The 72,089-nt window shown below is 36.4% G+C and overlaps 1 protein-coding gene and 2 long non-coding RNA genes across 3 annotated transcripts; 1 reads left to right on the plus strand and 2 right to left on the minus strand.

The window, feature by feature from the left end:
* Positions 1 to 30,358: 30,358 nt before the first annotated feature.
* On the minus strand, positions 30,359 to 33,310 carry LOC145790485 (zinc finger BED domain-containing protein DAYSLEEPER-like). Its single transcript, XM_082868395.1, has 4 exons — positions 32,636 to 33,310; positions 32,483 to 32,545; positions 32,306 to 32,362; positions 30,359 to 30,820 (listed from the first exon to the last, which is right to left on the minus strand). Exons 1-2 carry the CDS (start codon positions 33,306 to 33,308, stop codon positions 32,520 to 32,522), a joined length of 699 nt encoding a protein of 232 aa, XP_082724521.1. The 5' UTR covers positions 33,309 to 33,310; the 3' UTR covers positions 30,359 to 30,820; positions 32,306 to 32,362; positions 32,483 to 32,519.
* A 681-nt stretch (positions 33,311 to 33,991) lies between these two features.
* LOC145790486 (uncharacterized) lies at positions 33,992 to 37,127 on the minus strand. Its single transcript, XR_014329236.1, has 3 exons — positions 36,751 to 37,127; positions 35,129 to 35,212; positions 33,992 to 34,342 (listed from the first exon to the last, which is right to left on the minus strand). It is a non-coding gene; the product is annotated as an uncharacterized LOC145790486 (long non-coding RNA).
* Positions 37,128 to 38,093: 966 nt separating this feature from the next.
* LOC145790056 (uncharacterized) lies at positions 38,094 to 39,977 on the plus strand. Its single transcript, XR_014328693.1, has 2 exons — positions 38,094 to 38,231; positions 39,583 to 39,977. It is a non-coding gene; the product is annotated as an uncharacterized LOC145790056 (long non-coding RNA).
* Positions 39,978 to 72,089: the final 32,112 nt, after the last annotated feature.

Below are 72,089 nucleotides of genomic sequence, written 5' to 3' on the forward strand. Positions count from 1 at the left end.
TGCTCTGGCAACCTCTGCTCGGATACACTGCGTTTCCTTGGTCTTTGCCTGATAACCCGGGGGTAGAGAGTGAAACACTGGATGTCCGTCAACCAGATCCTTGGATCGATTGAGTCGGCGACCTCTTGTCCAGGGTGCTTGGGGAATATCTACTTTGTCGGAAGCAATTGTGCTAAAACTGCCCTAGTAAAAAGATAAATAAAGCAATAAGGAAATAAATAAACAGATAAACAGATAACATATCAACTTAAAGTAAATGCACAACACACAGCTGGGCATAATCAACACACGGTCGATAAGCTGAACACACGCTGTCCTCAATCACTGATCATTATCCCTGAATCACTGTCCCTAAAGACTGAATCTGATACCCGCAGATAACTGATTTTCGAACACTAATAGATGCCCGCAGGCCTGATGCCCCAAACTCGCAAACTGGTACATGCAACCCCTGTAGAGACACACTCTGACAACACATAACAGCTAATTGAGAGCCAAAACACCCCTATGTTGGGAGAGGGTTTCCCTGTCCTATTTTGTCAGGAGCTAGGGTTTCACTACGCACGCAACGGTTTCAAACAACCTATAATGGGTAAGCAACCTGTCCTAGTTTGGAATGGTCACTATGGATCCGAATATGCACTAGGTCGAATGGTCGAAAAAGGTACCCCGGTAAAACCGGGGTTTGTGTTCCCATACTGGCAGAGCCCATAACCGGTCAGCCTTATGGTCATGCCTTGACAAGACAAGCCTCCGGCAAACCGTTTAGGAATAGCAGATGGCAAACACAATGTCCTAAGCGCACCAATGCAAATGCAATGCAAAGAAACACATAAGTGTAGTCAAAAACAGATATCATGAGTTCGAGTCAAGTTCTCTAATTCCCCAGCAGAGTCGCCAGAAACTGTAGACGTCCCCGAACGCCCCGGGAGGATGAGTCCCCGTTCTATTCGTATTGGGGTCACTACAAGTTCGGATTGTCAAATTGTCACGGTTCTCAATCTGAACCAAAGAGTCCAAATCCGACAAATCGTTTTGAGAAAATAGATTTTGAAAGAAGTGCCAAACATGAACTGCTTTGCTAGATACAAAGTCGCCACCTAAATATTTTATTTTTGAAAAATTTAGGAAACCCTGACTCGTTGCCTAAGGCCACGTGTCCGTCATCACCAAAGTTGCCTCGGCTCGGGAACTTGGGTACGATTGGGGAAGGTCACTTCGTGAGCACCCCCGCTCGCCCGATCAAAGATCGGCCTCTACTAACCATGATATCTAGTTTTGAAAACTTTATGCGTTCTTATTCCGGTTATTAGCCTAGATTTACTATGTGATGCGCACAGCATACAAGTATAGACTGGGTCGCCTGAATTGGAACAAAACATTTCATGTTGGTTTATTTGAAAATGGTTTGATGGTGCTACCCGCAAGTAGGCTAAGACGTGGATTTGCCACCCTCGGGTGGGCTTAGAAAAACATGACTTTGCCACTATCTAGTGGGCTTAAAACTCACAGTCAATGCATTTATTCCAATTCAAATAATCCAACCTTCACCCATAGGCATTCAGGCAGTTATATCACATAAGCATATAGCCTCATGGAAAGCATGCTATCATGGCAGTCATTCACACACATGCAAGGATGCTAAAGCATAAACACTTACCGAGTACTCCAAGCCAAAACAGAAGCTAATTAGAAATCCATGCATGATCCTAACTATACAGAAATGCCTAATGCAACACATGCAAAAATGCAACTATAGAAGGCTCGGCTATTCTAAAGATGGCATGCGAAATGCTACAACTAACAAGTATTCAACTTGGAATTGAAATACAATGCAGTTAGTATGATGCGCCGAGCCCGGTGCATGCAAGACAGATGAATGAATGCAAACATGTTATCATACTGTATGCTAATTAAAACATGCCCTAATCTAACCATCATAAGCGGGTAAATAAAAGGAAGAAAGACGTAGGGTTGGAAGACATACATCACACACACGCACGCTTATTACAGTTGTGCCCTCGCGCAGAGGGTCCGAAAGAATAATACAGTCCCAAATGAATAAATAATACAGTCCCGAATAAATACAAAATCTTAATTAATTAACACATTAATCTAGGAAAATAATAAATTGCACGCAAATCTGTAGACCGCCTCAGCTCTGTTCCGGATGATGAATGATATATGCTTGAATTTGCCTTGCGCGGAAATCCCTTACGATGCCTCGGTTTGCCTTTGTTTACAATTTTTCTTGGAATACGCGCCAAGCTCCGGAAGGCTGCTGGTTTTTGATTTGCTGCAACAGAGAGCAATAAAGGGGCATGGCAAAGTATTTTCACATATGTATGCATGACTACTCTTCGAGGAGTGTAGTCTTCGATCCTCGTGCCACCAATCACGTATCTCGATGCATGATGGCTGAGAAGTCGAATTGCATGACTCAATATGAAATGAATGCACATATGGACACAACAAGGCCTAGACTCTATCATAGAAAATCCGGAGTGTCGGCGACCGGGAATTGAGACACGTTCCGTCACTCGGAGTACGAAACGTCCCTCATTTCCCGTGCTTGGGCTAACTCCTATCCCAAGCACAATGCAATATGCATGGCATGCATGAATGCAATCCTAACATGCAACCTAGCATACGCAATGCTATGAAATGGCACACACAATACACGATGTAATGAGGCATACACGATGCTCTAACATACAACCTAGCATACGCAATGCATAACGGACTTACACTAACATGAGCGGACCTCAGCCACACTCACATCAGTAGCCATGAGACGAAAATGAGACTCTCGAAATGCGTGCACGCAAACCGAGGACCGAACCTAAGGCATAGTATGCAACTTTAACAAGGCATGGCAAGGCATGAAATATGGCATACAAGCATGTAATTCTAGCATTGAAATATCGTGCTAAACAACCCCGAAACGTGGAAAAAAGGCACCCGATGCATGAGATGAGCCCCGAAACTCGAAACTAGGCACATGGAATGACTTGTAGCTATACTAAGCATGCATTATTTGATCATGAAGCATGAAGACAGAGCTAAGGTAGTCTCAAAACATGGACATTTTCAGTGCAAAGCATGGCCAAAAGATGCTAGCAAGATGGACTAAAATAGCATGTAATTTTGACTAGCAAACATGGTTTACATGGCAAGTATAGGATGCACAAGGAATCTCACCAAACCAGCAAAAATCAGTGAATAAAACATGTGAAAATAGGCCCAAATAACCACTGATATGCAACCATGGCATGCAAAAATGATGAGTTACTTTAGAGGGCCATGCAAGGAGTCATTAAGCACATGCAAGATAGACATTTGGAATGGCATAAAAAACTATGAAAATCAAATATGGTAGTCCCAAAACTCACCAAATTGACCCTGGAAAGTGACTCTAAAGCATGCAAGATAGGGTCTCTTTGGAAGGTTAAAATGACTACGAAACAAGTCAAGGTGAGGGGGGGTCACCCCCCTCTGATTTGGAAGCTCAAAACAGTGTCTTGGCCATTGAAAATCTATTGGATTTAAGTGGCTAGAAGGCCAAACAAAGCATGCAACAAGGGCTTAGGTGTAAGGCTCAAAATAGGAGACAATCAAGCATACAAGGAAGCATATGACCTCAAACAAAAATTGAACCTTAAACAAACTTGAAGATGAGATTAAAATAAGAAATTTTTCAGTTTATGACAACTCTAAAAAATAAACACAAGTAGGGATAATCTATCATGCAAAAATGGCCCTAAAAGAAAGAATAGAGACAAGGCATAGAAGCTGGCCTCAAATAGTGATGAACCCTTCAACAAAGTTGAAGAGAGTCTCAAAACAAGGCACTTTACAATTTATGTCAAGCTTCGAAAATAATCACAAGTAGGCCTCAAATATCATGCAAGAAAAAGGCCTAAACGAGGGATAAAGAGACAAGTGATAGCTTCTGGCCTCAAAAAGAGGAGAGCCCTTCAACAAAGTTGAAGAGGGGCTCAAAACAAGACATTTCACAGTTTATGACCAAGTCCGAAACAGCTCAAAAATAAGCCTAAAATACCATGCAAAAAAAGGCCTAAAAGAGAGTTTAAACACAAAGGGTGAGGAGGAGACCTCAAACAGAGAAAGACCCTTAATCAAACATGGAGATGAGCACAAAATATGACTATTTACAGTTGGGGTCAGAGCCCAAAAATGCAAGCAACAAAGGCTAAAATAGCATGCAAGATAGGTCAAGAAAGAGAGAAAATGGGACTCACCCTTGTAGAACCAAGCTTCAACAGCTTTTGGACTAGGTTTGGGAGCTCTTAGCCTCTGGAAAACAGCCTCAAGTTGCTGGAATGGAGTGTGGAGGTGTTGTGCTATGGATTGGTGCAAGAATCTTAGGGTTTTGAGGCTTGGAGTAGAGAGAGAGGGGGAGTTAATGCAAGAGGCTCAAAGCAATTTTTGTAACCCTAAAAAATGGAGCTGGGGGGCTGGTTTTATAGAGGAGGGGAGTGGAGGAAAGAGGGGGAAAATCAAATTCAAATTTCCCTCCCAAAAGACCCCCCCTCGGATACAGGATCTGGGGGAAAAAGGAGGGCATAGCAGGAAGGAACAAGGTGTGGGGGTCATGGCCGGCCAGGTTCAGAGGGTTCAGGTGGCCGGCCGGCCACCCCCTCTGGCTGGCCGGCCAGGGGTCAAAAGGGTCAATGAGAATTAGTGGCCGGCCACCCCATATCGGTGGCCTCCCATGTGTGCACAATACAGCTATGTGGTTGAAATCCTGAAAATGTGAACCATGAGAGAGAAAAACAAAACTTTTAGAGGGGTTCAAAAGGGTCAAGGACAATTACTGGCCGGCCTATACATATTGGTGGCCTCCCAGGTGTGCACAACACAAATATGGGGTTTAGGGCTAAAGAAAGTGGCTCCGGGGTGGTCAACATTAGCTTTTTAGTGAGGAAAACGGGCGACGGAGAGCGATAAAGAAATAAAGCTGGCTTTTCAGAACAATTGCTGGCCTCCCACCCTCCTACAAGCTTCCTAACAATGAAAATGAGGTCTCCACCAAAAATAAACCAAAACGGATGCAAAACGGAGGTTCAGGGACCGAAACGCGCGGCCTGGGGCCCGGAAAATGGGCTGTTAAGCACCGGAGGTGGCATTCAACCACGAATTGGTCTCTCGGGCCACAGTGTCTCCCAAAAGGGAGTAAATAAGATGTGTACCAAAAATCGGAGCAAACGGAGGTGGTTAGGCTGTCTCGAACCGAGGCACACGACTGACGGCTACGAAAAATCGGAAACCGGGCTCCAAACGGGAAAAATGGCCTACAACCACAAAACGTAGCCTACGGCCATTGAGAGATGGTCTACGAGACCTCTCCCTCCTTTCGGGAAGAGAAAATGGAGAAAACGAGACCCAGTTCGCAAACCGAGGCAAGGCAAGAAATAGTCCGGAAGTCCGGAGGCAAGGCTCGTAGCCGAGACTCTAAAACTTCAGAACTAGCACAATATGCAACATCACCGAGCGCTCAATCAGTGACGTCTGAGTTTTAAGGTCGGTCAAAAATGGAGTGTCTACAACTGCTTATTGGATGTATTTTTTTTCTTTTGGCAAGACCCAAATAAAGCCATGACAAAAAATTACCAAGATATCCTCTTATTTGCCACTAAACAAAAAAGGTAAAATGATCAAATGCGATTTTTATAAGTCGTTTATTTTTCATTGTTCATTTTTTTTTTCATACAAAACTGATTTGATCACATAGTTATTGATATCCGATCAACGTAATTTTTTACAGACATATATTACTCGATGAGTTTTACACATTGAACGGTTCGAATTATTGAAACAGAACCCGTGATATACTCCACAGACCCAACAATATACTCCAATCCGTGATTAGATTGGAGGGAAACCCTTCTCAATTTCAAAAGGATGCACGAGGTAATATGAAAACTTTATAATTTTTATAAATGATGTGATATTATATTATAATAATTTATCTAATTAATTAAATAAGCATATATGTACTAAAAAGTGCTTTAGATAGGCAACTGAAGATATTCTTCGGCCCTGTTTGGTAGAGCTGTGAGAAAGTGATTATAGATTATGGCCTAATAGATTATAGCTTACAACTTTAAGCATAAGCTGGTAACCTGTTTGGTGTAGCTGTGGGATTATAGATTTAAGTAGTAGAATAGCGTTTGGTAAATAAGCTGTAAAACGGCTTTTTTTGTATAATTGACTTTTTTGCCCTTATATGATATAAAAATGATAATGTCGTCATTTTTTTTTTCAATTTTAATTTAAAAATTATTTCATTAATAAAACTTAATATAATTAGTATTAATTAATATCAACTAATATAAAAATTGATACACTTGATAAAAATGTAATAGAAGTATTATTGTAATAATTTTTTTCCATTATAAATTAATTAGTATCAATTAATTGCTTAATCAGTATCAATTAATACTAAAATTATTAATTAGTATCAATTAATGGCTTAATTAGTCTGAATTAATACTAAAATTATTAATTAGTATCAATTAATATTAATAATTAATTTTTATTAGCATCAAATAATATTAATAATCAACAATTGTTATTAATTGGTATCAATCAATAATTAATTCATTACAAAAATATACAATATTAATTTTTTTTGACATTTCTGATTATGTTTTTATTAAAAAAAATTGTTACAATTAAATATAACAATTGTTATTTTTTAATTTATTATTCTTTTTCATTACAATTAAATTGTGTAATTTATTTAATGGATATAAATTGCACAATTTATTTCAATATTAATAAATTATTTTTATTATTATTTTGATTAATTTATTTTTTTTATTTTTATTTCAATTTATTTTGTTCAATATTATTTTTATTATTTTGTTTTTAATTATTATTTTTGTTTAATTTATTAGTGTCAATTAACACTAAAATTATTAATTAGTATAAAAAATATTCATTTTATTAATTCATTACAAAAATATATAAAACTAAAATTATTAATTATTAATTCATTTTTTTATTTTTTAATTAATATTAATATTGATTTTTATTTTTATTTTTCTTCAATTTGTTTCTAGGGTTTCAACCCAGCCGCCGGTGCTAGGGTTTTAACCCAGCCGGCGAACAGCGATCGGCATAGATGACCAGCCGTCGACTGGCCGTCAAGGTAGGTGTGGGAGGCAGCGGAGAGAGAGCGAACGACAGAGATGATTTCCAGTTTCAGATCACGATGGAAAGAGAGAGGAAGAGAGAGAGAGAGAGAGAGAGAGAGAGAGAGAAACCCTAGCCGCTGATGACATGCGCGATGAAGAGAGAAAGGAAAGGAGGGAGGGAGTGAGAGGTCTGGTTCGTGTGTGTGTGTGTGTGTGTGTGTGTGTGAGAGAGAGAGAGAGAGAGAGAGTTAAGAACAGTGTTGAGTGCTATAAATCGTCTTCGCCGGAAATCGCGTTCACCGAAAATCGCACTCGCCGAAAATCGTCATGCCGGAAATCGCCTCTGTCTCTCCCTCTCAAATGAACAGTGATGGAGAACAAATGTTATATAGGTGGGTTTTTTATAATAGTTGAAATATAAGAGGGGCATTTAAGTCATTACATAGTTGACTAAACAGCTTCCCGCATAAGTTGTAAAATTAAGCACCTGGGGAGCAACTTCAACTTTTAAGCCGAATTTAGCTTAAATTAAGCCATAATCTATGCCCATAAGTTGTACCAAATACACCAATATAGCATAATTTAAGCCAAAAGCTGATTTAAGTTGAAAAAAAGTTCTGCCAAACACCCACTTCGTATATACGCAATATATAAACAATGAAATTTTGTCCGCATCAAGAATTTTTTACGCACCATTCAGGATATTCATCTTGACTAAATAATTTTTTTTTTCAATTCAATTCAAATTTTATAATTAAAATATGATTACACATTTAAATCATAATTTTAAAATTAAATTAAACAGAATCTTTCATTTTCTCTTTCTCCCTAAACAAGTCTATGTCTCATTTTAAAACAATTCATTTTCTCCTTCTCTCTCTAAATAAGTCTTATTTTCTCTAGGTGCCCCGCTCCCTTTCCAAAACAGTCTCTTTATTCTCTCTCTAAACAACTCTCATTTTCTCCCTCCTCTTATAGGTGGATCAAATTTTATTTTTTTTACAAAAAAAATCTCACTCTCTCATAGGTTTAAGACAACACCCTTTACAAAGATCATCAAAATATTTTGTTATCCATTCTGAGCAAAAGATTATAACTTGAGAACTTATCCCGACTCCTAAAATAAATTTTGTTTCAATCAAGACTCGCACAACAAAAACGTATCAAACCTACACCAAATATTGTAATGACAATAATTTAAAATTTAACTTTCGTTTGGAAAGTGGGTTGACTTTTTAATTTTTTGATTTTTTTGACTATTTTAACCTGGAATTAAAAAAATTTGATTTGGTAATGAATTTTGACTTTTTTTACTTTTTTAATTTTTTTGTGAGAAAAAGAATGTAATAATTATAAGTTGAATATGATATTTTATTTTATTAAACTAAAAAACTTATTTTATTTTTTGTGACTATTTTAACCAAAAAAAACCTCAAAAACCACTTTCCAAACATACGCATGTTACGCCCAAAAAATTAATCCAAAAAATTTTAAACTTGATACCTCCCAAAAAAATGCTTCGGACCCTATTGGGGTCGACCCCTAATGAGGTGGCGCACCGTGATTAGACAAAAAAAAACTATTTTATTTTATTTTTTATTTTTTTTAAATGTCAGCCAGTAAGAACTCGCCACCTCACTGGGGGTACGACCCCAGTGGGGGTCTGCAGCATGGTTGCCTCCCAAAACATCCAATTTTCTCTTTCTAAAACATCCAATTTTCTAAAACATCCAATTTTCTCTCTCCTCTTCTTTCATATTCTCAATTGAAAAATGCTTGGGAGCACTAATTAGTGCTCCCACTAATTAGGTGGCAGTGGGTTCTGCCATTAATGATGTGATGTTTTGGTCTTGGAGTTATATTTTTTTTTTTTTTTTACTTTTTTAATACATTAGTGCTATTAATGGTGATACTTTTAGTGGAATGAATCATTGTTGTTCTCAATTTCTCCCTCCTCTTTAAGTGCCCACGTGAGTCCACTCTTCTCTTTCTAACTCTCATTTTCTCTCTCCTCTCTCGCTAAAACAAGCCTCCTTGCTTTCTCTCTCCAACCCTCTTTTCTCTCTCTCTCTCTGTCTCTCTCCAACTCCATTTTTTCTCTCTTTTCCTCATAACTCTCCTCTCTTCTTTCTCCAACTCTCATTTTCTCACTCTCTCTCTCTCTCTACACTCTCATTTTCTCTCACTTTTCCTCATAAAAACATGAGCTAGAGAGAGATTCCTTGTGCAGGATTCAAATGTATTTGAAAGCCCTTCTGTTTCCCTATATACACCCCTTCTTGCTCACTCCTCTTCACACAAAACCCTTCTCATCTCCCTCTCTCTCTCTCTCTCTCTCTCTCCCTCTCTCTCTCTCCCTATACACATCATAAAAACATAAAGAGTCCATATATATATACATATAAGATGTTCAAGGGGAAGAAGATTGAGTTGGAGAAGCTGCCAAAGATAGCAAATTTAACAACAGAAAAGAACAAAGTCGTAGTCCCTCCGGTTAGAGGAAGCATTAAGCGACGCATGTTTACGACTGTTTCCAAGTGTTTGAAGCTCATGAGCTCACACTTCATCAATTCCCTTCCCTGCAACAAAAAACAACCATCAAGATTGTTTTAACCATCTTTTGTCTTCTGTAACATGCAAATTCTCACCCGTTTGCTTATAGTATATCTTTAACGAAAGTAAGCTCTTGCGAGAGCGAGTCTTTTTAAGTTGAAATGGATGATATTTTAGAAGTTGATAAAAATAGTCATTTTTATTTCTGTTTTATTATTATTAGTTTTCAGCTTCTAAATTTCACGAAATAAATCCGCATAATCAATGAACTAAAATTTGGGATTGATCTTAATTTTGATTTGTTGTGCATTGACCTTTAAACTTCTCTATCTATTATTTGATCATTCAATTCTGTAATCTTAAGAATGATTAGTTTCAAATTAATAAAGAAAAATATACAAACTGCAATTCAAGAACTTCTAATTTCTTCTTTAATTTCAAAACTTTTATTAATCTTTCACCTTGTCCAAAATACTCTTTACACATATTTTAATATTGAAAAGAAAAAAAGATAAATTCAACTAACATCCTTTAAGATTTGAAAAAAATACAATATGATAAGTTTCATAAATCAACTTCTAGGTTTATCGAGTGGTGTAGGTTTGGGATTTACGAGTTCACTCCTCTATGGATCTCAAGTTCAAAATCTCTTAGGTGCTATCCATTCTTATGCTGAGTTCGTCCACACGGAGTTCTACTCTAGCTTTAATTGGACCCCTCACTAATGGACGGTGGGATTAGTTTCCTAGAGATTAGTTAAGGTGCGCATAAACTGATCTGAACACCTTGAGTTATTAAAAAAAAATTAGTTTCATAAATTTGACATAATCATATTAAATTTTTTTAAGGTCTTAATTCAAATACCACAACTCCCTTTTTAATGGTAATTCACTAGTCATATAATTAAAAACGATGTTGATGTATATTTTATTTTTGTTTATTTTTATGTTTTACATCATTTATATTAATTTTAATTTTTTTAGTGTTATTAAAAAAAAAGTATTACTATACTAAAACTATGGAGTTTATTGATTTTCTCTAAATTTCAAGCAAGGTGAATATATTCACTCTGATAAATATCATAATTATATGTTTTTCTAGCATCCCTGTTTGTTAGTTATTTGACATTTGACTTTTATATTATAACTTTTGGACATAACTTTAAAAACAAAATTTTATTAAAGAACCTGGATTGTTGATTAAATAAAATGCTCATTAAAAGCTAAAATTTATTTAAAAGTTAGTAAAAAAAAAATGACCAAACAATACAAAAATAAGCCATTAAAAAGACGTATAAAAAGTAGAGATGATGTGATCTAAATAAATTAATAAGTTGACTTCTTTTTTTTTCAAAGAGTATATATAACTTAACAATCCCTAACATTAATGAAGAGGAAATTAGTTAGGTGTCATTTGGTAACACTTACGTTTTCAGTTTTCTATTTATATTTACAAAAATTTTAAAAACTTAAATAAAAACTTGTTTGGTAAAATTTTTTATTTATAAATCAGCGGTCTCAATTTATAAATTTGGCCAAAAAATGAAAACACAAAAAATGTGTTTTCATTTTTAGTTTTCAGTTTTTTTTTTTTTTTTTACCACCTAACACTACCCACCACCCGCCACCATTTTCCACTACCGTTTTCCGCCACCACCACCCACCACCCACCTCTCACCACCACCTGCCACCACCACTCGCCACCTACCTGCCACCACCACCCACCATCCACCACTCACCTGCCACCCACTCGCCACCACCACCCATCCCTCGTCGCCGCCACCACCACTACAACCCACTTGCCATCCACCCGCTACCACCCACCACCCGCTACTACCATCCACTGCCCGCCGCCACCACCCGCCATCTACTTGCCACCACCACTCACCACCCACCTACCACCACCATCCACCACCTGCCACCACCAACCACCCACCCCCCACAACTAGCCACCACCACCACCCACCCGCCACCCACCTGCCACTACCACCCACCAACCACCACCACCACCATCCACCTGCCACCACCACCCACCACCACCACCACCCGCCACCTACCCCCCACCACCCACCATCACCACCCGCCACCTACCCGCCACTACCACCCACCACCCACCACCCACTCGCTACTACCCACCACCCGCCATCGTCACCCACCCACCTACCACCACCACCCCCCACCTACTCACCACCACCGCCCGCCACCACCCGCCAACCGCCACCCACCTGCCACCACCACCCGTCACCACCCACTCGCTACCACCCGCTACCAGCCACCGTCACCCACCCACCCGCCCGCCACCCACTACCCACCACCCACCGTCATCACTTTCCACCACCGTCTTCTGCCGTCACTTGCCATTTCTCACTCTTTTATATATTTTTAAAATTTTTTAAACATTTTGTCAATTACCAAACGCGTTTGTAATTTATGTTTTTCTAAAAATAAACAAAAACTAGTTTATAAAATTTTTGTAAATATAAACTGAAAACGTAAACGTTACCAAACATACCCTTACTATTTTAAGTCCAATTAACCACATTGCAAAATTTTATACTATATTATGCCTTTGTTTGGGATATGAGTTGGTTTTTTTCCTATTTTAGCTTGGGACTAAAAAATCTCGTTTGGGATGAGTTTTTTAGTTTTTTAATCTTTGTGAGAGAAAAAATAAAATGATTATGGTTTAGATGTGATGTTTTATCTTATTGATTTTTTAATATATTTTATCTTTTTGTGACTAAAATAGCCTAAAAAACCCATGCCAAACATAGCTTATAAAATAAACAATCTAATTGGTGAAACACAAAATGAAATTATCCAATGCAAGTTTTAATACGCATTTGATAATTGTTTAAAATATTTCCATATATATTTGGAGAAATTACAAAAAAAATTCTAAGGCTTGACTTTTATAATAAAATAAATCCATTAGTTTTTAATTTTGTTAACTTAAAACTCTAAATTTTTTTATTTATTTTTAATCTAAATCATCTGACTATTTTTGTTAAGTAAAATTGATGAGAAAATGGTATTTTATTAAACTCAATGTGATGTAGGCCGAAAGGTACTACATTGAGACCGCTTAAATTACATTTATAGTCTTTGAATATTGTTTATTTGGTGGAGATGATATGTTTTGTGCACTTGTACAGATTTAGCAAGCAATACACAAATCCAAGCGAGAAGTGGCGCAAAAGTAGGTTCTTCGTGCAAGTAGTGAAAATTCACGGCCTGCCACCTCACCGTACGTAAAGCTAGGCTCCACCATACGTGCAGCCCACATGGGCGCTCGAGCAACCCACCTAGGGCTGCGTGTGCGGAAATTGAAGCCTCTTCTGTTGGGAATAAAAAGAAGAAAAGAGGCTGTAATTAGGATTCTGAAAATTCCAAGAGAGAAAAGAGGCTAGGGTTTGGAAAAAGGGGATTCTCAAGCTTCAAAGGCAATTTCCATAGAGGGTTTTTCTTTCTCCACCTCTTCCCACTCTTCCTTGAGTGGCTAGGCTCTTCCTTCTAGGGTTTTGATGAAACTCTAGCCATGTAAAGAGATTTTTCTTAGATTTTGTTTGTGAAACGGTTTGAATAAATATATGGATGTTTTAGAAGTTTATAATATTTTCATTTTCATCTCTTCAAGTATTTTATTCTCTATGATTGTTTAATACTTTCCATACATTAGTTTTTCTTGGGTTTGTATTCAAAGTATGAGACGAGTCATGCTACGAAAGACAGGTCATGTTGTTACACCATAGTTTAGAACAAACGACTCGTGCTACTTGGGATGATTCGTGCCTTTACGTTGAATGCAACAATCCTCTTGAACAATGTTTCAAACTTGTAGTTATGAAATAGTTGATAGTTCAAACCGAATTACAATTGATGGCCAATGTTAAATCTTATTTATGTAGTTAGTGGTGAATTCTTTATCCTAGGATTTTCCAAAAAATTAGTATCTTAAACCCTACTTTTAATTGTCAATCTAATTTCTTAATTTTATTTTAATTCTCATTTTTTTATCAAAATTAATTTAGGAATTTAACAATTGAATTAGTTTAATTTCCCATTTGTCCTTGTGGATCGATACCCGGACTTACCGTTATTCTAAGGAATTTGTTATAATTTAGCATTTATTTTTGGTGTATGAAACGACCCATCACAATGAAAAATAATATTTTAAATATTTTATGTACACTACATTTTTAATGACTAAAATATTATTTTTTTCATCAATTTTACTTAACAAAAATGAATTAATGAATTATTAGATTCAAAACAAATCAAAAATAATGTTTTAGATTGACAAAATTAAAAATTTGAGATTTATTTTCTTATGAGAGTCAAATTCTTAGATTTTTTTGGGGTAATTTTTCTTAATTATTTAGTCAAAATATATATTTAAAAAAAAAAAAAGAGCCAAGTTTTATATACCTATCATTACTTGTCATATTTGTCTGTCATATAACGAGATTTTAGCTTTTTAATACTATTGTATCGATCGGTATAAATGTATCACTTATATTGATACATATTTGATATCGTTATTTAAAATTATGTTACTCTTCCTTTATTACTTGCAAGCAATGATAGCCCCTCAAATAAATTATAAAATATTTTACACAATACTTCCGTGAGTGTAAGACGTACACTAAGTGCTTGTTTGGTAATGACTTTTTTAGTTAGTTTTTTGACTTTTTTGACTTATTTAGCTTGTGACTTTTTTAGTCGTTTGATATTCTTGTTTAACTTTTTTCACTTTTTGACTTTGAAATGGCAAGTTTTTTTTTATCTATTTGTATTTTTTGACTTCTTTTTGGCTTTTTGTGATTTTTTAGCCTAATGAGTTTACCAAATGACCATTAAATAGGACTCACATGAATCCCACACCCATATATTTAGTAAAATATTTAGGATAAATTACACTTTGTCCCCTTTATATTTGATTAATTTTTCACTTTGGCACTTTAAATTTATTTTTTCCCATTTTGACTTTTCATGTTTCAAGTTTTTATCAATTTATTTCAAAATCTAATTTATGTTCAAAATTAGAAAAAAAAATGATACATTCATATCCACATGGAATAAATATATTTTATTATATATATAACTTACACCTCTGATACAAACCTAAATCTCAATATAATATTATATTTTTTTTATGTTGTATGACAGTTAATGTGATTTTTTTTATCTAATTTTAAACAAAAATTAATTTTAAGAGTAAATTAAAATAAACTTAAAATAATAAGGTCAAGGTAAAAAAAAAAAAAGAAGTAAAATTTAAAGATGAAACTGAAAAGTAGTCACACATAAAGAGGAAAAAAGTATTTAAGTTATATTAGGGGTGTTCATGGATCCATTCAACTCGTTAAACCCGACCGAACTGACCCAATCTGATTGATTTTGTGTGAATGTGTGTCTTTTGGCAAATGGATGCGGATGAAATATTTTTAAATCTGTATATACTCGATTCGCCCGTAAATGAAGTTTGAAAAAAGAAACTACTAACAAATAACAACATAGAGTATAAATAATAAAATATATATTTTTGTGAAAATGGAAATAATACCTTAAAAATATCCATGTGTGGTGCCATGGCCTATTATAGACAAATAATACCTTCTTCTTTCTTTTTTTTTTTTTTTTTTCAGGTTACTAGTTATTAGAGATTGTAAAATTTGTGGATTATAACTCAAAAAAATGCATAAAGTTTGTAAAGTCCAAATTGTAAAACCGATTGCATCAATCTGCCAATCCGCAGGGCCCGCTCAATCTGCATCCGCCAAACTGGTAGACGGATGCAAATTGATTTTTTTCAATCAGCCTAATTTTGGACCGATGGCGAATGGAATATCACCCGACTCAACTTGATCTGCGATCATTCCTAAATTATACAAATATTAGCAATCAGTAAAACTACAAATCTAGATTTAACTATCTAAAAATTATTTAAAATTATCATCTTATAATTCAAATTTATTTTACATATAAACCCCACCCATTTTGAGAAGACAAAAAAAATCAACTATTTTGGTTTTTGGAAATAAGGAAAAAAGCTGCTTATTGGATGTATTTTTTCTTTTCGCAAGGACAAAATAAGCCATGGCAAAAATTTATCCAAATACCCCCCTTATTTGGAAACTTAGGTTTGGGATTTTTTTTTTTTTTGATTTTTTTCACTAAAAGACAAATTTTTTACAAAATTAAAAAAAATACATTCAAATAAAATATCACATTCAACTTCATAATCATTTCACTTTTTCTCTCACAAACATCACATTCAACCACAAAAAAATCTAACTATTTTTTCAAATACAAAAAAAAATTTCTTCAATAATATCTTATAACTAAAAAAATTAACATACAAATTCACTTTCCAAACACCCGTAAATAAGGAGGGTAAATGATAATTTCAAAAAAGATGTATGATGGTAATATTGAAATTTCATAAATGATGTGGCATTATATTATGATAATTTTTAAAAACAAAAAAAAAATTAATAAAAAACCAACTCCCAATACAATTTGGAAAAGTCAAAGAGTAACCAAAAAAAAAAAAAAAGCAAAAATTTTTTTTTTTTTTCTTTTATCTATCTATCTTTTTAAAAGAGCCCTTAATCTAAACCACATTCTCATTCAGGATCAATTTGAGATCATACATCTGGGTCTATAAAATTATTCATTAGCAATCCATTTGGGTCAATCAAAGGTTAATTCTACAATATACACCTCATATCATATGTATATTTAATTACATTATTTTTTTATTTAATTATGATATTATTTTGAGATGTTTGGTTATGTCTCTTGTAGTGTTTGGTTATAATTTTTTTAATATTTTTTTATTATAGTTATTACAAAAAAATATAAAATTATGCCATTTTTTTCTTTAATTATAAAATATATATAATACACACAATTAAAAAAAATGTACTATAATTTTTCTCACGATCAAATTGTATTAAAAAAATACTTGATAATATCAAAAAATTACCAAACACTCACATAGATTCACACCATGTGAGTGTTTAATAATTTTTTTAATAAATTATTTGATAAGAGTAATACTAGAAATTCTAAATATTTTATCAAATATTTTTTAAAATATTTTACATAGATATAAAACCCATATAAAATTTATATTCCACATTTTTATAAGATATTTGATAAAATATTTAATAAAATATTTGAAATAAGCATTTTTCATTCGATAACTCTAGCATTGCTTCTTTTGTATTACCTCCTGCACGTAACAGGGCTGCTAAAGTGGCACATCCTACGTGTGACACCTGGCCGATTGTAACGGTGGAAAGACGAGTTGTGATTCGTTCCTTGAGTTCTGTCTTTAATTTCCTATTTATAAGGGTGATGATACACTTTGAGTTGATTTAATGGTTTAGATTGGAGTAAAAAAATAAATTTAAATTTATTTTTTTATTTTTTTATTTTTAAATAATCAAATCTAAATCGTTGGATCAATTCAAAGTGTATTTCTATTATTAATCTAACGGTTTAGATTTGGACCAAAAAAATAAATTTAAATTTGTTTTATTATTTTTTATTTTTAAATAATTAAATTTAAACCGTTGGATGAATTCAAAGCAAATGTTTATCGTTGGAAGTAGGGAGATAAGGAAATAGCTCAAGGAAAATGAGAGGATGTCAACTCTGGAAAGAGACCTCCTATTACACGATAAAGCATCTCAACCGCTAACGGCTAATACAACCCCTCTTCGTTTTTACCATTGGAGATTATAGGAATCATTGAAACCAGTTTTCCATTTTTAGAGAGAGAAGATAGAGAGAGGAGAGAGATGAAGATCACGGCGTTGTTGGTGTTTGATAATGCAGCGAGTTCTAGATGGAACGGGTCGGATCGATCTACGCTTCCCTAACTGGTGTCCGAGAAGCCAAATCCACAGAGAGACCTGCACAAGAGTTCAATAGGGAACGGGTAGTCCCCCAGCGAACTCTCCGACGAGCAAGTTAGAATAGAGAGAGATAAGATGTAGAGATAGATTGAAGATAGAAAAACTTAACCTTTCTCTTGTCTTCGATGCCTGCTTATATCCTCTGTTAATCATTTCGTTGTCCCTTCTAACCTGTCACTTTGGCCGAAAGTCTATGCTCTAGCTTACCTTATTTATGGTGAGGCCGTTCTGTCCCGACGGAGAGAGGTTATCGCAATAAATGCTGTAAGAAAATTCATTAATGGCTGATGTGTGGTGCAATAACTTTGCAGGATCTTTGTCTGCTGATGTGGGTGATTCTCTACTTGCCAAGTGTGTAGATGTCATTGGTGTTTGGTGTAACGCTAGGTTTCATGAGTGTTGGGCTTTAGTATTTGAATCATGGATTGGACCTTAGGTGGTGGGACATATCCTTTATGGGCTTAACCATGTCAGTAGTCTCCCATTCCTAAGTGCAGCTTTAGTCCAACGAAGGAAATAATGAAGACAACGAGGATTGTGAGAAACCGGCGGGGCGAAGACCGATTGAGAGGTGGGCCGACGGCGAGGGGTGACCGAGCAGAGGAATCGATCGTGAGAAGGGCCGACCGCAAAGGGTGACCGAGTGAAGGGACAGATCGTGAGGAGGGCCGACTGCGAAGGGTGACCGAGTGGAGGGAGAAATGGCAGTGCGCGGGGCTCGAGGAGTGGCATGGAAGGGTCTAGTAGTGGGGTTGCCCTCGTCAGTGAAGGGGTGGAGGCCGTGATGGTTCTATGTGTCTGCTAACGGGGGAGTAGGAGTGCGCACGGTGTGAAAGGTGCCAACCAAGTCGGTTGAGCCAAGGTTAGAGGCGGAGGCCGAGGAGAGGGTGAAAAAGGTGAAAGCGTGGAGGGAGAAGGAAGACGCCAAGTATGACGACCTCGTTTAGCCCTCAGCCTTGTTTGTCTTAAGGCTGGGCCCTCAGCCGACCGGCGGAGACCTTGCGCTAGCAGAACTAGAGGCGAGGAGGAAGAGGCAAGAAGCGGAGGACAGAACCAACTTTGCCAAGGTCGATCAGTACAAAGAGGCGAAGTTAGGCTGCCCGCCCAAACCGATCATGAGTGAACGAGTCCGACCGCGCCCCAAGCCGCTAGGGGAAAATGACCTGAGCGGTTTTGAGCCACGACCACCTCCAGTGGATCCTCTGAAGGAAAAGAGCAAAAAAGAGGTGGAGGTTGTGCTGAAGAAGAAGATGAGAGTAAAGAAAAGGGAGGAGGGGCCAACCTTGAAGAGGATGAATGAGAGAATAGCATAGGGGACCCCCGAAATAGAGTTGGAGGGAACAGCGAAGGGGATAGAGAGTCCCCTGGGCCCTGAAACACAAGTGGAAGGTGGAGCGACTGGCCTTGAGCAGGGGACAGAGCAACAGCCCAAGGGGGGTCCTGTGTCCCAAGGAGAAGGAGGAAGTGCCAGGTTGAAGACCGCCATTTACCACGCTCCAGCAATGTTCGGGCGACTGGAGGGAGAAGGAGGTGAAGCTAGGACTGCTGCAGATCGGCTCTTGGGAGTAGTGGAGGACACGGCCGTACGTTTGATGGCAAGTTTCACAGAGGCCGAACTGCTAAGGGGGTTGTGCTCGGCCCAGATGGAGGCAACAGCCTTAGCAGGAGCCTTACTTAACAAAGCGGTGCGCGCAAAAGGTGAAGTTGAGCCACTGAAGGCAAAGCTGGAGGAGGTGAAGGCCTAGCTTGAAATTTTAAGGAGGGAGACCGGGGGCTGGAGGAAAGCCGCGCGGAGTGCATATGCTAAAGGGCTGGAGTATGCCCAGGACGCCAAGAAGATGGAGGTGTTGGCGATGGTGCAGGGCTATTCAGCTGATCGTGCTAATGCTGAGCTGCTCGCGACCAAGTTAGAGCTGGAGACGAAACGCCGCAAGGTGGTGTCGCTCGAGTTCCAGTTCGCTGGCGAGCACAAGAAGCTGGAAGAGGCCCAGAAAGCCTGCACCGTTGCCAACAAAAAGTGGGATGAGGCCATGGTCTGTAATGAAGATCTACACACTCAGTCGATCAAAGAAAAGGAAGAAGCAGATCAAAAGATCACTGAGTTGGAGAGGGCACTGGCGAACGAGCGAGCTAGACTGGCGGTTGAGAGAGCAAAGATGGTGAAGGCCCTGGCCGGCGAGAGGGCCAAGTCAGTGGCTGAGAAGGCAGGGTTGGAGAAGACCTTGGAAGAGGAGAGGGCCAAGTTGGCATCTGAGAGGGCGGCGTACCCCGACCTATGTGGTGCAGCGGTAGAGCAGTTTAAGGGGTCCGCTGACTTCCAGATGGCTATTGATGCCGCTATCGCCAGCAGCTTGGCGAGAGAGGGAGATGGGGGGGCTGACTCGTCGAGAGCGACCGTTGGAAGTAGGAGTGAAGAGGAAGTGATCTAGAGCTTCCAACGGTCGGACTTCTACAAGCATGAGATGGCTGAGTTCTGGGACAGTGGCTGGAAGACTTTTAAACGTGAAGCAGAAGAGTTGTTCCCAGACTTGGACTTCAGCAATGTGAGAATAGATGAAGATGATGTGGCCCAGACCCCCCTAGATGTGGGGGTTGACGAAGTGTCACGACCCAAACCCGGCCCTATGGGTTTAGCACCGTAACCGGCCAGTAATCCGAGATTACCGAAGGCGTGCAGAACAGTAATACAGTAAAACAGAGTACAGGGCCTGGCGGAAGCCAATACAGTAAATAAATAGTGTCCATTGAGCTGTGACAGTCTGTATGCAAAAAGGCTTTTCATACATTCACACATAAACAGTACAGAACAGTATGTACAATATTCACATCCATCCAACTAGGGACTCAACCCTACAGAACAGTACAGAAAACATTCCGTCTGTACAAAACAGTACGGTCTATACAAAACAGTAAAACAGTACAGAAGGGGGAAAAACAGACAGAACACCCCCAAGCCATAGCATGGCAACTCGGAACCTCGCAGTGAGGCACAAAGGCTGGCTTGACAAAACTGGAGTTACCCTGACGCTCCTAGCTCCGATCTGGTGCCTGTACACCTACATATATATATGAGCAGTGAGCTAAAGCCCAGTGAATAACATAATGCGTAAAGGGGTTTAGAATGGATGTCCTTACAGTAATGAAAACAGTTCAATTCAACCAGTATTTCAGTTGTTCAGTACAGTAAACAGTCATATGTGGTACATCCATTAGCATAACAGTAACAGTAGGTCTTAAAAGACCGAACAGTAATGATGGCCATCAATCAGTAAACAGTAGTGGTTCCACGAGGGAACCGACAGAGATTTCTGTCGCAGTAACAGTAACAGTAACCAGTAAGTACTAAGGATGCCACAGTACAGTTCAGAAATAAAGGGCATACATTCATTCAGTAAGTAATACCAGTTCAGTAAACAGTTCAGTTCAGTATTCAAAAGATAATCAGTTGAACATATCTTTACACAATTGTTACTCACAGAGTTCGGGCTACAGTATGCTAGAGCGTGTCTCTCCAGTCGCCAACCCTACACAGTTAACAGATTGAACACACTAAGCTACACAGTTGGGAAATCTCATAACTTAATCCCTAATTTGCCTTGGTGTGTTCTACATCGATATCCTCATCAAGATGTCTTAAACTAGGCCTAAGAATGCCTAGGATGGGATGAGGATGCAAAAATACACTTAGAAAATATTTTCAGAAATTTCAGTGAAACAGGGTCCCGCTCGAGCGCAGGTTTCCCCGCTCGAGCGTCAATGCAACAAAGGTACACGCTCGAGCGTAAACTTTCCCGCTCGAGCGTACTGTAAAAGTACTGGATGGGTGAAATCTCCGCTCGACGCCCGCTCGAGCGTGAGACATGACTCCGCTCGAGCGCCCAATCCTCCGCTCGAGCGGACTGCAAAACAGTGCAAGATGCTGGAAGCTCGATTTTCCCGCTCGAGCGGCACTTCCCCCGCTCGAGCGGACGACTGAAATCTGGAAATCCCAGATTCGATCTCCAGGTCTAAAACCAAGCTCAAAAGCATCAAAACCGATCCTCTTGGGCCCATTTTCTGGAAGACACTTAAAAACACATAGGATATCATGTTTCAAAGCTCAATTTTTAAGAAATCAAAGCCCAAGGGTGTTTAATTCAAACCCAATTTCAAATCATTTTCAAGAACAATCTTCAAACATGACATGCATGATCTTAAATCATTTTCAAAGCTTTAATGCTGTTTCAAAAGAGCTCAAACCTTCAAAGATAGGATGAACTCATGGAGTATGACCAAAAGATGGACATGCATGTGAGGCATTATGAACTACAACCTCAAAACTTCAATATATGTACATGCATGCAACAATTAAGCTACAATTCGCCATCTAAACCATGTTTGGCTCTACACTCCTTCAATATGACATAAATCATGCAAGATTCAACTTAAAACATGAATAAGAAGACAATGGAGCTACCTTAAGTCTTGTATTTCAAGAAGGGAGCTCAAATATGCAATCACTTCAACAATTTCTCAAGCAATTCAAGATGAAAACCAACTCCTCAAGTCTCTCTCTCTCTAGGGTCGGTTGAGGCTCAAAATGTGAGAAGAAGTGTGGGTTTAATCAATACGTGGAGTGTTTACAAGGCTCATGTGTGTGTGTGTGTGAGTGGCCCACTTAGTGGCAAGGTTGTAATTAAATCCAACTCTTTAATTAGCTTATTTAATCTAATTTAATCATACCTAATCAATTTTCAGATAATTGTACAATAAAATCACGTAAATTACGAGGGTCACAGAACACTAATCGGTTTCAGATTCGGCCGCCGATAAGGCCTTCAATTAGCAGTTTAAACATACGAACATGAACAGATAATCATACAATCAAACAGATAGAATGAAATTAACTAACATATACTCAGTCAATTCAGTTCCAGTTTCAGTCAGTCAGTTCAGTACTTTTAATCAGTTCAATTATCGGTCAGTTATCAGTCATTATCAGTTCCGTTTAACAGTAACTGGTGATCAATCAGTCATTAATCAGTAATCAGTATGAGGGTTGTTACACGAAGAAGACCTGGCCTCGAGCGAGGATGAATAATTGATGTAAAATTTTTGCATTTTGCGTGTTGTTGTTTGTAAATAAAATTTTTTTTGTTGTTTTTTTTTTTTTGGTCATGTAATTTCTGTAGTGAATTTATGTGTAAGTTTGTAAATAAAATAATGAGTTGTGCTTTTTCGTACTGTTGTCTTTACTTCTTGTATATCTAAAAAGAATGATAATGGGCATTTAAATAAGGCTTATATATAAATCGTAGTAAAAGTTGAGAAGTAGGGAGCCAGTCTAACTTGTGAGAAAACCATGACGCAAAGAATGTTAACAATAAAAACATTGAAATGTAAATGTCTTAAAGTGTGAAACTTTAAATCATGTTGTAAGAGTGTTGAGAAATGAAAGATTGGATTGGGCGACGAGGCGTGTGGATTGTAACGGAATTAAAAATGAAAGTTCAAAATGTTAAGAGACGTAAAAGCATGGACCTGGATTTTTAATCAAGTATGGCCACGAATTCTCCGTTCGCGTGGAGTGCTGGGTCTATAAGTAACTTAGTCTAGCCGAGCTCTTCAGTTTGGTTGAGGCTTTAAGTAACTCAGTCTGACTGAGCTTTTCATGCTCAGTCTGGTTGAGCCTTTAAGTGACTCAGTCTGGCTAAGGCTTTAAGTGACTTAGTCTGTTTAAGCCTTTCGTGCTCAGTCTGGGTAAGGCTTTAAGTAACTTAATCTGGCTGAGCCCTTTGTGCTCAGTCTGGCACTGAGGCTTTAAGTAACTCAGTTTGGCTAAGTCCTTCGAGCTCAATCTGGCTGAGGCTTTAAGTAACTTAGTCTGGCTGAGCTCTTCATGCTCAGTCTGGCTGAGGCTTTAAGTGACTCAGTCTGACTGAGCCCCTCGTGCTTAGTCTAGCTGAGGCTTTAAGTAACTCAGTCTCGCCGAGCCCTTCGTGCTCAGTCTAGCTGAGGCTTTAAGTAACTCAATTTAGATAACTAAGAGATAAGATCGCTGTCATTTAAGGCGTAGCCTATTGATCCCGAATTTACATCATGTGTGAAAAGGACAAAAACAACCATGTGTGTAGATTGCCAAAAAGAATATACAGCAATTGATTAATACAGAGATGAGACATGGCATTTTATTGAAAATAACGCTTCAAGTGCTCGGCGTTCCACAGGTGTAGGAGGTCTCGACCTTCCATGTCTTGAAGTCAGTAAGTGCCCAGTCGAGGCTTAGACTTAACAGCGTAAGGTCCTTCTCACCTGGCTGCAAGCTTGCCCTCAGCTGGGTTTTTGGTGGCAAGAGTGGCTTCGCGCAAAACTAGGTCTCCTACGGTGAATTCCCTTGGTCGGACTTTGTGATTGTTATGCATTCGCATTTTCTGTTGATATGAGGCTTGTCTAATGGAAAAGGACTCTCGGAGCTCTTCAATCAGATCTAAGTCAGCCCGACGTAATTCTTCTGTTTGTTCTGGAATAAGGTGCATAACCCTTGGGGTGTGTAGGCCGATTTCCACTGGAATGATCGCCTCAGCGTCGTATGTTAAGCGAAAGGAGGTCTCCCCAGTGGGGGTTCGGGCTGTAGTGCGGTAGGCCCAGAGTACGTTTGGTAATTCCTCAGTCCAAAGTCCCTTAGCGGCTTCCAACTTAGTTTTGATGATCTTCAGAAGAGAACGGTTGGTAACCTCAACTTGGCCATTGGCTTGGGGATGACCTGGAGAAGAGAAACATGGCTGCATGTGAAGTTCTGCGCAGAATTTCCTGAACTTGGCATTGTTGAATTGTTTGCCGTTGTCGGAGACGATGGCTTGAGGGATGCCAAATCGGCATACGATCGACTGCCAGATGAATCTAATTGTGTTCCGTTCGGTAATTGTGGCGAGGGGTTCTGCCTCCACCCATTTAGTGAAGTAATCAATGGCGACGATTGCAAACTTGGTTTGGCCGCGACCGGTGGGCAATGGACCAACTAGGTCGATCCCCTATTTGGCAAATGGGTAGGGACTGCAAAGTGTAGGGGTGGGCGCGGGTCGGTTGTGGCCACGAAACCTCCAATCCGCCATCCGTCCGCCAGATTGGCGGATTGGAGAAAATCAAACCGCATCCGTCCACCGATCCAGCGGATGTGGATTGAGCGGATTGACGGATGGATGCGAATCGGTTTGGCGGTTTGAAATTTTATAAATTTTCAACATAATTCAACTTGCGCACTTCCTCAAAAAAAAATAAAAATAAAAATAAAAATATTACAGTTAATGACTTAAAAAAAGTATTACAATTACTGCATGTCTCATCCAAAGAAAGAAAGTTTGAAACTTTAGAATATCACAATCACTGCATGCCTCATCCACATATTACAATCACAACATGCCTCATCCATATAAAATATTACAATATGTGATTCTTAAAATATAAAAACAATGCAAACCACCAAAACCAAGAACAAAGCAATAGTAGAGATTGTATGTCTCTGTATTGTTACATTTATATATGTTTTTGAAAACAAAAACCAACCAGCATATATTATATTTTCTATTTATTACGTTTAGAGTTAGATTTAAAAACCAAAAAATATAAATAAGTAATATGTTTATTTTTTTCAATTCAAAAACTATATTAAAGTTCAAAACTTTTTTTCAACAGAATATTTGAACTCTTTTCAATTGAAAACACAAACAAAATATTCAAATAAATTGAAAACACGAAGTCTTATAAATTACTAAGGGTACTCGTGGTTTGGCGGTTCGGTTGCGGCCAAAGGAACCTCAAATCCGCCATCCGTCCGCCAAATTGGCGGATTGGAGAAAATCAATCCGCAACCGTCCGCTTGACATCACGCATCCGTCCAAAATGCGGCCGATCAGTTCGATTCAGTCGGTTTTGGCGGATCGGTATATCCACTGCTCACCCCTAGCAAAGTGTGATCAGTTCTGCAGGAGGAGCGTGAGGAATGTTGGCAAAGCGCTGGCACTTATCACACTTATGCACGAATTCTGTGGCATTTTGGTTGAAAGTATGCCATAAGTACCCGGTGTGAAGTATTTTATGGGCTAGTGACCTGGCACCCGAGTGATTACCACATATACCCTCATGGACTTCCCTCACCACGTAGGTTGCTTGAGCAAGATTGAGGCATCTCAGGTACGAACACGAAAAGCCACGTTTGTCCAAGAGGCCGTTGACAAGAATGTAGTTGGATGACCGGGCCCTGACTTTGGCAGCCTACTGTTTGTCGTCTGGCAATTCCCCATTTGTCAAAAATAAGAGGATGTCTGCCGCCCATGGAATAAGTTCATTTTGGAGGAAGTGGACCTGCTACTGGTTTGGGGAAATGGCAGGATAGGCCAGGTATTCAAGGCGGACGCCATGGCTGAGGTCGGACTGGTCGGTAGAAGCTAATTGAGCCATTTTATCTGCCTTGGAGTTTTCCGTTCGGGAGATGTGCTTGATGTGGAAAGTGTTGAAGAGACGAACAAGGGGGAGTGCAATATCTTTGTAAGCCCACATTGTGTTTTCCTTGGCCTCGAATTCCCTTGTAATTTGTCTGGCGATGAGCTGGGAATCGCTGAACACCTGGATATGGCTTACACCAATGTCTCTGGCTAGGCGGAAACCTGCAATCAATGCCTCATATTCTGCCTCATTGTTGCTTGCGTTAAACAAGAAACGGAGAGCACACTTGAAATAACCACCTTCAAGGGCGGTGAGGATGAGACCAGCCCCACTGCCTTCTTTGCGAGATGATCCGTCGACATTGAGGGTCCAAGAGTGAGGGTCTTCTGCTTTAGTGTTGAGTTTCCTGGACGGGGGGGTCGTGGCTGGAGTGAAATTAGTGAATTCCAAGATAAAATCGACGACAGCTTGCCCCTTGATCGTCGTTCGAGGTCAGTAGGAGATGTCAAATTGGCTGAGCTCGACTGACCATTGCATAAATCGGCTGGACAACTCTGGTTGTTACATTATCTTCTTCAATGGTTGGTCAGTGAGGACGACAATGGGGTGGGCCTGGAAGTAAGGTCGGAGTCATCTTAAGGCTATGACCAAGGCCAAGGCCATTTTTTCAAACAGTGGGTAGTTATGTTCTACTCCCTTAAGAGCCTGACTGATGTAGTAGACCGGTCGCTGGATTGATCTGTCTTCCCTGGTAAGAGCTGCACTGACTGCGGTGTTTGATATGGCTAAGTAGAGAAAAATGGGCTCACCCGTGATTGCCTGAGAAAGTAGGAGGGGTTGGCCATGCACTACTTCAATTGCTGAAAGCCCTCTTCGGATTCTGTCGTCCACTCAAAAGCCTGCCGAAGGACTTTGAAAAAGGGGAGGCACTTGTCTGTTGCATGGGAAAAAAAACTGTTGAGGGCGACGACTCTGCCCATTAGCCTTTGGACCTCTCTAACTGTTCTAAGTGACTACATTTCTATCAGAGCCTTGATCTTTTCGGGGTTGGCCTCAATACCCCGTTGACTGACCATGAAACCAAAGAATTTCCCCGACCTGACGCCGAAGGCGCATTTCTCTGGATTCAGCTTCATTTGATACTTATACAGAGTGTCGAAGGTCTCCCACAGGTCTGTCAGATGGTCAGGGGAGAGTTTGCTCTTGACAAGCATGTCGTTGACATAGACTTCCATGTTCCGACCTATCTGGTGATGAAAAACAACATTGACTAGCAATTGGTAGGTTGCTCCGGCATTTTTCAGCCCAAATGGCATGACACGATAGTGGTAAGTCCCCCGGTCAGTGATGAAGGAGGTGTGTTCCTAGTCCAATGGGTGCATCAGAATTTGATTGTAGCTAGAGAAAGCGTCCATGAAGCTGAGCATTTAATGTCCGGCAGTGGCATCGACAAGTAGATCTATGCGAGGAAGGGGATAGCTATCTTTGGGGCAAGCTCAATTGAGATCGGAGTAGACGACACAGAGTCGCCACTTACCGTTGTTTTTACGGACCAAGACCACATTTGACAGCCATCTGGGGTAGTCTACGTTTTTTATGAACTGTACCTCAAGGAGCTTATCTACTTTAGAAGCAACAAGAGTATTGCGTTTCGGGTGAAAGTTGTGCTGCTTCTGGTGAAATGGTCAGAAATGGGGCTCAATGCTGAGACGATGAGTGATGAAGGAGGGATCAATACCTGGCATGTCGGAGTGGGTCCAGGCAAACACGTCACTGTGCTCAATCAAAAGAGCTGTAAGGTCGGCCTTAGCTTGGGAGGATAGTTGGCTGCCGATCTTGGCAGTTTTTGTTGGGTTGGTAAGGTCGATGAGGACCTTAACAAGCTCTTCCACTGGTTCCCCTCTGACCAGCTCGTCTTTGTCTCTGACGTCAAGTCCTTCAATGATCATAGCCTCCTTCAGCTTGACCTCTTTAAGTGAAGCGACGTAACATTCTCTGGCCATGGTCTGTTCTCCCCTCACAGTGTCGACCCCAAGGTCGGTAGGGAATTTTACGACTAGGTGGAAAGTGGATGTGACAGCTTGAAAAGCATTTAGGGCAATGCGGCCGAGGATAATGTTGTAGACAGAGGGACAGTCGAGGACGAGGAAAGTGAGCAACTTTGTGGTCTGCCGCGGGTATTCTCCAATGGTGATAGGAAGATCAATGGAGCCTATGGAGGTCATCCGATCTCCAGTGAAACCAACTAGTGGGGTTTGGAGAGGGGACAAACTTTCTTCCCCAACCTTTAGCTGACGATAAGCGTTTAGGAAGATGATGTCTGAAGAGCTACCGTTGTCAACGAGAACTCGTCTGACCTTGTAATTGGAGAGAAGGGCAGAGATGATGAGGGGGTCGTCATGAGGGTAACGGATGCCTGTGTAGTCAGCCTCCGTGAAGGTGATGGGCTCCATCCACTATTTGGGGTGGTTGAAGGGGCGATCCGGTGTCGCGACTTCTTTGTCAGAGCCCTACTTGATTTTTCTGAGTTCTGTCGTTGGGCCGAACGGGATGGTCCCCCACACGCAAGCCCACCAGCAATAACTCTGATTTCTCCAACTAGGGGAGGAGGGTTTCCTTGTACTCGGGGTTGTTGTGGGGGTCGATCATTGCCATGGTTGGGTTGGGCAGGTTGTCGATGGAGAGTGTGGCGGCGGTTATTTTTGATATGTTCGGTTCTTGGACGTTACTGAGGGCGGCTGCTGTGAACCACTGAGGCGTCCCTGGCGTATCAAGCTCTCGACCTGATCTTTAAAGTTAACACACTCCTCGATATTGTGGTCGTGGTCCTGATGGAAATGGCAGTATTTGGATTGGTCTCGCTGGTTGGAAGGAGACTGCGATGGTGGCTAGGGAATTTTCAGCATTCATGTATTTTTGGGCTTTGGAGAGGAGGGTTGCCATGGAAGTTGGAGGATTTTTGGAGAGAGAGAAAAGGAAATCGAATGATCGGAGACCGGCCATGAAAGCCGTGAGGATGACTTTGTCGTCGTTTTCTACCACCTATAAGGCTTCGTTGTTGAAGCAGTTGACAAAACTGCGTAGTGACTCCCCCTCCATCTGACGGATGTTTAGGAGTTGAGTTACTGGACCCCGTTGGCGCTGGGCACCAATGAAGTGGCTGAGGAAGGAGTCACTTAGGTGCTGAAAAGTAGGGGTTTGTCCTTGATGGAGGCAGCTGACCGAACCACAGTCGGGCCGATCCCTTAAATGTGACGGGGAAGGCCCGACACATGATCTCATCAGGGAATGCATGGAGGATCATGAGGGTCCTGTAAGTCTCTAAGTGGTCAACTGGGTCTGTTATACCGTCGAAAGAGTCGATCGAGGGCATTTTGAACTTGGGAGGTAGGGGTTTGTCCTTGATGGAGGCAAGGAACGGTGAGTTGGCTGTGGTGGAGGGTTTATTCTGTATGGTCTGCATGACTCCTTGAAGCTGGAGCCTCATGGCTCGGAGTTCTGCATCCCAGAGAGGGACGTTGTCACCGCCGGAATGCAACGGAGGCTGGACACTACTGGTCTCTCCCTCGGGGGCAGGTTCTTGGAATGATGGGTATGGGGCTTGGGGTGGCGAGTTCATTTCTAGATGAGGGGGTCGTAAGCCTTCCAAGTTGGATGGATGAGACTAGGCCTGTCAATGGGTCGGATCCGGGTCGGATCTGCCAAAATCCGATCCGATCCGATTAACTATTAATCTGAATCCGATTATTGAAAATCCGATTATACGTGATCCAATCCGATCCGTTTTACACGGATATCCGATCCGAATAATCCGATCCGATCCGTTTTTTTTTTTTAAGCCAGCCATAAAGTCAAGAAAATACCAATTATAAAAAAAACATAGCAGCTTTTTATAATGAAAAGTTCATCTTGATGTTCTGACTTTCCTAATGCAAAACATAACATCATTTCAAAGCATCTTTCCAAAACAAAACATCATAATTTCTCCCCTTGTGATACAATCAAAAATACATAAATGAGGGCTTTCACAATGTAGCATGAAGTAACAACAAAGAAAAACTTTTTAAAAAAAATATTCAATTCCAGCAAACTAAAAGTGAAATTGAAAAATATCTAGCATGTTTGACTAGCAACATCAAAATTGGAAACAAGTCTATTTCATTACACATGCTAAACATATGTTCTCGGATTTTGAACATACAAATCAAATCAAACAATACTAAGCTGAGCAGTCTAATTCAAAGCTTACAAGCCTAACCCAGCTCAATAACTCAACCTGATCATATCCCAGATAGAGTACAAAAGTCACTGTTGCATTCATGGTGTAAAAACAACTCAAAAGATGTCACCAGGTTTTGAGAGACAATGGAGCATCATTACAAAGCAACAAACCAATCACTTGGTTGCAAATTAAACGGTGATGTGATTCAGTTTCACTATCACCAATCATATCCAACTCAAAAAGAATAATTCCATCATTGACAAAAAAAAAAAAAGTAACATCAGCCACCAAAACATTGCCACTGCATTCTCTAACTTACAGGAGGTCAGAATTTTATGACACACTTTTGGCACAAAAGTAAAACCAGAAAAAACTCATGAAAGACTCCTATGAAGAACAAGCTATGCTATACTATCTGAGAGCTAACAATAGTTTCCCAAACATGTTTGTGTCTCTTTTGGTCTTCTCTATTAGTTCTTCAGTATCTTCTCTTGTTCTTTGCTTCTACTACGATAACATCAGCCACCAAAACATCTGCAGAAGTAATTTTATCAATGTATCAGCAAGTGTAAGAGAAGATAAAAACAATAATGAAAACAATTTTGTTGATAAAGAGCAGTGGACCCAAGTAAAGTCACCGATCAGGGAGGAGACTTATTTTGTTATATATATATATATATATATATTTATTTTGTTATATATATATATATATATATATATTTATAAGGCAACTGCATCATGTGGTATGACCCTTTAGTTCCACTTTATAAGGCAATTAACATTGTGCCACATAGATGTAGACCACTTATTTTGGTTCAGCTGATAATGATTAGAGAATGAATTGGTTATATCATGAAGTAGCTGCAACTTGTCTCTATAATCCCTTTTGCTTTTGCAATTATGGGACTTCACTGTAGTTATAGAATAAAAATAAAAATAAAAATAAATATGATATGCATCTGTTGCAGTGGTTTCAGCCCCAGAAGCACTTATGGGGACAACTAGGTTCCTCTGTTGCCTTGTTTTGAGTCTAGTACATGGTAGCTTTGTGGGTATGTTCTTATTAAAGCCCAGAAAGGGGACAGATATAGAATGATGAGAACATGGTTTAGAGTGGAGGTGAGGAGATAGAGAACAGCTTGGCCTTTGAGGGCTTGGAAGCAGCTTGGCACAGGAAAGAGAAGAGACTGTGCAGATACTTCCATGTTTGACAATTGGAAGCAGCTTGGCCTTTTAGTTCCAATTCTCTCTCATTGTCCTTTCTTTTTCTTTTTCTTTTTTGTTTGCTAATATCTTATACTGTTAATTTTTGTTTTGGTTGTTCCGTAGATATTTCCCATACTAGAGGAGCAGTTCTTGCCTTGCAAACTTGGTGAGACAAAATTGGAGATGCCAGCAAGTGTGTGTGAAGATGGTTACTGGTATAGGGGCTTGCAAGGATTTGATGATACAAGAGATCTTGGGGAACGAGCGTGATGAGATGGAGAGTGAAAAGCGTTTTCGTGGACCATATAGAGAGGTTTTTTCAGATGTTGCTACAGACGATGAAACGGAAGGGGCGAGAACTACTGAACAATCTTCTCTCACTGAACTAGATGAGGTAGAGTGGCTAACTATAAGATTAAAGGTAGCAAAGAAAAGATTGAAAGAACTAGAGGAGAGGCGTGCTCAGTATGTTGCATCTCTATTGCTCAATTCTGGGGATAATGAGTGAATGTTTAGTGAAGCACTGATTTGGAAGAACCACTATCTTGCTGTCAATTATCTGAAAGTGCAACTATAGATAGAAAGAGACAACAGATTTGGAAGTAGGCAAAATCAGCACAACCGTCTACCATCTTAACAAAATATATTCAGACGATCCAACACATGTACATGGTAATTGTAAAAAGTACCAATAACCAGAGCAGTTCACATAAGCACTATTAATATTTAAACCAAGCTCCAAGAAGAAAAGTTATGTAACCACATTTCACAACAAGCAGTTCTAGTAAGAGATAATTAAAGCTATATACTCACGATTCTTCCAAGTCAATAACTTTAATAGCAACCGCTTTGTTAAGCTCATTATCAAACCTGCAAATCAAGAAAGCTATTACCTTAATATGCAAACAGATTATCAAATTATGTCAAATACGAATTTCATTGATCACTATAAAGGCATGGGACAAGCCCCACAATCTGAACCATATTTACCCATCTACTTCAAGTGATTCGATTCAATTCAATCCATCTACTCATGTCTGCATTCTTCTACATCTGCAATTTGAAAATAATGTGACATTAAGATATTCATAGAACTAAACTAAATAACATCTAATTATTTAAAAATTTCAATATTTCACTTACTTCTATTTTTGGTTGATTCAATCCAATCATGGCAAGTGATCAAGGCCTCCACAATATCTGGAAGTAATGAAGCACGTGTCTCATCAATCACCCTACCTCCTACACTAAACGCTGCCTCTGATGCAACCGTAGTAGCAGGAACACTTAAAACATCACGAGCTATCCTTGCCAAAGTAGGAAATTTTGCTTTATTCACTTTCCACCAATGTAGAATATTGAAGCTCTCATTACTTGGAAACACCAACTCCTCCAAGTATTGCTCCACCTCTGATTTTTGATAGGCATGAATGTTAGAAGCACGTTCTTGGGCATACCACGCATGAAAAGCAGCCAAACTTTCTTGTTTCGAAGAACCGACAAGCAACTGACTACCACTTGAGCTAGTATTTTCAGAAACAAGTGCAATGCTACTCATAGAATCAGAAGAATCACTCCTATACTCATAAAAAAGATCAACAAAACCATTACGGACCCTCTGAATATGCTTATTAGCATCAACACCATAAATAAGCCCAAAGTAGTATTCCACCAAGTCCATTTTAAATCTCGGATCAAGAACCACTGCAATTGCTAACACCAAAGAACATTCTTCCCAATATTTTTGAAATTTCACTCTCATTGGACCGGCCATCAATCGAATGCAATCATACTCACTTTGCTCCCATTTTTTCATTTCAAGTTAAACTTAACATGATTCACTGCAACATCAAATTTTTGTTTTCCATAAGGAGACCTCCCTAAATATCTCACACTTTCTCGGATTTTTGAAATAAGACTCCCAATCACCTTCAAACCATCCTGAACAACTAAATTCAATATGTGCGCGCTACAACGCACATGAAACAATTGTCCACCCAAATGTAGTAATCCTTGGTCATGTAGCCATCGCTTTAAGAGTCTCACCATGACATCATTACTCGTTGCATTATCGACTACCATTGAAAATAACTTCTTATCTATGTTCCACTCTAAAATTAGATCTTTGATAAAACTAAACAAATGGTCTCCATCATGCGGGTAATCAATGCGTCTATAAGCAAGGATTTTCTTCTTCAACTCCCAATCATTAGTCACATAATGAGCAGTCAAACATGTATAGGCAAAATTCTGATGGTCTGAAGTCCATATATCAGTTGTCAAGGTGATCTTAGAAGAGAGTTCATCCAAAAATTGATATAACTTGGCCTTTTCTATTTCATAAACATCAAGGACATCCGCCCTAACAGTGTTACGAGAAACAAGTTTGAACATTGGTTGAAGATTATTACAAAATATTTCAAAAAATTCATGCTCAACCATGTTAAAAGGATAATTGTGCTTGATTACCATCCTAGAAAAATCCATACGACTTCTCTTGATCGAATTTAAAATTTGCAGCCTTAGGAGTAGATTCAGAAGCAGCCTTACTAGCAATCCTAGGGGCATTTGGCCCTTTAAGTACTGGACATGTCTTCGACAAATGATTTTTTAAATGACTAGTCCCTTTCCTACTCTCTCCAACAAATTCCCTATTGCAATGCTTACATCTAGCTATGTCATTTCCATTAGGTCCTTTAAATTTGACAAAGTCATCCCATACCTTTGAAGTTAGTTTTCAAATCCTCTTTGTGGGTCCTTGAGATACATCGTCATCCAACTCGGCATCATCAGCAGTAATAGGTTCGCTATAATCCGAAGACATCTTTGGCTCTAAAACTCAAATATGCACTACACAAGAAATCAAACATAAAGGAGCAGGAGTTCATTTAAAAATAGTGTGCACCAATTTGGAAATTATATAGATTTGTGACTTAGTGATTTTTTTGTGATGTTTTTTTAAACTGTCACTAAAACTTATAGTTAGTGACATTTTTTGTGACAATTTTTATATTGTCGCCGAAAATTAACAAATAGTGACGTTTTTTATAGTGTTTAATGAAAAATGGCATTAATTATAGGACATATTGGACAATAAGTCCACCTAGTAGGACATACACGTAAGTCCCCCTTTATTTACTTCTCTGTTTTTTTCTTGTTTTTCTTTTTTTGGGTGGTCATTATGAAGAAGTAAACTATGGTTCTTAATCCAGAGTAAACACAGGTTACCACCAAGAAAAGAGAGTAAACAGGCTTATTGCCATAGCAAATTGGGTAAACTCTTTCACGTACTATTCAATCTTTCAAGGAAACAAAGAGATTGTAATTCAGTATAGACAACAAGGATAACCATCCCCAAATCATTCACCCACATATAAAATGTTGGGAAATAGGAGTAAGAGAATGTGTCGTAAGTTATAACTAAATACACAACTTTTGGAATTTTCAAAAAACAAACAAAGATCTTCTTATATATATATAAAGGTTTCACAGTTTATCCTCAAATTAAGACATTCTAATTCTAATTATAATATACAAAAGCATAGCCATCACTGTATTTAGCAATATAAAGGGCAGGAGCTAATTTATGTTGCAATGAGCAACAATGAGGAAGAAGTGGGGGTGTTCAGCAACTACCTGAGGTTTAATAATTTCTTGGACAGTCTTGAGAGCAAAATTTTCTGGTGGCCCTGACTCCAGTATGGCCCTCCTGAATAAATCCTGATTTACATATCATCGGTTCATAAAAATAGTCACACAATTAAAAAGTAACTAAATTTACACAACAACCCAAAAACAAAGAGTCAAATAGAGAAAAAGGAAAGCAGTTGTTTGTAACACATTTATATAATTTCGAATTCTAACTTTTCAAGTGACCTAGGTGAAAAAATCAGATCTTCATTAACAACATCATTTGTACTAGGACTAAACATCTGAGTGAGGCTCTCTGGGAAAGGTTGTCCATGAAAGTACCTACAGTTACTTCCATAGAACCAACCACAGAAGATAAGAATAGTCATACATGTCTGATGGTGTGTGACACGGTTGGTGCAGTGGTGAAAGCATCTGACCTTCGAGGTTGTTCCCATGTATATTTTATGTGGTTCATTTTGTATCCATAGAATTATTGATTTGGGTCACTTTCCAATCCAATAATTTGGGGAGCCTTTGTTGTGAAAGATGATTTCTTAGAACTTTCTTTTTCCTTTTCTTTTTACCTTTTCCTAGTATTTGCCTTTGTAATTTTATACTAAATCGTGGAGGGGCTCTCTGAAACTCAACAACAAAAATCATGTGTTTTTGTTGAATAATTGACAGAGGATACACAATTTTATTGAATAGAATGAATTTGGCATGTTGATCTTGTCTTCTATTTTTTATTTATTAATTTGTTGTTTTTTGGTTGCATAAAGATGTGTTCCAAGATATAAAAAAATCATTTGTCATTCAAAGTAGTGCTGCAGTCCCAGCAAAAAAAATAAAAATAAACAAAGTAGTGCCAATCCAAATAATCTATGATTCAAGAACAGAAAATTATACATAGTGATCAAGTAAGAGTGATAAGTGATTTGTGTCAAACTTTACTGTCAAAAAAGAAAAGTATAAGCAAATCTAGGGAAAACCCACATAAGTACTTGTATAAGCAAATCTAGGGAAAAAAAAAAAAAAACTACTTGTATGAATCTTTATATCATACTGATGAAAACCCACATAAGTATTCTACACATCTACTTAACAAAAAAAAAAATAGTAAGATTTGAAAAACCCTCCAATCAAAAATATTCATTTGCTCTTTTTTCAAACTTGACCTTCAAAGTTCTTTCTTTCCAGATTCAAAACCCTCTACAAACTAAATTCTTTTCACACGCCCCAAATTTAAAAATTAAAATTAAAATTAAAAAAAAAATGCCCATAGTTATCAAAAACTATAAAATTAAAAAAATTAAAAAAAAAACTTCCACATTAACAAAACCCAACTCTCATTAACAAAACCCAACTCTCAAATCAATAAAAAGAAACAATAAATTCACGGTCTCCTTTGATCTTGTTCAATATTGTAACAAAACCCAGCTCTCATTAACAAAACCCAACTCTCATTGACAGAGCAATAGGATCAGATCTGATACATACAACTTTAAACCAAGAATCAGATCTGATACGGGTAAGAATCAGATCGGCAACAAAAACAGATCTGATACGGGACAGAGACCCAACAAAAAAAATAAAAAATAAAAAGGAGCAGAGAGATGATCTCTTACAGTTCGTAGCTCCGATCTGACAAGATTTGGACTTCGTTCTTTGAAATTGAGCGTTATGAATCCAATCGGAGCAGAGAGCTCGATTTGGCTAGGTTCATCGTCATCAATCGGAGCATTTTCAGACGATGAGAGAGAGATTTGATCTTCAGACGATGAACTTCAACAATAGAACGCACTTTTCAGACGATGAGAGAGATCTGTTTATGAGAGATCTGATTTCAATGGAATCGGATTAGGCAAACAAACGGATTGGATCGGATTTATCCGAGTCCGACCCGTTTAAAATCGGGCTACACAGATACGGGTTAAACAGATATTCGGATTCGGATTTGCATAAATGGACCGGATTAATCGGATCGGATTCGGGTTATACCCGATCCGTTGACAGGCCTAGATGAGACTATTGGACAGTATGGCTCGGGGCTCGTTCTTGGTTGGGTGGGATATCTGGAGGTGGTGGAGGAGGCATAGGATGGTTTCTTTGAAGTAAAGTATTAATCAGGGCTTGGTTTTGCTAGGGCCAGGCAGTTAATCCTGTTGGTGAACTCGGTGAAATACTGCGGTGGGTTGTTTGGGTTAGGGGGGTCGGCTTGGAGATCAGCAACGTTGTATTGAGAAGCCATGGATCTAGTTGTAACCATCCACCTTGGTGGGTGGCAGGTAGGGATTATCAGGAGTGGGTCTCTGGCGACAATGAACACAGTTGCCAAACGGAACAAAAAGGCTTCCCACAGATGGCGCCAATTGATGATGCAGTGAGTTCCAAACGGAACGGGTCGGATCGATCCACGCTTCTCCAACTGGTGTCCGAGAAGCCAAACCCACAGAGAGACCTACACAAGAGTTCAACGGGGAACGGGGAGTCCCTCAACGAACTCTCTGATGAGCAAGTTAGAATAGAGAAAGATGGAATGTAGAGATAAATTGAAGATAGAAAAGCTTAGCCTTTTTCTTGTCTTCGATGCCTACTTATATCCTCTGCTAATCATTTCGTTGTCCCTTCCAACCTATCACCTTGGCTGAAAGTCTATGCTCTAGCTTACCTTGTTCATGGTGAGGCCGTTCTGTCTTGACGGGGAGGGGTTATCGCAATAAATGCTGCAGGAAAACTCATTAATGGCTAATGTGTGGTGCAATAACTTTGCAGGATCTTTGTTTGCTGATATGGGTAATTCTCTACTTGCCAAGTGTTTAGATGTCATTGGTGTTTGGTGTAACGCTGGGTTTCACGAATGTTGGGCATTAGTATTTGAATCATGGATTGAACCTTAGGTGGTGGGCCATATCCTTTATGGGCTTACCCATGTCAATGTTGAAATGTAACCCGGACGGATCCGATCCGACGATACTGGCAAACGCGTCGAACATCACCCATTTTGGGTACTTCCAGAGGCTGAGCGTTAGGGAATTCATCGTCTTCGTGGGTCGGACCGTCGGAAAACGGACCCCACCCGGCCAACGTCAATCTGTTTAACACGAAGGTCCCATTTCTCTCTCTCTCTCTCTCTCTCACAAATCGAATCTCGGTTGTTGTGGATCTCACAATCTTTCACAATCTTCAATTTTCAGCTTTTGAACATTTTGAATTGATTGTTTGGTTTTTATTTTCCTGAATTAATTAATAATGAGCAATCGATTAGGTGAATGTTGTTTTGTATCATTGCTTATTGTTGAAATTGTTGGATGAACTCGTGTAATTTCGGTAATTTAGAGGAGTTTCGATTTGGGTTTGGGGTTCGAAGTGTGATCCAATTTTGGGAAATTCTTTTTTTTGAGAAATTAGGCTCTGAATTCACGAATTTTAGTACTATTTTGGTTAAGAAATGGGTTGAAGTTCTGGTTTTGTATTACAGTTTTGGTGTGTAATTTTGCTAAGTTGGTGAATTAGGGATTTGGGTTTGGATTTTGAAGCTTCATCTCAATTTTGGCCCCCAAAAAAATTGTTAGGAAATTGGGCTGTGAATTTACAAAATTTAGTATTTTGGTGAGAAAATTGCAGGAACTATCAGTTTTGTATTTGAGTTCTTAGCAATTGTTGATCATTTGGTTGTATTTGATTTGGGCTTTGAAGCTTGATCTGGCTCTGAGAAAATGTTTTGTTAGGAAACTAGGTTCTGAACTTACAAAAGTGAGCACTATTTTGGTGAAAAAGTTGGGACATTGGTTTTTCCAATGAATATTGAACCCATGTCGAATTGGGTAAAAATTTGGTTTGGACTTTGGAAGAGCCTGATTTGAATTAGGAGACTTTGCACAAACTAGGAAAAGAAACTTTTGGATGTTGTGTTGTTTGGCTAATGGTTCCTTTTAGTAAAGATTTTAATTTAATATAAATTAAAATGGTGTGAAGTCTCTCAAATATATGAAAATTACATGTTAATTTGGATTTGATTGTAGCTCCCAATCACCTGTAAATTTTGATTGATGAGTTATAGATACACTTGGTTCTTAAAGTGTGATAAGTAAGAAGATACTTGTTTAGTTTCATGTTCAAGTGTGGGTTCTTCAAGCTTAGCTAGTGTGATTTCAAAAATTCCAAGAGTGATTGAGTCACTCTTTTAGCCACTTTTTGGAAATAGCATTAATATATATGCTTAACTATCAGGAGACAATATGCTGGTAAGATTTCTTGAGAAATTTATAAACTAAGGCTTTGAAGTGTTGTACTTTCCAACTATTTAATGAGGTAGTATTTGTTTTTCAAAACCAGATTAGTTAAACTCATGCTCAGAATTTTGTTCTACTTGCTAAAATTGTTTTTACATTTTGCCGATATTTCAATTTGCATTTTGGATTGGTTAAATTAGAACTCTTTTATTTTCTGGGTTACAGAATACAAAATACATTCGTACAACAGAAATGGCCTTTGTACAGTGGGCTTCATGGATGATCACTACCCAGTCCGGAGTGCATTTTCTCTTCTTAACAAGGTAATCCTACTTTTATCGCTTTATTTGTTGGGAGCACTTGTATCTGTTGCAGATAGTGCACGTCTATAGGTATGTGTATTATTTGACCTGAAATAATTTGGTTCCTTACTTCCTGGGCACGGTAAAGTGTATGATTCTTGTATATATAATCATATTTAAGACGTCATGGGAATGTATGTATAATTTTTTATGGGCACCATCATATTTTTGTATGTTTCTGCCCCTAGTCTTATGGCATGGATTTGAGTCATGGGATTCAACCTCCCCATAAAAAAAGGTGGGGGTAGAGCTGTCTAACTACTACTTCTCTCAGAGTACGACCTTTTTTATAATAATAAATAGAAAGTGGAATTATTGATTCCATCAGTATAATTCCATCAGTGAGTATGCTTACTTCATTCTATGAAAATTGTTCAATGCTATTAATTGAAGGTTCCAAAATTGAATTGGTGCATTTCAAAGAATGGTTCAGTGAACTTCTTATGCAGTTTTATTATGTGTTACACGGACTCTTCAAAATAGATCAAATACTCGTGTCGGACAGCCGAGAGTCGGACAAGGATATAGTATATGTCTTGGATACTTTTCAACGGATACTTCTGTTGGAAAAAATGATTTTTTGGTGACTTTAATTAAATATTAAAGTGGGTCCCAACCATGTATTACGTTGGGTCCAAGTGGGTCAAGATACTTTGCAATGAGATCTTCACACCACAAATAGTATAGCCAAAACCATTGAAAATTGAATGAGAAATTGCCCCATGAAGTTAGATTCATGAAAGAGTTAATGGGGTTTGTAACTTCTGCCTTTATTGCAGAGTTTAATAGTGCATTAATGGGGTTTGTAACTCATGCCTTTATTGCAGAGTTTAATAGTGCATTAATGGGGTTTGTAACTCCTGCCTTTACTGCAGAGGTTAATGGTGCATTAGTGACCAGCCATAAAGGCTGGAGGCTTCTCCTCTCTCCTCTATACATGTATAAATTGAGACCCTCCTGTCAAGTCTCCAACACAGAAATTGTTTCTTCCATTCTTTAGTCAGTTTGCCAGAAAGTTCCTACTGTGAGAGAGTGCTGCCACTGTTTTTGTTCGCTAAGCTAGACAGAGAGTGCTTCTGCCGTAACTGATTTTTGACCGTCGTATCCTGGGAGACAGACGCCGGGATTCCTCAAGCACTCGACCCGTGAGGCGGCGAAATCTGTTTTAAGGAAACAGCTACCGTGCAGGCTTCGATTTGGTTTCTTTATCATTTTATTATTTTGTGTATTTCTGTTGAAATTTAGTTGTAATTATCAGTATATGTTTTGGTATGTAATTTTGATTTTTTCATAAATCTATTTAATTAATTTCACAATTTGAACAACAAGCTTAAAACAGATTTCTATATATTTTTTTTTTCTATGAAATTGATCGAATAGATTTATATAGACACTTGTATAATGTTACTAAGTACTGTTGCGGAATTGCTCCCTATTTCAATGATTGTAAATTATGCAATGTGATTCTCTAATTGCTTAGTTTAATTAGAATGCTCTATCATAATTTGTATACTTAATTGTATTAATCTGATCTTGTCTTATGCGTATGGTTCATCATTCCCCTTCTATGATTTGCATGAATTTTAAGGTTATAAAATATAATTTATGGATGTTGCAATTTTGACATGCTAATTCTATTTTAGGTTTTAATTTGTTACATGCTTATTATTTTCTAGACTAGATTACATGATTTAATCTTTAGAATTGTTTGCATGTTAATTGTTAAATGGTTATATACTTGAAGTGCTTGGTTATTAGTTTATTGCATATAAACAATTCAAATTATTTACATAAACTGCATGCTACTTATTTGGTTTCATCCTATTTGACTAATGTTGCATATGTATATTTTGGTTTTGCATGCTTCTAGCTTTACTATCTAATTTGCATGTGAAATTGCTTCTAGTTTTCTAGAGTTATACACATAAGTTATTTCCATGTTTATTATTTAATAATTCTTATATAATTTTTAAGATTTGTAATGTGTTGTTTTATTTCCATGAATAGTGTGTAATTTAATTGGATGAATTAAAGTTTGAATTAAATGTAGTTCTTTGGAGTTATAAAATTTGTGTAACTTGCCTATATTTATTTACATGGTTATTGTGAATTAAATTCCTATATAATTTATGGAAATTAATTTTTAATTTAATGTAGAAGTTATAAGGTTTTGTAACTTGTATAGTATCTTGATTCCTTAGTTATTTTGCTATTCTATGATTTGCTAGAAGGTTAAATAATATTTGATTGTATGTACAATTGCTTTAGATTAGTTGCTTTATATTATGCTGTCGTTTGCTACTAACTCTCTTTGTAGGCATACCTAAGCGTGGAAAGACTTTTGGACTAAATAGAATCCTTATGGATTGGCTATTTTATTTAAATGTTTGAAGCATGTTTGCTTGAGATGTAGTTGGTTTGTTTACCAATTTGTAGTAGCAAGTTTTATTTGCTTATATTGTTATAGCAATTATTTTACATTGCTTGTAAAAGTTTTGGACCTTGGTTGGTTTTAACCTAGTTCATCCCTAAGAAAATTTAATTCTTAAAATTGTTTATCACGGACTAGGAGTCAACATGCTCTTAAAAGTTTTGTCAAAAGGTTAACTGGGTTTTAAGTTGGACCGGTGTGACCCATCCAGTCTTCCTGGGAACTTTCTTGACCATGTTCGATTCTAGGTCTTTGTGGTGAGACTAATTTTGAATTAACTTTTCATCTAAGGGATTTTCTAAGGGTTAAGTTTAATTTCTGGAACACAAAAGTGATATTCTGGTGTAATTTTCAGAAATGGCAACTATCGCTGATACTGCTGCTACTACTAATGTTGATGGGGATCTGAACCCCGAGGCAACTGGGTTGCCAACCCCTACTGTTGTGACCTTTGTGGTCAACCTTGGCGTTACTCCGGCTGTTCTGGGAGGACTGCTTAGTCACCATGAGCGCCCAGAAAAGTTTACTGGGGAAAATTTTAAGAGATGGCAGCAGAAGATGTTGTTTTACTTGACCACGCTAAACCTTGCAAAGGTTCTGAGCGAGGATCCTCCAGCCTTGGCAGAGAATGAGCCCGACAGGCATAAATTCATGACGCTTGACACATGGAAGCAGATAGACTATCTTTGCCGGAATTATGTGTTTAACAGCTTGGTAGACTCACTCTATAGTGTGTTTTGTTCCAAAAGCTCAGCAAAAGAGTTATGGGAATCTCTGGACAAAAAGTACAAGACTGAGGATACCGGGGCAAAGAAATTTGTGGTTGGCCGGTTCCTTAATTTTAAAATGGTAGATTCAAAAACTGTGATAAGCCAAGTCCAGGAGTTTCAAGTGATCTTGCATGAAATTCATGCTGAGGGGATGCTTTTGAACGAGTCATTCCAAGTTGCTGTGATCATTGAGAAACTTCCCAATGGTTGGAAAGATTTCAAGAACTAGTTGAAGCATAAGCGCAAGGAAATGTCAGGTGAAGAGCTGGTTGTCTGACTCCGGATTAAGGAGGATAATAGAAAGAAATGAGAGAGTACCTCCTCAGTAATAGCCAATGTCATTAAGCATGGAAAATCTTCTGAGATAAGAAAGAAGCCCCCTGTGAACAAGGGCTCTAAGTTGGGGCCTAGAGGTGGTGTTGCAAAGAAGCCAGCTTACAAGCCACCGGAACCAAGTTATCGGTTCTTTGGGAAGTGTTATAACTGTGGTAGCGAGGGGCATCGGGCTAGTGACTGCCGCAAGCAGAGGAAGCCATACAAGACTAAACCTCGTGCTCATATGGCAGATTTACAAGAGCACTCCCATGAGGAGGATGATATGCACTTGTCTGCCGTTGTCTCTAAGGTGAATCTGGTGGGTTCAAACCCAAGAGAATGGTGGATTGATACTAGGGCTACACGCCACATCTGCTCTGAGAAGAAGCTGTTTACAACTTTCGAGCCGGTTATAAACGGTGAGAAGTTGTTTATGGGAAACTCTGCTACCTCGATTGTTGAGGGGAAAGGAAAGGTGGTCTTGAAGTTGACGTCAGGAAATGAGCTAACCTTGAACGAAGTCCTGTATGTTCCGGACATTCGTAAGAATCTTGTCTCAGGGTCTCTTCTCAGCAAACATGGTTTTCGCATTGTTTTTGAGTCCGACAAGGTCGTTTTGACCAAGAGCAGAGTGTATTTGGGTAAAGGTTATATGTTGGGGGGTATGTTCAAACTCAATGTAATAACTGTTATCCCAAAGATGAATGAAGATGCATCTTCTTCTACTTACATGCTTGAGTCTTCCAATTTGTGGCATGGTAGACTAGGACATGTGAACTTTGAATCTTTACGTAGATTAATCAAGTTAGATCGCATACCATCTTTTAAGATTAATCCAAAACACAAGTGTAAGACTTGTGTTGAAGCGAAGTTAACAAGATCTTCGTTTCATTCTATTGAAAGAAGTTCAGAGCCATTGGACTTAGTGCATAGTGATGTGTGTGACTTAAAGTTTATACAATCACGTGGTGGCAATAAATACTTCATCACTTTGGTTGATGATTGCACTAAGTATTGTTATGTCTATTTGCTCAAAAGCAAAGATGAGGCTATTGACAAGCTTATTCTTTATAAGAATGAAGTTGAGAATCAATTAGGCCGCAAGATTAAGGCTTTAAGAAGTGATCGTGATGGTGAGTATGAATCACCGTTTATTGAGATTTGTGCTCAATCTGGGATTATCCACCAAACCACGACACCTTATTCTCCTCAATAAATGATGAATGCAATGTTGATAAGTTCTGGATTGCCACAGAACATGTGGGGGGAAGCAATTCTCTCTGCAAATTACATTCTGAATAAAGTACCCCGGAAGAAGGTAGACAAGACGCCATATGAGTTATGGAAAGGTGTTAAGCCTTCGTATAAATTCTTACGAATGTGGGGGTGTCTTGCAAAAGTGGTAATTCCTACACCCAAACGGGTTAGGATAGGCCAGAAATCCGTGGATTATATATTCATTGGTTATGCGCATAATAGTAGTGCATATCGGTTTATTGTACATAAGTCTGAAATTCCAGACATACACAGGAATACCATCATGGAGTCGAGGAATGCATGTTTCTTTGAAGACATTTTTCCTTGCCGAACCCATGAAAGGGTTCCAAGGTCTTTAGAACAATTTGATGAGCTTGCTAGTGATGATGATCATGTTGATGATCAAGGTGATGATCAAATTGAGGTTTTAGATGAGCCTAGAAGGAGTAAAAGGGCTAGGATATCCAAATCTTTTGGTCCAGACTTCTTGACTTATATGGTTGAGAACGAACCTCAAACTTTTCACGAAGTTATGACTTCTCCTGAGAGTCCTTTACGGAAAGAAGCGATCAAAAGTGAGATTGACTCCATCTTACAGAACCACACCTGGAAGTTGGTAGATTTACCTCCAGGTTGCAAGCCTTTAGGCTGCAAATGGATTTTTAAAAGAAAGATGAAGGCCGATGGGTCAATTGACAAGTATAAGGCGAGGCTCATTATCAAAGGGTACATGCAACGAAAAGGCCTGGATTACTTTGATACGTACTCACCTATAACTAGGATGACATCCATTCGCATGGTGATTGCGATAGCAGCTTTGCGTAATCTAGAAATACACCAGATGGATGTAAAGACAGCTTTCTTAAATAGGGATTTGAATGAAGAAATCTACATGGAGCAACCTAAAGGGTTTTCAGCTCTAGGAAAAAGCAAGAAAGTCTGTAAACTTGTCAAATCTTTGTATGGTTTGAAGCAAGCGCCTAAACAATGCCTGAGAAGTTTGACAACGTAATGTTGTCAAATGGGTTTAGAATCAATGAATGTGACAAGTGTATTTATGTCAAAGACACTGACAGAGGTTATGTCATTTTGTGTCTATATGTTGATGATATGCTCATTGTAGGTAGTAACGATGAAATGATCAAAACTACCAATAAGTTGTTAAACTCTAAGTTTGACATGAAGGATATGGGCATTGCAGATGTTATTCTGGGAATTAAGATTACCAAAATCTCTGGCGAAATTGTACTATCTCAGTCTCATTATGTTGATAAGATACTTGAGAAGTTTAGTGGATCAGATACGAGTGTGTCATCGACACCTGTAGACTTAAGTCTACATTTTACCAAGAATAATAATGAAAGTGTCTTACAGTTAGAATATTCTCGGGTAATTGGAAGTTTAATGTATCTGATGAGTTGTACTAGGCCAGATATAGCTTACTCAGTTAGCAGGCTTAGTAGATACACAAGTAATCCCGATGCTTCTCATTGGAAGGGCATTGTGCGGGTGTTAAGGTATTTACGCTACACTCGGGATTATGGGCTGCATTATACTTGATATACAGCGGTGCTTGAAGGCTATAGTGATGCAAATTGGATATCAGATATAAAGGACTCAAAGTCCACTAGTGGATATGTGTTCACTCTTGGTGGGGCAGCCGTGTCTTGGAAATCTTCCAAGCAAACGTGTATATCTAGATCAACGATGGAATCAGAGTTTATTGCTTTAGATAAAGCAACAGAAGAAGCTGAATGGCTACGCCATTTCTTTGAAGATATTCCACGTTGGTCTAAACCTATGCCAGCTATTTGTATTCATTGTGATAGTCAATCTGCAATTGATAGGGCACAGAGTAATATGTATAATGAAAAATCTAGACATATCCGTCGTAGACATAATTCCATACGACAACTACTCTCGAATGGAGTTGTCTCTATAGACTATGTAAAGTCTAAGGACAACATTGCGAATCTGCTAACCAAAGGGTTAAATTGAGTGTTAGTCGAAACGTCGTCAAGAGGAATGGGGTTGAGGCCTTTGGAAGTTACCGGATTGGAAACCTAACCTAGTTGGCTGGAGATCCCAAGATCTAGGTTCAATGGGACAACCTAATTGCGTGTAACGGTGGTATGTCACTGAGGAGGTTAAACCTCCAGCCATTCCTTCTGTCAGTGATACCTGCAAGTGTAGAGGTTAATCTGAGCTTTTAATAACTCTAGTGTGTTAAGCTGTTGAGCTGAGTATAGCAGGATACTCAAGTAGAGTCACCTATGTGAGTTTGAAGTGGGGCCGCTTCTAGAAGAATTGGACAGGCCAAGATTCTTTGAAACCACTTGCTGAACAAGGCTAGTGCCCAGGGCCACACAGGACACACCAGTGAGAACAGAATGGTGGTAGGAGTAATTCCCGTGTGAGATCTATTGTCTCAGTTTACATAAACGGCAAAGCAGTTCAAGATGTCTTATTCACTGATCAGCCAGTAAACTCGATAGGTTTTCACTGGGAGAGGTTCAAAGCCAAAAGCTACCTTCTCTGATGTCAGGGTTAGTTCGTTGCACTCTCTTCGAGTCATTATTGTTGAACGATGTCTGTTTGTTGAGTCTTTCGGTCAATTTTTATTCATGTGGGGGATTGTTGGAAAAAATGGTTTTTTGGTGACTTTAATTAAATATTAAAGTGGGTCCCAACCATCTATTGTGTTGGGTCCAAGTGGGTCTAGATACTTTGCAATAAGATCTTTACACCACAAATAGTATAGCCAAAACTATTAAAAATTGAATGAGAAATTGCCCTATGAAGTTAGCTTCATGAAAGAGTTAATGGGGTTTGTAACTTCTGCCTTTATTGCAGAGTTCAATAGTGCATTAATGGAGTTTGTAACTCATGCCTTTATTGTAGAGTTTAATAGTGCATTAATGGAGTTTGTAACTCCTGTCTTTATTGCAGAGGTTAATGGTGCATTAGTGACCAACCATAAAGGCTGGAGGCTTATCCTCTCTCCCCTATACATGTATAAATTGAGACCCTCCTGTCAAGTCTCCAACACAGAAATTGCTTCTTCCATTCTTTAGTCAGTTTGCCAGAAAGTTCCTACTGTGAGAGAGTGCTGCCACTATTTTTGTTCGCTAAGCTAGACAGAGAGTGCTTCTGCCGTAGTTGGTTTTTGACCGTCGTATCCTGGGAGACAGACACCGGGATTCCTCAAGCATTCGACCCGTGAGGCGGCGAAATCTGTTTTAAGGAAACTGCTACCGTGTAGGCTTCGATTTGGTTTGTTTATAATTTTATTGTTTTGTGTATTTCTGTTGAAATTTAGTTTTAATTATCCGTATATGTTTTGGTATATAATTTTGATTTCTTCGTAAATCTATTTAATTAATTTCACAATTTGAACAACAAACTTCTTATATAACTGTATATAACACAATTATTATATGTGCATATTATTGTCAAATTATTATAAATGTCATTTTGACACTGTAAGTTACATATAGTACCATTTTATGTCACATATTAGATTAAAAATATAAAAATATGATATTTTTTTCCCAGTCCGCATACCCTTAAATGTAAGATTTAATGAGTCGGACCTATACATATATGCCTTTACCCGACACCTATACCCGAGTCCGTATAACACAGGTTTTGTTTCTAGGGCATTATATCATAAACATGTTTATATTCCTTTCGACAAGGTAAATTGTTGCATAGGAAACGACATACTTCTTGGAAGGGTATTATTGGCACTCAACTATAAACTTTGTGTACAAATGCTTGGTCTCTGTAGTGCCCTCAAAGATTCTGTGCTCAGGTGCGCTAATATGACTTACAACAATTCCATCTTTAATATCTGGAAATGTTAATACTAGCTTGGAGGTAGTTATCTCTTCATAAATGTTTACTGCATAGTCTACTTTTATTAAATTGTGGTGAGAAACTTATTGCTTAGATCATAAGCCTATTTGGTTTCGTTTTTGTTTTTTGTTTTCGGAAAACACGTAAACTTGTTTGGTGAATTGTTTCCAAAAATTGTTTTGGGAATTTTTTTTTATAAAACTATCACTTTTTAGAAGACACTAAAAATTTGTTTTCGCAAAAAAAAGAAAAAAAAAAATAGATATATATATATATATAAATGAAATGATATGATATGATATGAAAAGTGTGGGTGTCTCTAAACTTCTCAGTACTTTTATTTCTAGAAAACAAAGAAAACAACGACACCAAATGTGTCCTAAATATTTATTGTCGTATCCTCTATTTTATGTAATTGTAGTGAGAATTGTGCAAGGAACTTTCTTTTAAAGACTTCTTGATTCTTGAGGATGGCTAAAAGATTAGTTGACAATTGAATATGTTGACATATTGAAAGCGAGACAGAAGGTATATCGTATGTTGTTACAGAAAAATGAGTTGTATCTATTGGTCAATTTTATAGTGTTGGCAACTTCATTCCATTGAGGTTGTGCTTTTTATGTTTTAGTTGAGTCCATGAGTATCAAAAGTAGTCGAGGATTTTGTTGAAATATAGTACACAGAAAATTTTAGAGTAAGAAACTTTTTTTGTTATAGCCATTATTTAGGTCTTGATTTTATTTCCTTTTCTATGTTATTTCCTATCTTGTATAATTTCCTAATATTGTACAGATTGATCTACATATTCATGGGCTGACCTCAATTGAGATTAAGTCAATTCATTCTTTTATTCTTCTTGGTTTATAAATTAATTTTATATTCTTAAAATAAATTTTAAATTTAGATTATTCCTTAAATTATGTTATCAAAATAAGATTAATATTTTTTCCTTCATTTATGCATCTTTTATTAAATTATAAAATAAAATTTTAAATTTAAATACTTTTTAAATTATGTTACTACAATTAAAATGAGATCAATATTTACATGTGTCATAATATTATTGGTCTAAACATAATATGTTATTAAATGCATGTATTCAAATTATTAATTACTATTAAAAGTTTACATTTTTGTTTTTATTTTTGTTATTTTTGGTTTTAAATTATTAACAATTGCCGATTTTTATTTTTTTTTTAATTTCAATTGTCAACTAAACAAATTAAAATAATTTTTTTTATTTTTTGCTTAAATAGTTAAGAAGTGACTTTTGCTAAAATTAAATAGAAATAAATATTTTTTTTCTATTAAAAGTGATAGTTGGTGAAATATATTTTTTTTACATAGTAAAAAAAAAAAGAAAATGGAAGTTATATGTGATAATTTATTGTTCTAGTAATGCTACAGATCCACACTTTCACTCATTATGATGTAACAAGGGAGTTGAGTTCCATGTCATTTAGTGTATAGCAAATCAAAAGCTGACATATATAATATCACATCATTGTGGATACAATTGTAAATTTTTTGGTGGGTCTCAAAAAAACATGGTGGATGTTGTTAAATTTTTTTTTTTAATCTCAGTTGTTAATTAAACAAACTAAAATAAAAAAATGAAATTTTTTTGGCTCGAATTGCTAAAAAGTGAGTTTTGTTAAAACAAATAGAAATAAATATTATTTTTCTAATAAAAATGATGGTTTGTGAAAAACAAATGATCCGTTGCTCGAAATTGTTGGCTCGAAATTGGCCCGAATACCCAAAACGACGTCGTTTTGGGTTTTTTTTTTTTTCCTTTTCTTTGTTTCTCTGTGCGTTCAAATACAAAGGGAAGAAAAAAGGGGAGAGAGAGAGAGAGAGAAGAGAAGGAAGATCGGCGGTGATGGCGGTCGGTGATCGGCGGTGATGGCGGTTGGTGATGTTGAGGATGAAAGGGATTTTTTTTTTTTTTTTTTGATGATGTTGAAGGTGATGAAGATGATGATGATGTTCAAAATCTGAAGATGAAGGGAAAAAAAAATTTGTTGATGAAGATGCTGATGATGTTGATCTGGATCTGTAGACCCAGATCTTGTTGATGTTGATAAACAAAAAAAATTTGTTCAGAAAAAAATTTGTTGATGTTGATCAACAAATTTTTTTTTTTTTTTTTTGATGTTGATAAACCCAGCAGCGCAACTCCTCCTCCTTCTTCTTCTCTTCTTCTTCTTTTTCTTTTTCTTCTTCATCTTCATCAAAACGTGAAGAAAGAGAGGGAAAAAAAAAAAAAACACCAAAACGACGTCGTTTGATGTTGAGCCACTCTTTCGAGCTACGAATCGGAACTAGTTTGTGAAAAAAAAATTTTTTAAATTGAGGGTTATGGATGATAATTTATTGGTCATCTATAATTATTTTCAGATCAACTGAGATTGTCATTCTAAATTTTTTTCTGACTTTTTATTTTTATTTTTATAAAGATACTTTTATTTTGTAAAAAGTTAATTTTATTATATTTAAATATTTTATTGTAATTTTAAATTAATAATAATTTTTGAATAATCATATTTAAATTATTTTGTGTTATTATAAAACATAATTTTTTTAATATCGACTTATTTGATGATCTCTTTTAAAAGGCGTATTTGCTTTTGTTCATGAATATTAAATTTTTAATTAATCTTAAAAAATAAATTAACAAATAATTTTATATATTTATATATGCAATTTTGTTTCAATTATTCAGATTATTTGATATCTTTGTCCAAATCCATTCGAATTTTTGAATTTTAAATAGATTCTCACCGAATTAAAAATTATGTTGCACAATCTTTAAAAATTTATAGATTTGACTCGAGTTGTTTGAGTTCAATTTGCCCAAATTTACAAACTTTAGTAAGTGGGTTGAAAGTTACATTATTAAAGTTGTGATAAATTAAAAATTGATACATAAATTGTGATAAAGTTATAAAACTTAAATTATAAGTTTCAATATTTTTTTATTTTCACAATTTACGTACAAAATTTTAACTATTTATATTATTTCATATAAAAATAATGTATTTTATTTTATTTACATTCCGTACCTAGCACGAATTTTTATTAATAATTATAATTTAAATGGGAAATTTTATCTTTATAAAACGCAAATTTACAAACAGGTATAAATGTTTTTTTTGAATATTTTCTCTTTACTTTGACGCTCAATTTGGGTCAAGGTGACTGAATCCTTCTCAAAAGGGGTAAAACGAGATTCAAAACAGGGACAAAAACGAGAACTAGGGTTATTATAAATAGAAGAATTTAGGAGCCAAAAAAAAATGGGAGAATTGAACCCAGAAGAATGAGGCTGTTGAGAGAGAGAGAGAGAGAGAGGGATGGGATGTTTGTAAGGGTGGTTTGCCCCTCTATCTCTGTAACACTGGTTATCCATAATCAGATCCATCATCACAGCCTATGATTTCATTTCCATCTTCAAAATCAGCAACCCTTGTGTGGGTGTATCCATTTTGGTTAGGCTCTGAATTCACGAATTTTAGTACTATTTTGGTTAAGAAATGGGTTGAAGTTTTGGTTTTGTATTACAGTTTTGCTGTGTAATTTTGCTAAGTTGGTGAATTGGGGATTTGGGTTTGGATTTTGAAGCTTCATCTCAATTTTGGCCCCCCAAAAAATTAAAAAAAAAAAAAATTGTTAGGAAATTGGGCTGTGAATTTACAAAATTTAGTATTTTGGTGAGAAAATTGCAGGAACTATACCTTACTTGTTTTCACTTTTCAAAAAATACTTTTCAGAAAATTCTACTTTCTTATTTTTCGTGCTTTTTTGTTTTTACTGAATTTTTTTAATATTTTAAGCATTTTTTTACTTTTTAGACACACCTAACATAAATACACCAAAAAAGTAAAAAATTGTAAAAAAAATCTTTTAAAAATTCACTAAATACCAAAAATATAAAAAAAAATACAAGAATTCAGTACATTTTTTGTATTTTTATGTATTTATTACTTTTTAAAAATATTTTTTCAAAAATTTTTTACTTTTTAGATACATCTAAGTAAGGTGCATCTAAAAAAATAAAAAAATGTTTAAAATTTAAAAAATATTTACTAAAAACAAAAAAATACGAAAACCAAAAAAGTCAATTTTCAAAAAACTTAATCCAGAAAACTCAAACCAAACACATTAGTTTTGTATTTGAGTTCTTAGCAATTGTTGATCATTTGGTTGTATTTGATTTGGGCTTTGAAGCTTGATCTGGCTCTGAGAAAATGTTTTGTTGGGAAATTAGGTGCTGAACTTACAAAAGTGAGCACTATTTTGGTGAAAAAGTTGGGACATTGGTTTTTCCAATTGTTAATGTAAATTGTAAAAGTAAATACTACCACCCACTCCACCTACCACCTCCACTACCACCCACTCCACCTACCACCTCCACTACCACCTTCACCTACTCCCAAATCCTCTCCTATATAAATCCTTGTAATATACACACAATATACAATCAATCAATAATATACATCAATTTATTTAACATGGTATCAGAGCGAGGTTAACAACCTAGTTATTCTGCTTCACCGGCGGGCGGCAACCTCGCCTTGGCCGCCCGCCGGACCTCTACACATACCCTAGCTTCCTCTATCTCAGTCACTGTCCTAGCCCCTCCCTCGGGCATGCTCTCTCTCTCTCTCTCTCTAACACTCTCACACCCAATACACTTCCATCCATAGCTGCAAACGCTTATATCCAAATAATATCAGTTTGATCTCTTTGCTTATCTCTGTTTACAACCCCTTCTCTCCAATAAAATTGGTTGAAGAAGACCCATGTCAACTTCAGATGGAGCAGCCAACGGCGTAATTAACGGCGCAATTATTGAGCAGCAACGCCTCCAGCCGCCTGGAAACGGCGCTCTATCTGTCAAGAAGCCGCCGGCGAAAGACCGACCCAGCAAAGTCGACGGCCGAGGGCGCCGTATCCGCATGCCGATCATCTGCGCCGCCAGGGTCTTCCAGCTCACTCGCGAGCTGGGCCACAAGTCCGACGGCCAGACCATCGAGTGGCTCCTCCGCCAAGCCGAGCCATCTCTCATCGCAGCCACCGGCACCGGCACAACTCCGGCAAGCTTCTCCACCGTCTCAGTCTCCGTCAGAAACTCCTCCTTCCTCCGCCACCGCTAGTTCGTCTTCTAGATTTCCGATCACCGCCGCGAATCGGTGCATCCACCAGATATGGAAGCCGTTGCTTTCTTCTTTTTTTTCCTGGTTCCGCTTTCTGCAACGTGTTTGGAAGGATGGAAAAATAACTTCTTCAGGGAGGAAAAGTGATGCTAGAAACATGGGGAAGAAGGGAAGTTGGTTTTCTGCCATCAAGAGGGTTTTCATACCCCTGTCAATGGATCGGAGAAGACAAGTTCCAAGGAAAAGAAGAAGGGTTGCTTCTCCAACAGTTGTGTCTCCCAGAGCTACTTTTCAACGAGTTCCGTCTCCCACAGCTATTCCCTGACAGTGCTTGTTCTCCACCTCCCTTTTTTTCTAAATTATTCCCTGACAGTGCTTGTTCTCCACCTCCCACTTTTTTCTAAACAATATTTTTTTATCACCGCCCACTCCATGATTTCAATTTTTTTTTTTTATTCTTATCATTATTACTCCGAGTTACTACATTCTCATCAATTTTCCTTTATCTATATATATATATACTTTCCAACCACCATCTACTTTCCTATTTCTTTTCTTTTTTTTATATTTACTTTACTCCATCTTTTGACAAGCCCCCGCCACACAAAGCAAACCCATCCTCTTCCTTTTCCATTAGTGGTCGGACCCGCCCCACCACATTTGAATCTCCCATTTTTTTTTCTTTATTTTTTATTATTTTACCCCTCCCACACTTCTCTTCCTTTTTTTTTTTTTTTCTTCTTTTATCCTTTATTTTCTTCCCCCTTCCTCTCTGTTTCTGCGCTCCATAGCCTTCTCTCCGCCGAACATGGCTCTGAGTAAAAAAAAAAAAAAAAAAAAAAAAAACCCGAAGAAGGAGAACTGCACACCAAACTCTTTTTATTCATGTCGGGGCTCACCCCGCTCACCATTTTACACCAAAAAAAAAAAAAAAACACAAACAAAACAACCACACCCACAGCGGGATTTTTTTCTTCTCTACTCTACTGCAGGTCTCTTCTTCTTTCTTTTCTCTTGGGTGTCCCTTACCGGCGCTGCCTCCATACTTCCCACTCCACTGGGCACGATCACTACTCGCTGCTCCTCCACTGCAGAATATGGCGGCCCTCCAAATCGGAACATCACGGTGGCCTTCCGCTTCAGCTCCTTGTTTTCTGCCTTTAGCACTCTTATCTCTGCTCGCGCATCCTTATACATGCGTTGGAGCAGAGCCAGTTGGGCGTTTAATTGCTGCACCTCATTTGTCCTACTCTGCAGCCGGTGCGACAAGTTTGTGACCGCCGTCATGGACTCCACACATGCCTTCAACGTATACTGATTAGCCTCCACATCCGTTTGCACTGCCATTTTTTGCTCCACCGACTGCATCGGAAAGTTCAACGGAGCAAACCCAGTGGTGTTTGGTTGAGGTTCACGGGACACCGCGCCAGTTATCTCTCTTGTGGACTCGTTGAGGTCGGGAAAGAGAGTAAGCAGACCACGGGACGAAGAGGCCATTTTCTGGGCAACAGAGTGTTACAGAATATCTCTCGCCACAGAGTGTTACAGACTCTCTCTCTCAGCACAACGAAGAGTTTTTCAGAGGATTTCGCAGGTTTTTTGCCTCTGCCTCGGCCTCAAGCTCCGTCTTGGTTAAATAGCCGAGGCAGCCACGCGCATCGCGCGCCTCTTGATGCCAGACAAACGGGCACGCCAGCCAAGGCACTCACATGCCTCGCCATCATATCTGACACGCCTTTTGATGCATCGGGCACGCCTTTTGATGGCACGCCTTTTGTCAGATTGGGCACACCTTTTGAGGGCACGACTTTTGAGGGCTCGATATCTATATCCATGTATATCTTTTGGGCCACCTATATACACACTCATACAGTGTCTTCTACACCGGTCAGCTTTATCAATCCCTTTGTTTCAACCTCAAATAGGTTTCTATCTTCACACCTATTTGAGTTTGAAGGGGGGTTATACACAGTATCATGTATAAGTCGCTCATGGCGCACTGTGCACCACCACAACCTCTGCTACATCGGTCCGACATGACCCCATAAACTGTCTTCTACAACGGTCCGACATGACCCCGTAAACTGTCCTGCTACAACGGTCCGACATAACCCCATAAACTGTCTTCTACAACGGTCTGACACGACCACACAGTGTCTACTACAATGGTCCGACATGACCCCGTAAACTGTCTGCTACAACGGTCCAACATGACCCCGTAAACTGTCCTGCTACATCGGTCCGACATGACCCCGTAAACTGTCTTCTACAACGGTCCGACATGACCCCGTAAATTGTCCTGCTACATCGGTCCGACATGACCCCGTAAACTGTCTTCTACAACGGTCCGACATGACCCCGTAAACTGTCCTGCTACAACGGTCCGACATGACCCCGTAAACTGTCTTTTACATCGGTCTGACACGACCACACAATGTCTGCTACAACGGTCCGACATGACCCCGTAAACTGTCTGCTACAACGGTCCGACACGACCATACCGTGTCTTCTACAACGGTCTGACACAACCATACAGTATCTCCTATCCCATTTTTAATTTTATTTGTCAACTTATTTTTCTGTTTTGTTACTCTCTCCAAACTCAAGTTGGCTAGTACCTATCCTCCTTGAGTTTGAGGGGGGCTGTTAATGTAAATTGTAAAAGTAAATACTACCACCCACTCCACCTACCACCTCCACTACCACCCACTCCACCTACCACCTCCACTACCACCTTCACCTACTCCCAAATCCTCTCCTATATAAATCCTTGTAATATACACACAATATACAATCAATCAATAATATACATCAATTTATTTAACACCAATGAATATTGAACCCATGTCGAATTGGGTAAAATTTGGTTTGGACTTCGGAAGAGCCTGATTTGAATTAGGAGACTTTGCACAAACTAGGAAAAGAAACTTTTGGATGTTGTGTTGCTTGGCTAATGGTTCCTTTTAGTAAAGATTTTAATTTAATATAAATTGAAATGGTGTGAAGTCTCTCAAATATATATATATATATATATATGTGTGTGTGTGTGTGAAAATTACATGTTAATTTGGATTTGATTGTAGCTCCCAATCACCTGTAAATTTTGATTGGTGAGCTATAGATACACTTGGTTCTTAAAGTGTGATAAGTGAGAAGATATTTGTTTAGTATCATGTTTAAGTGTGGGTTCTTCAAGCTTAGCTAGTGTGATTTCAAAAATTGCAAGAGTGATTGAGTCACTTTTTTAGCCGCTTTTTGGGAATAGCATTAATATATATGCTTAACTATCAGGAGACAATATGCTGGTAAGATTTCTTGAGAAATTTATAAACTAAGGCTTTGAAGTGTTGTACTTTCCAACTATTTAATGAAGTAGTACTTGTTTTTCAAAAGCAGATTAGTGAAACTCATGCTCAGAATTTTGTTCTACTTGCTAAAATTGTTTTTACATTTTGCCGATATTTCAATTTGCATTTTGGATTGGTTAAATTAGAACTCTTTTATTTTCTGGGTTACAGAATACAAAATACATTCGTACAACAGAAATGGCCTTTGTACAGTGGGCTTCATGGATGATCACTACCCAGTCCGGAGTGCATTTTCTCTTCTTAACAAGGTAATCCTACTTTTATCGCTTTATTTGTTGGGAGCACTTGTATCTGTTGCAGATAGTGCACGTCTATAGGTATGTGTATTATTTGACCTGAAATAATTTGGTTCCTTGCTTCCTGGGCACGGTAAAGTGTATGATTCTTGTATATATAATCATATTTAAGACGTCATGGGAATGTATGTATAATTTTTTATGGGCACCATCATATTTTTGTATGTTTTTGCCCCTAGTCTTGTGGCATGGATTTGAGTCATGGGATTCAACCTCCCCATAAAAAAAGGTGGGGGTAGAGCTGTCTAACTGCTATTTCTCTCAGAGTACGACCTTTTTTATAATAATAAATAGAAAGTGGAATTACTAATTCCATCAGTATAATTCCATCGGTGAGTATGCTCACGTCATTCTATGAAAATTGTTCAATGCTATTAATTGAAGGTTCCAAAATTGAATTGGTGCATTTCAAAGAATGGTTCAGTGAACTTCTTATGCAGTTTTATTCTGTGTTGCACGGACTCTTCAAAATAGATCAAATATCCGTGTCGGACAGCCGAGAGTCGGACAAGGGTATAGGATATGTCTCGGATATTTTTCAACAGATACTTCTTATATAACTGCATATAACACAATTATTATATGTGAATATTATTGTCAAATTACTATAAATGTCATTTTGACACTGTAAGTTACATATAGTACCATTTTATGTCACATATTAGATTAAAAATATAAAAATATGATTTTTTTTCCCAGTCCGCGTACCCTTAAATGTAAGATTTAATGAGTCAGACCTGTACATACATATCCGCACCCGACACCCGTACCTGAGTTCGTGTAACACAGGTTTTATTTCTAGGGCATTATATCATAAACATGTTTATATTCCTTTCGGCACGGTAAATTGTTGCATAGGAAACGGCATACTTCTTGGAAGGGTATTATTGGCACTCAACTATAAACTTTGTGTACAAATGCTTGGTCTCTGTAGTACCCTCAAAGATTTTGTGCTCAGGTGCGCTAATTAATATGACTTACAACAATTCCATCTTTAATATCTAGATATGTTAATACTAGCTTAGAGGTAGTTATCTCTTCATAAATGTTTACTGCATAGTCTACTTTTATTAAATTGTGGTGAGACTCTTATTGCTTAGATCATAAGCCTATTTGGTATCATTTTTGTTTTTTGTTTTCGGATAACACGTAAACTTGTTTGGTGAATTGTTTCCAAAAATTGTTTTGGGAATTTTTTTTTTAAAGCTATCCACTTTTTAGAAGACACCAAAAAATTGTTTTCACAAAAAAAAGAAATATATATATATATATGAATGAAATGAAATGATATGATATGAAAAGTGTAGGTGTTTCTGAACTTCTTAGTACTTTTATTTCTGGAAAACAAAGAAAACAACGACACCAAATATGCCCTAAATATTTATTGTCGTGTACTCTATTTTATGTAGTTGTAGTGAGAATTGTGCAAGGCACTATCTTTTAAAGACTTCTTGATTCTTGAGGATGGCTAGAAGATTAGTTGACAATTGAATATGTTGACATATTGAAAGAGAGACAGAAGGTATATCGTATGTTGTTACAGAAAAATGAGTTGTATCTATTGGTCATTTTTATAGTGTTGGCAACTTCATTCCATTGAGTTTGTGCTTTTTATGTTTTAGTTGAGTCCATGAGTATCAAAAGTAGTCGAGGATTTTGTTGAAATATAGAAAACAGAATATTTTAGAATAGGAACTTTTTTTTGTTATAGCTATTGTTTAGGCTTTGATTTTATTTTCTTTTCTATGTTATTTTCTATCTTGTATAGTTTCCTAATATTGTACATATTGATCTACATATTTATGGGCTGACCTCAATTGAGATTAAACCAATTCATTCTTTTATTCTTCTTGGTTTATAAATTAATTTTATATTCTTAAAATAAATTTTAAATTTAGATTATTCCTTAAATTATGTTATCAGAATAAGATCAATATTTTTTCCTTCATTTATGCATCTTTTATTAAATTATAAAATAAAATTTTTAATTTAAATACTTTTTAAATCATGTTACTACAATTAAAATGAGATCAATATTTACATGTGTCATAATATTATTGGCCTAAACATAATATGTTATTAAATGCATGTATTCAAATTATTAATTACTATTAGAAGTTTACATTTTTATTTTTATTTTTGTTATTTTTGGTTTTAAATTATTAACAATTGCCAAACATAATAGTTTTTTTTTTCTTTTTTTTTTAATCTCAATTGTCAACTATACAAATTAAAATAATTTTTTTTTTTTTGCTTAAATAGTTAAGAAGTGACTTTTGCTAAAATTAAATATAAATAAATATTTTTTTCTATTAAAAGTGATAGTTGGTGAAATATTTTTTTTTTACATAATCAAAAAAAGAAAATGGAAGTTATATGTGATAATTTATTGTTCTAGTAATGCTACAGATCCACACTTTCACTGACAATGATGTAACAAGGGAGTTGGATTTCATGTCATTGAGTGTATAGCAAATCAAAAGTGACATATATAATACCACATCATTTTGGATACAATTGTGAATTTTTTTGTGGGTCTCAAAAAACAAGGCGGATGTTGTTAAATTTTTTTTTTTAATCTCAATTGTTAATTAAACAAACTAAAATAAAAAATGAAATTTTTTTGGCTCGAATTGCTAAAAAGTGAGTTTTGTTAAAACAAATAGAAATAAATATTATTTTTCTAATAAAAATGATGGTTTGTGAATTTTTTTTTTTTTTAAAATGAGGGTTATGGGTGATAATTTATTGGTCATCTATAATTATTTTCAGGTCAAATGAGATTGTCATTCTAAATTTTTTGCTTACTTTCTTCTTCTGTTTTATAAAGATACTTTTATTTTGTAAAAATTTAATTTTATTATATTTAAATATTTTATTGTGATTTTTGAAATAATTTTTGAATAATCATATTTAAATTATTTTGTGTTATTATAAAATATAATTTTTTTAATATCAACTTATTTGATGATCTCTTTAAAAGGTGTATTTGTTTTTGTTCATTAATATTAAATTTTTAATTAATCTTAAAAAATAAATTAACAAATAATTTTATATATTTATATATACAATTTTGTTTCAATTATTCAGATTATTTGATATCTTTGTCCAAATCCATTCGAATTTTTCAATTTTAAATAGATTCTCACTAAATTAAAAATTATGTTGCACAATCTTTAAAAATTTATAGGTTGGACTCAAGTTGTTTGAGTTCAATTTGCCCAAATTTACAAACTTTAGTAAGTGGGTTGAAAGTTATATTATTAAAGTTGTGATAAATTAAAAATTGATGCATAAATTGTGATAAAATTATAAAACTTAAATTATAAGTTTCAATATTTTTTTATTTTCACAATTTATGTACAAAATTTTAACTATTTATATTATTTCATATAAACATATTTTATTTTATTTTATTTACTTTCCGTACATAGCACGAATTTTCATTAATAATTATAATTTAAATGTAAAATTTTATCTTTATAAAACGTAAATTTTCAAACAGGTATAAATGTTTTTTTTGAATATTTTCTCTTTACTTTGACGCTTAATTTGGGTCAAGTTGACTGAATCCTTCTCAAAAGGGGTAAAACGAGATTCAAAACAGGGACAAAAATGAGAACTAGGGTTACTATAAATAGAAGAATTAAGGAGCCAAAAAAAAAATGGGAGAATTGAACCCAGAAGAATGAGGCTGTTGAGAGAGAGAGAGAGAGAGGGATGGGATGTTTGTAAGGGTGGTTTGCCCGTCTATCTCTGTAACACTGGTTATCCATAATCAGATCCATCATCACAGCCTACTTCTGAATCTCTCTCGATGCATCTCATCTTCCTGTACTTTTAATTTTATGCTGTTAAATGAAATTTTTCTTTACTGATCAAAAAAAAAAATCAGCAACCCTTTGTGTGTGGGTATATCCATGTGTTTATATATATATATATATATATATTTGTGTTTGTTTTAGGGTTTAGGGTTTGGTTGATCACCGATTCACCGACCTTTCTTTCTTTTCTTCTTCTTCTTCTTCTTCTTTTTTATTTATTTATTTTTTAATTACAGCTTCAGCTTCTGATGCTCTTTCCGATTCTGATTCTACTAGTGGTATAAAGAAGCTGTGATGATATTTCTATTTGGATTGGGTTTCATGGGTGTTTTGGAAACAATACAAAAAAAAAAAAAAAAAAAGAGAAGCTTTTTAATTTTTTTATACAAAAAAAAAAGTCACAAAAAATTAATTTTTTGACCTTTTAACTTTCTTATATTAAAAAAATCACAAAAAAATTAACTTTTTTAACACAAAAAAGTTAAAAAGTCACAAAAAAATAAAAAAGTTAGCTTTTTATCAACTTCTCAAAACACCATCACAAAAAAGTTAAAAATCACAAAAAGCAATTTTTTTAACACAAAAAAGTTAAAATGTCACAAAAAAGTCAAAAAATTATCTTTTTACCAACTTTTCGAAGCAAAACATGGTAAAATGCTTCGTTTGAAGCTTGGGGAAAAAAATGCTACATTGACTTCTTTTAGCAAGAAATCATTTGGCAAGGTAAAAATGATACATGAAAAATTACAATTATACTCTTTATATTATTTAAGATTATACATGGGTGACTATAAATTTACTAAATTAGGTAGGGATAGTTTGGTAATTCTATTATGATGTGACATCATAAATAAATATTAATCAAAAAGTCAAAAGTAATTTTTTACCAACTTTCTAAATACTTTCCAAAAGAGTCAAGAAATTTGATAAAAAGCCAAAAATTAATTTTTTACCATCTTCCCAAAAAACTTCTATAAACTACAAATTCTAATTTTTCAAGAAATTGTGTGTTGTTTTTCTTGGCGGGGCAACAACTCTTGAGATATGATTCTCACAGACAATTGTTGTTTGCCGCCATGGCGGATAACACCCTTTCTCTTTGTCTGATCAAATACAGATCTGAGCCTTACACTTATTTACTGTGATTAAATTTTGTTCTTTTTTCAGGGTTTTTTTTCTTGGGGTTCTGTTTAGAGTTTTGGGTTGGTTGTAAAATTGGTTATTCTCTTTTTATTATTATTTATTTATTTGCTAGCATATTAGTTAATTAATTATTTAATATTTCTTCGTAAGTTTGAATTTCAAATCTATGTCATAAAATCTGTTTTTAGAAACTTAAATGGACAATCAGTTTTGCGTTGTTATTTTTATTTTTAAGAGTTTATAATTGGTGCATTTTGATGTTCATAAATTTGGGAATTTGGGTATTATAGTAATAAAATGGATTGGTCCAACAAAAAGGTTGTGAAAAAGTCAAGTACATTAAAATAATCAAAAATGCTTCCTACCCCCACTGGGGGTCGACTCCCAGTGAGGTGTCACTGGGGGATTGGCAAAAAAAAAAAATTTTTTTTTTTTTTTTTTTTTTTGAGTTTTCAGCCAGTGGGGGCGCGCCACATCACTGGGGGCGCGACCCCCACTGGGGGTATGCAGCGGGATTCTTAAAATAATACCCTATGCTTTGACAACTATTGGAAGGCCCATATCGCTTTGTTTGAAAAGAAAGGTTGGGTTGGGTTTAGAGCTATTTTAGTTAAAAAAGATAAAAATAAATTTTTTAATTTAATAAAATGAAATATCATATCAAAATTATAATTATTACATTTTTTATTTCATAAAAAGTCAAAAAAGTTAAAAAGTCATTTCTAAATGAGGCTTTTTAACCTAAGTTAAAATAGTCAAAAAATTAAAAAATTAAAAAGTCAACCCACTTTCCAAACAAACCTTACGTGCTGTTTTCAAAAAAAGAAATAGTCTTGAGGTGCATTCCCCCATTATTAATGGAACCTTTTGCATGAATATGATTTTTGTGCCACTATTGTGAGTTGTTTGCCACAAAAAAAGGTTCTTCCCAAAAAATTAATAAAATTTTTAAATGAAGGTTGTTGAATTTGTTTATTTTTTAAATAAGATATTTTTGAAAGTTATGTTTTAAAAATTCACTTCAAAAAGTTTTATATTAAGTTAAACTAAATTGTGTTTTGAAAGTAAGATTTTTTAATTTTAAAGTCAACATGAATTCGGTATAAATAACATTCAGTTTGAGAAATAAATTTAAAATTATTTAGTTTTAAAAATATATATTTTAAAGGAAAAATTACACTTCAATCCAACTTTTCAAAAATAATTACAAAATTATGGAAAAATTTATACTTTGAATTATTAATATTTATAAAGTTTATCATTGATTTATAATCATTTTTGTTCAAAAATCACTTAAATTTTACATTTCACCAAAAAGAAATTTTTTTGAAAAATCTTACAAAATTTTCTATATTAAATTTTTGTAATAATTACCAAACACATTATCTTTTTAAAAGAACACAAAAAGTTATTACTAATCAAATCCCACATAATTATATCAAATTTGCAAGTCTTATTTTTTTTTTTCAAACCTAGGTCAGTCTAATTTATCCAGCTAAAATATATGAAATTGACTCCTCCAAACCAAAATAATGTAACGATGACTAGGGATGGCAATTTAAACCCGCCCCGACGGTGACCCGACCCCCCGACCCCGAATCGAGCGGTTATTCCCCGAAAAATATCCCCCATGAGCCGGGGATGGTATTCAAAAAAAAATCCCCGATGATGTTCGGGCCGGGTTCGGGGATACATATCCCATCCCCGAACCCGGCCCGGCCCCGCCCCCGACCCCCGCTCCGAATATCCCCGATGTAAAATTACAATTATGCCCAGTATATATATATATATATATATATATATGTGTGTGTGTGCGCGCTTAGGTTTAGTTCTCATACATTTCATTCACACTCACACAGAAGTGTTAGGCCTCTCTCTCTCTCTCTCTCTCTCTCTCTCTCTCTCTAACAGTCACGGCTTAGGGTTTGGACTCTCTCTCTCACTCACGGCTTAGGGTTTGGACTCCCTCTCTCTCTCTCTTTCACAACGACAGCAGTGCTGCTTTCGCCTCCCTCTCTCACTCTCTCACACACGACGTCGATCGCTGTCGCTTCTCCCTCACCGCCGCTTGTGAACAGATCGTGACCGTTGCCACCGCCGATCACTGATCTGAACAGATTACAGATCGTGAAGCTCTCTCTCTCTCTACCTCTATGTATGTATGTATGCATATATATATATATATATATGTGTGTGTGTGTGATGATGATTGTTGATGATGCTAATAGATAGATAGATATATATATATATACGTGTGTGTGGGTGATGAACAGAACAATCTCAGATCTCTCTTCTTCTTCTTTTTATGTTGATGATGACGATAGATACAATTTCATATATTTTTTTTTAAAGTTGTTGATGATGAGTGCTGATGATGATGATGAATACTGAAAAAACAGATTAAATTTTGATGATAGATTCAATTTTTTTTTTGTGAAAAAACAGATTAATTTTGTGTTAAAAAAAAAAAGATCGGGGATATTTCGGGGTCGGGGAAACCCGATCCCCGATCGGGGGCGGGGGCGGGAGGGGCGATGAGCTCCCCGCCGGGGATCAAGGACAGGGACGGGGAATTTGTCACTTTCGGGGATCGGGGACGGTGGGTGTGGTCCCCGGCCCCGCCCCGCCCCGTTGCCATTCCTAACGATGACAACAAAATATAACTAATTTTAAATTTATTTGTTTTACTTTTTAGTAGAGCCTGAAACTGAAAAAAAAAATTCAAAAACAAAAGGGCAAATTTTACTTAACACCCTGCGCTTTATCCCAATCTCATTTTACCCCGACCTTTAAAAGTGGCAATCTACCCTTCACATTTTTCGGTAAAGTTCTAAGCCAATCCATTTGTTACACCACGTTAAATAAGGCACCTATTTTTCTATTTACCTTAGGATTTTCAATAAATTGGATTTAATCCGAATTTGAGCTGAAAATTCGAATCTATTTACAAAAAATTCAACCCGATAATCTGATAACCCGAATCAATCTAATTCGGTTATTAAACAAATCAGATATGCAAAAATCCAATCCAATCCAATTATTCTTAACTTGAATGAAGAAAGGAAAATGAGTGAGACCCCCTTTTTAAAGGATCCTCACAACTCCCAAAGTAATTCACACCACTCACGATGTATGGGATCCACATATATATATATAGCTTCAAAAAAAAAAAAAAAAAAAAAAACTAAGTGGATCAGATCAAATTATCAAATTAAATATTCGAAATTATCGGATTCGAATTTGGGTGATCTATAATTGCATATGCGATAAATGGATTCAGATTGGATTCGGGATTGTCTTAATTGTTGGATTTGGATTTTGACAATTTTGATTTGAATTCGATCAATTTACACGTCTGGTTTGTCTTATTTTACGACGGTTAATAAATAAGTTATATTGAAATTTGACCGAAAATGTAAGGCGTTTAATGTTACTATTTTAAAGGTCAAGGATAGTGAGACTTAGAGGGTTGTTTTGGGTATGACTTATACGTAATTTTTTTGCTTATTATGAAAAGACATAGTAGAGAGATAATATAATTTAAATAAACCAATAAGTTAGATTTTTTTTATGTTGTCAAAAAAGGCCTAAATGTAATTTATCCAAAATAAAATAAAAACCCAAAAAAAAAAAGAAAGTTACAAAAAAGCAATTCTCACAACCAATTAATATCTTTAGCATTTATAAAATAGAGGAGTTTGTAATTTAAGAGAAGTGGAGTTAGGCTTGATTGGCTCACTTACAGACTTAAGCTAATGATTTTTATTCTTCTTAAATTTTATTAGGATAAATACACTGATTTTGAAAAAAAAAAAAAATTACAAATTCATAAAAAAAATTAAGATTTTTATTATTAATATTTATATAGTTGTGCTACAGACACTAATTGGTATACCAATTAATATATCAACATATGTTATAACATTGCTACTTTAAAATTATGAGTCTCATTCATTATACAAATTATAAAGACTCAAACTTTCTAAAATTATGTCATATCATCTATTAATATATTAATTGATATACCAGTTAATGCATATAGCTTTATTCATATTTTTATAAGGTTCACCATCTATTTATAATAATTTCAAATATTTTTCCAGTTTTATTCGACAGATTATTCATTAAAAATAAATAAATAAATAAATAATCTGGATTGGACCCGAAATGGCGTTGAAGTTTTACCCATTTACATACAATAACCGGTTGTTTCTGTGTTAAATTGTGGTAGCGTAAAATGTCCAAAATATCCTTCAATAATCACACGTTCACGCTCTTCCACCAGACTCAGAAGATGTAAATAAAGTGGTAAAAGAAGGAAGAAAAGTAAGCAAGGGGCACTATAAATAAAGGGGTTGGGACATCAACTAGGGTTTGAGAAGGGAAACAATGAAAAATGAAATAAGCTCTTAATATTTTAAGACGGAATATTTTTGTAATTTTTTTATTTATTAATTTTTTTTGTTTATAAATGTTCTGATTTATAAGCACATTTAATTAAAAGAAAATTGATTAAAAGATAAAAAAGGTTTGTTGAAAACAACAAAATATGAAAAATAAAAAATTTTAAAATGCAATATTTTTTTTTTTTTTTGTTGACAAATCTCAAAATTTTCAGAGTTAGCTCAGCACAGAAAGTCAACTCAAAGTATTCTGTAGAAGCAAATTGTTCAAACATAAATGAAATATGAAGAGTTTGAATTCAAAATACATTCAAGGATTTAAAATGAAAATTTTGATTGGATTTGATATACAAGGAAGATTTGCTCTATGAGGAAAGAATGTAGAATCAAAGGAATTTGTTCAGAATTTTTCCAAGACAAATTGAAATTTGTTGATATTCAGGAAAGGAAGTTTAGAGACAGAATTTGAATTTGAAGATTCCTTTGATCTGCTATTTTAAATTGAAGACATACATGAGGAAGGAAAACATGGACTATGGGATTAATTGAACAATATAGAAATTCAAAATTCAAATTACTTTCATATGGAAAGGTTCAATATAGGAGAGGAATTGATTTGAAAAACGGAATCAATTCTAACAACAATATTTTTTAAAACTCCAACAAGGAGAATTCTAGCCTCAGTTGAAAGACTGAACAAACACAGAAGAAGCACATATACATTGGTGATATTCAAGAAAGCTTCCTGTTATACTGAGAAACCGTTCTTTGTTGAGAGTTGAACTTTTATTATAAAGGGTTCACACCCCTTTCTTACTCTTGCGAGAGTGATCTTTTGTGAGTGATTTTTGAGATAAAATCACTTGGAATAGAAGTAATTAGGTACCGAATTCAAAACTAGTCATGATCTTTTTGTGAGCAATTTTTGAGATAAAATCATTTGGGTTAAGTGTGATTAGGTACTGGATTCAAAGTTAGTCGACTTAAATGATTGGGGATTGATCACTTGTTATAAAGATTTACTAGCACCTGTAAAGGTAGGGGTTGTAACGCTATTTGAATATAGTAAAGAAATTTTCAAGAAAGATACTTAGGGAGTGGATGTAACCTTAGATTAAGCCGAACCACTATAAATCGTGTTGTTGATCTCGTTTCTCTTATCATTGCGTATATTTTTCGGTGATTATTTGCATTACTTATTCATCAATTATTCTGAGTTACCTCAAACAGCATTTGTTTTTATCATTGCTTAAATATTTTGAAAAATCCAATTCACTCTCCTCTTGAGTTGTCATTATTGGGATAACAGAAACAGAGGGGCAATGAAGCCTAGAAGTGCCACTCTCTTCCCTACCGAGCATATTTCAAAGAGCACACTAGAAATATATTATGAACCATAAAAATTTATTACGAATTTCTCAACCATACAAACCAAAATGATTGTTTCAATGCTATATATGCCTTGAACACAGTCTCAATCGAACCATTTACAACCCTATTAATAAGCATTAATTATATTTATTAATATTTTCATATTACTTAATCAATGTAACGAGTTGAATCAAATTAAATTTATACTTTAATCTCAATTGATGATTTATTTTAAATTATTAAACTCCATTCATTTGGACCCAATTGATTGAATTGTGACCCGTTAGTAACCATATAATATTGTTATGGTTTTATTATTATTATTTAATTACCATAAAAGAGTTATGAATATTTATGGTTTGTACCATTAAACGAAATATATTTTGTGGTGAGAAAATATTATATTCACTTTTGTCATTAAAGATGTTGAAATATATTTTTAAATTTATATACATATGTATATAGGTGTATATATATAGTTAGATATTTGTTTAATTCGATATTTTTTTAGGAAATAAAATGATTTTTTATTCGACTTTTGAGAGTTCTTGGAGTTCTTGCCGTGAGAAAGAAAAGAGAAAGGGTTCCAATGTTGGTTTTTCATGGGTTTGATCTAGTGTAAGTTATTTTTGACCCCTAGTGCTGTGGATCAAAACGTAGAGGGCGGAAAAAGCGTCGTTTGGCTCCAAAAAAATTTAATTTCTGTTGCTGAAACATTTGAAAGCTTCTTGGCTCGATATAGGGATTTTTTCTACGCTTCTTTATGCACTTTTACTTGATTATATGGAGCTTAGAGTTGTATATAATTTAATTAGAATTTTTGAAAAATTTGTGATTTAATTGCTTAAAAGAGAAATTTTGAGAAAAATAAAGAGTTGATGCCCAAATTGCGAAAGTGTAAAATTAGAATATGTTTGTAAGGTTATGAAAGAGTTATGTTTTAAATTTGAACAAAAACAGACTTCGACTCGATCGGTTTTGAAATTTTTATCGGTTTGTCACCAAAAGAGCATTTTTAAAGAAAATAAAGGAATTATATTTAACTTTTGGGCTTTTGATTAAAATAGGATGTCATAGTTGAATAATGCTTAGAGAATGAGTTTGGAAAGAAAATAATGTTTTGTTGGCCATTAACGGTATTATTTTTGCTTAAAGTGTTTGTTGGAATAAAACCGACACGGTTAGAAATGGACCTTGAGAGGTTACCGGATGTGATTGTGATATGAAACTAGTGTAGTTGTTCATATTTGATGAGATGTGGAATAGATTGTATTGTCAGAATTTTTGCAATTTAATTGTTTAAATGTCTGTTTAGAATTATCTGTTTTGGGCTATCGGTGGAGGATAGCCATGATTGTTGTAAAAAGGTATGAGACTTAGGTAAATTGAACCACATTCCTCATTTGTTGCATTGGACATTGCATTACATTCATTTCATTTGAAATGTATCTGTTTTTTGAGAAATGTTTGGAAATATATCTGTTTGCGAAAAGATGAATACTTGGTGAATCTGGGTAGGGGGTGTAGAACCGCGCGGTTAGGTGTTGAGTCTTCCAGTTTACTAGTAAAAATGAGAGTGGTAGTGCTTTAGGGCCTACTTGTAAACACTCACCTAGAGATTCATAGAGCCTGTATTCATGTAGCATATATAGTTTAAAATAGAAATGGCTTTATATCTGTTGTTGCATCTTAGCATTGCATGCTTTATAAAAAGAGAGATAAACTATTTTATCATGAGCATGGCATAAGTATACTCCTCTTTAGTCTTGTCATGATTCATATGTTTTGTAGTATATCTCTACTAGGCTGTGGTTCACCTTATAAGGGAAACCATTTCAGATACAGGTGCTATGCCTCCGCCAAGACATTGACTTGGGAGGACTCGGAGCTAAGGCTTCATTTTTATTTTATTGTTATTTGTTGAATGTAAGCCTAGGGTTGTATTTGCATTGAGTTGAAACTCCATTTTGTGTAACCAAAAATGTTCTTGGATAAATTTGTAAGCCTATAGGGCACTTATTATCTGTTTGGCTTCCATTTCATACTTGTTGTAAAATGCATGCTTGGGATTGGAACTAGGGCATTGAGATGTGAACAACATGTATTTGGCATTTAATGGAAATGGATGTATGGAATAGTTAGCTATATATATGTGTTTGTCTATCAGGTGGGTTTTGTTGCATAAATAGATATACCCTATCCAATTTTCGGGGCATTACAGCTTGGTATCAGAGCTACCGGGTTTGAATACTTGGGGTTCGCGGGAAGTGGTTTTTACCATGGTAGGTTCATTTCGCTAGTGAGAAATGTTGCATATCTTATATGCTATGTGATAACATGTTTATGTGACTATGTGGGTATAGGGTTAAACTTCTGAGATGTGATTTGCGTCCATGAAATTCTTTGAGGTCCTTTTAGAAAAGCACCTGATCAATGTTGTTTCTATTTGGAAGTCTTTGAATGTTTATAGAACGGGTCAATATCTTGGAGGGGTAACTCATATGTGCTCTATGTGACTATGTGCTTATATGATTTGCCTTATGTGATGTAGATACATGTGTAGGTTTATGTTTAATCCATATGCAGCATGTTAGAACTAGTGTGGAGTACTTACTTCTGAACTAAATTCTATCTCTTATATAAGATGACATAAAGCGAGAGAAACCGTAATAGAGGCACTTGGGCTGCCCGGGATGTTCTTATGTAGAAAGATACATTTTCCGCCAGGAAAAAGGTGTAGGCTAGAGTAATATGGCCGGGATGATTGGTCAAGATGTTGTGGAATTAGTATTAAAGCATAGGTTAATCGATTTGTATGATTGTGGGTGTAAATGTGACATTAAAATAGTAGAGTTTGTGTTGTGTAGCGACTGGTTTGTTGTTATGAGGAGTTAATTACTTTTCAATTTTATATCAAGTTTGTAAAAGTGGACGAGATGGGGGGAAAAATCTAAGAAATAGTAGTACTATCATTGAGGAGTTATTGTTGTGTTTACAACTCTATGATTAAAGTAATCTAAGATAATATGCTTTGGATTGTTGACATTAGAACACGTAAAACTAGTTCTAAATTTTCTTAGGATAGACGAAGTTAATTATAGTTGGATTGTTTCACTTACTTGATGGACTACTTGTGAGGTTAGTGATGGGCCCTAGGCCAATTATTTTGTATGTGTTTCGGAATAAACGTAGTCTTTGCATAATAGAAATTATATTGTGTAGTAAGAGATGTGTTTCTTAGAGAGTTTGTTTTATTCATAATTTTGCTGCAAATCCTAAGAGGGCAAATGAGATAAATAATTTTGAGATAGATTGGAATGAGATTAAATTTGATTTAGGTTACGCCATTTGATAGGATTATTAGTAATAACAACATTGACTCGTGAGTCGATATTTTAGAACATGTAGGCGAGTTCCGAGTGCCTTCGAGATTGGTGGAGTCCATTGTCTTAGAGTTAGTTGTTGATATTCTTGAGTGCAATAAATGAGTGTTAAGGGACATGATGTAATGGATGTTGTGGAGTTGTGTTAGCAACCAATATTTTTAGAGGAAATTTTTAAGATTACTTTGTGAGGATATTATAATTCTAAATTAGGTGCTTTAGGATAATTAGTATGGTGGTAATTTGAGTATTTCCATGGGCATTTATGCTTGACCCATCGAGAGTGATTGATGTTAACTTTTACAGTTACTTTTATGTATGAGTTAGAAATTGTGAAGATGGAAGGTATATGAGAGTGTTTTGAGTTAAATTTGGTGTGTGTCATGATGGTGTAAATCATGTAATGGAAATGGAGATTATTTTGTATCATTTGTCCTTTAGCTACAAGATTGTTTTGTATCCTTGGAGTAAGAATTGTGAATCCCTTATATTGAACCTTCGTTTTTCTATAAGTGTGCTAAGAATTCGTATTGTTGGTATGTTGGTCTAATATTACCATTGAGTTCAATTTGATGAGTGTATTTAACCTTAAGTGGTAAGTATTTTCTTAATTAAAATGTATTTAGTTTTGCCTAATAGAGGATGATTCCTTATTTTAATTTTGTTTTATCATATTTTACGGTGATATTACCTTAAAAGAAGTTATTTGGCAGACCCCTCATCGGGGAATAAATTGGTATGAAGTACTTTCGTTGTTTTGTTAGTTTTAGAAATTGTTATGGAATGACTATT

Source organism: Camellia sinensis, chromosome 5 (genome assembly GCF_055761805.1).
Source record: "Camellia sinensis isolate YWXY chromosome 5, ASM5576180v1, whole genome shotgun sequence".
Lineage (NCBI taxonomy): Eukaryota > Viridiplantae > Streptophyta > Magnoliopsida > Ericales > Theaceae > Camellia > Camellia sinensis.

Excerpts from the sequence above, each read along its gene's own strand:
- LOC145790485 (XM_082868395.1), bottom strand. The coding sequence starts at position 33,308 with ATGAAAAAATGGGAGCAAAGTGAGTATGATTGCATTCGATTGATGGCC. Across the intron at positions 32,546-32,635 it reads TGAATCAACCAAAAATAGAA|ATGTAGAAGAATGCAGACAT; the intron begins GTAAGTGAAATA and ends TTCAAATTGCAG.